Source organism: Podarcis erhardii, assembly GCF_964252035.2.
Source record: "Podarcis erhardii genome assembly, chromosome: 7".
NCBI classification, from domain to species: Eukaryota; Metazoa; Chordata; class Lepidosauria; order Squamata; family Lacertidae; genus Podarcis; species Podarcis erhardii.
Genome location: NC_138511.1, coordinates 2,949,784 through 3,013,443, shown reverse-complemented (window position 1 = coordinate 3,013,443; position 63,660 = coordinate 2,949,784). Strand labels below are relative to the sequence as shown.

The 63,660-nt window shown below is 47.0% G+C and overlaps 2 protein-coding genes across 5 annotated transcripts; one reads left to right on the top strand and one right to left on the bottom strand.

Annotated features, from left to right (window-relative positions):
* Positions 1–25,823: 25,823 nt before the first annotated feature.
* Positions 25,824–42,560, bottom strand: POLM (DNA polymerase mu). 4 transcript variants are annotated; one of them, XM_081870027.1, is made up of 12 exons: positions 42,551–42,560; positions 38,174–38,399; positions 37,311–37,497; positions 35,382–35,480; positions 33,909–34,079; positions 33,195–33,266; positions 32,211–32,331; positions 30,811–30,943; positions 29,338–29,440; positions 28,333–28,614; positions 27,713–27,796; positions 25,824–26,198 (listed from the first exon to the last, which is right to left on the bottom strand). In XM_081870027.1, exons 2-12 carry the CDS (start codon positions 38,374–38,376, stop codon positions 26,112–26,114), a joined length of 1,542 nt encoding a protein of 513 aa, XP_081726153.1. In that variant the 5' UTR covers positions 38,377–38,399; positions 42,551–42,560; the 3' UTR covers positions 25,824–26,111. The 4 variants fall into 4 exon arrangements, with proteins under 4 accessions (XP_081726153.1, XP_081726152.1, XP_081726154.1 ...); XM_081870026.1 differs by lacking the exon at positions 42,551–42,560 and adding an exon at positions 41,567–41,951; XM_081870028.1 differs by lacking the exon at positions 42,551–42,560 and adding an exon at positions 26,700–26,757 and having other exon boundaries at positions 38,174–38,684.
* Positions 42,561–42,673: 113 nt separating this feature from the next.
* On the top strand, positions 42,674–57,161 carry LOC309346361 (N-acetylglucosamine-6-sulfatase-like; the record flags this gene model as incomplete). The annotated part of the gene is made up of 13 exons (XM_081870030.1): positions 42,674–42,850; positions 45,497–45,556; positions 46,083–46,286; positions 46,436–46,501; positions 47,094–47,192; positions 48,657–48,821; positions 49,351–49,433; positions 50,424–50,542; positions 51,743–51,846; positions 52,909–53,010; positions 54,115–54,225; positions 55,977–56,084; positions 57,018–57,161. Exons 1-13 carry the CDS (start codon positions 42,692–42,694, stop codon positions 57,159–57,161), a joined length of 1,524 nt encoding a protein of 507 aa, XP_081726156.1. The 5' UTR covers positions 42,674–42,691.
* Between the last annotated feature and the right edge of the window lie 6,499 nt (positions 57,162–63,660).

The following is a 63,660-nucleotide window of genomic DNA, read 5'->3' as shown; positions in this document are numbered from 1 at the left end:
TCCCCACAATAACCTTGGTAGGTAGGTATGTAGGTAGGTAGGTCTGGTGAAGAAAGTGACTGAGCCAACAGCACCCTGGCTCTGCACCCACCGGATCTCCACGGGTGAAGTCCAGCAGCATTAAAGCTTTGAGCGCACTGTCTGTATACACACCTTGCATTTACATATCATTATGGTGCATGACTTTCTTGGGAAGTGTAGTGAACCGCCACAGAGCTACAACTCCCAGCAGGGCTGTCTTAAGCATATCCAGCACCGTGGTGCAAAGATCCCTCTGGCGCACCACACCACACACACACACACACACACACACCCCCGTTTCCCGGAGTTGTCAACCTTTTTTTAGGGGTGGAACCACTGGACTTACTCCTAAGTAAGCAGGTGTAAGATTGCAGCCTTGCATGCTGCTTCTCCTGCATTCTCCCTGTTCATTCTCCTCACTTTGCGTCTAATAGGGAAAAAAATCTACTGACAAGATTAGGGTTAGGGAGTTCACCCCGTCACGGGGATTTGAACTGCTGACCTTCCAATTGGCAAGCCCAAGAGGCTCAGTGGTTTGGACCACAGTGCCACCCGTGTCCCAGTGGGTGTCCCGCATCCTGCGTCACAACAGAATTAAACAATCAAGTTCTTACAAATGCAGAGCAGGTATTATGTGGCACCTGTAGGAGTGCCGGTTCTGCCAATTGCTGCAGTTGTGTGCATGCATATAGGGCTGTTCTCTCACGGGTAAACCGGCCCCAAGTTGTTAAGAGCTTTATATACTCATAGTAATTTAAAATTATTAAATTATTAAACTCCAGGAGTGGCCAAGGGTAGAGGAAGAGGAAATTAGAGAGATAGTTAAAAATTTCAAATCGGGGAAATCTCCTGGGCCAGACGGTCTACCAATAGAATTATTTAAGACCTATATAGATTGGTGGGCAGAACCCTTAGCCCAACTGTTTTACGCTTATAGATAAATATGGGATCATACCTGAGACATGGCTAAGATCAATAATTATTCCAATCTTTAAAAATGGCGACCCAAAAGAACCAAGGAATTATAGACCGATAAGCCTTCTATCAGTGATAGGGAAAATCTACGCTAAGCACCTCTTATCTAAACTCCTTACCTGGATGAAAAATCTAAATTTACCAGGGAAAGAACAAATAGGTTTCTCCAAAGGTTGCTCCACACTAGACCACTGTCTTATACTTATGCATCTGGTTGAAAAATACAGATCCCAAAGGCAATCTAAGATATACGCTGCTTTTGTAGATTTTCGTGGTGCATTCGACTCAATTGACCGCCCAAAGTTGTGGAGGAAACTCGCAGAATTAAAAATTGATCAGCGCCTATTGATTCTAATGCAAAATCTACACTCTTCCAATACCTGTCAAGTCAAACTTAACATCAAAGGTCACCTTTCATCAGACATCCCAATCTCGAAAGGGGTAAAACAAGGGTGTATTCTTGCCCCCTTTCTATTTAATTTATTTTTATCAGACTTGCCAGATTACCTTCAAAAAATAGAATCACATGCCCCTAAACTTAATCAGAAACCAGTTCCTCTCTTACTATATGCAGACGATGCTGTCCTACTATCCTTAACGAGCTTGGGTCTGAAACGTCTTATATCTTCACTGATCCTCTATTGCGAATGTAACAAACTCTCTATAAACTATGAGAAGACAAAAATTTTGGTCTTCTCGAATGGCTGGAAATTAGAGAAATGGAAAATAAGAGGGCAAGAAATCCAACAAGTGAAAATCTATAGGTATCTGGGAATCTTATTCCAGAGCAATTTAGGGTGGGCAACCCATCGCACAAATGCCATAAAACAGGCAAAGTGCATCTCATCAGCAGTTGCCCGTTTTCACTATCAGAAAGGTAATCAATTTATTCCTGCGGCAAATCAGATATTTCAAACAAAAGTGCAATCCCAGATATTTTATGGAATCCCGCTATGGGTCCAAGCATATAACAATGATTTAAAAAAGATTCACTCTAGCTTTCTGAGACGTATTCTTGGACTCCCAGCTACGATCAAATATGAAACAATGTGTGCAGAAATAGGCATACACACAATGGAATATTGGGCATGGTCCACCTCAATAAAGTATTGGTTACGCTGCCACTTTCGCTGCCCTCCATCAAGTCTGCTCGCTGATTTGCTCAAAGACTCCTATAAATCAAGATGGTATCAGCACCTCGAAAAAAAGATTGAATCTTTAGGCATCGAGCTGGAGCCCCTGTACAATTCTAATGAGCAATATATTTCCCATAATATCCTAACTAGACTAAAGGATGTCGAGAGACAAAATATTATGGCAGCTGTAAACAAAATTTGCTCCCCCATATTCTATGAATTAAATATCTTAGATAGCAGAGCCAATTACGTCACTAAACTAATAATCCCAGCCCAACGTAGGGCTTTTATGCTGGCCCGTTTGAATGTTTTTCCCTCAGCATTTGTCAGGGGAAGATATCAAAACATTCCTAGAAACAAGAGACTCTGCAGATGCTCTATGAATGTCCCGGACACTGTAGAGCATATTCTCCTTCATTGCCCATTGTACAGTACGCTCCGTCAACGCGTGCTGTCCCCTCTTTTGGGTGGTCTGGAACCGCAGCAAGGTGAATGTGTGGGATTCTACCTATCCGACGTTGACCAAAGGGTAACGGCGGGGGTAGCCGAGTTTTTGGTAGCAGTCCTCCAAGGAGCAGGTTAACAAGGAAAACCACTGACTCTATATGTATATATATATATGCATTTAGCAAACTGCTGCCTTTTTATATATATTTCAAGGCTTTTATATGTTATTTTCTCTTTTAAGGTTTTATTTCTATAATGCCTAATAAAGGTTTGATAAAGTAATAAAGTAAGTGAGGCACCTAACCATAAGCCTGCATTTTTATCAAAGCTTCTATATATTTCAATCAAGGCTTGTATTTAAAAATGAGCTTAAAAAAGGATTTTCAAATGTTTCATGCCAGGCAGAGAAAACCTTGGCCATTCTCCTAAGACAAGAGGGCCCCATTGATTTATAGTAGAAAAACAATTCTCAAAGTCATAAAAAGGGAGAATTACATATGCTGCCCCAAGGCTGAAAAAACACCATTAGGAATGGGGTAAGATAATACTAATGTGCCTCCCAGTAAAATGAGCCAGATCTTCTTTCTAAGGTTGAAAGGCCAGGAGCAAATGGAAAGAAAAACATTTAGCTAGAAGAAAGAGAGCATTTTTGGGGAAGTCTTTTTCTAAAGCCATTCTTTCTTAAACTGAAGAGGCTTCTTTTAAAAGCTGTTTTACTGAGTTTCTTCCTTTTTACTTTGAAAAGCTTTATTCTTTTAAGAGGCTACCTATGATAAATGTATGAAATATATTAGCTTAAATATATTGGCTTAAATGTAATTATGCAAAGGATTTAAGGAATGCTAGATTCTTATTTCATAGAGTCATATTGCAATAGGAGACCAGAGGGGCAAATGAGCCTAGCCCCCCCCCCCCTGCCAGACAGAAGACGCCATCCAAGCAGTCTTGATATATAGTTGTCAGGCATTTGTTTAGAAACATTAAATGAAGGAAATCTTTCAATGTTGATGTGAAACTCAAGATCCTTGACATCTGTTGAACATAAAAATGTAAGATTAAACATTTGTTTTAGAAGGCAATAGGGCAAGAAGGGCAAGAGGTGAGCTGGTAATTAAGATTCCATGTAAGATATATTATTACTTATATGTCATATATATAGCTCTTTGTCTCCCTTATAAGGGCAAGGAAGTGGGTGTATCTTTTGTGGGTGTATTTTTTGTGATTGGTTCTAGCAAACAGCCAATAGGAATTTCAACCAGGCTGATTGGACAGAGGCAGCCACAGGAGGAGCAAAGGGGGCTGGATTAAGGGAATATAAGTGCTGGCCAGAATGGCAGGAGGGCAGGCCAGAGCTTGGTAACCATGTACCACTGTGCCTCTTATTTATTTGTCTGACAAATAAATTACTATTTTAATTTCTCTATTGCTGCGTTGAATATTTCATTCCAGCTAAGCGTTAACCACAAGCAGGGTGCTACATTTTATGGTGCCGTGACTCGGATAAGTGGTCTGCTGGAACGCAGCCCCTTCGCCCTACTGGGCAGGGTACAAGAGAGAGGACAACTGCTTACCCAAAGCGCGCACTGGTAAATTTTTCCAGGGGAACGCAGAAGACTCGTCTGTCTGATACCCTGCTCACTGGCGGCGACGGACCGGGGGAAACAGGGAACCAACCAAGGGTAAGTGCACAAAGGGATTTTTGGCCCTCCAATTAATTAGGAGGAAGAGAAGTCTTGATCAAACTTCTGCGTCTCAGTAAGGGGAAACTGAGTACGCTAGGTGGTTGGGTACATCAGATGGTGGTCTGGTGGAGGAAAAGGGAAGGATTGGGAGGTAGAGTGTGGTGAAGTATCCAGCGCATTGTATGTGTGAGAAAGTACAGAGCAATCTGTAGCTGACCTGAGTGTGGAGTGGGCAGTACTTCGGTTCCTAGTAAGGCGACTTCACTAGGCAAGGAAACCCACGAAGCGCGTCTGTGAGTGACTGAGTGGATACTTCACAGGGCCATACAATGGGAGTTGGGGGTTCAAAGGGGGAAAATACACCTCTTGAGTGTATGTTAAATAATTTTAAGAAAGCCTTCTCAGGGGCATATGGAGTCAAAATGACGCCAGAGCGCTTGAGAACGTTATGTGAACTAGAATGGCCAAAACAAAATACTGGATGGCCATCTCAGGGAACTTTTGATATAAATTTAGTGAGCAAACTTTGGACTGATATCGCCAAAGAAACTGGAGGGTGCCCAGAACAATTTCCATATATAGATTCCTGGCTGAGCACATTAAATAAAAATCCTCCATGGATAAGGGAATGCAAAGTCAAACGATGCAAATTATTGGCTGTAAAAGCCGAAGCTAGGAAAGGAATCTTGCCAAATAAACTCAAACCCATTTTTGAGGGGCCAGAGGAAGAGGTGCTTCCACCTCCACCCTATGCTCCACATCGAAGGGAGCTTAATCCAAACACTCCACCAGTTGTAACCCCAAGGCAAGAAACTGGAATGAATAATGGGAGTGGAGTCACAGAGTTTGATTCCTTGATAGATTATGATAAATATCTTCAGGAGGCATTGGAGTCCTATAATAAAGCCCAAGCAGAAGTGGTTATTCCACCTGTGACTCCTAATAGACCTCCATCTACAGTCTCCTTTAGTGGAACAACTGATTGCCCACCCCAAACCCCTGTACATCCAAGTCCCAGAGAAATATTACAGAAGTTACAGGGAGACCTTGCTCGGTCAGCAAGCAATACAGCCAGGCGTATAAAGCTGCTAAAAGAACGCCTTGCGACAGATACCATCCCCTATGATTTGAGGCCCCTAGAGCAAAGTGAAGAGAAAGGTCACGTAGTAGCCCCTCTTAGAAGAGTATTTGATGCACTTGAGGAGCCTGCGCTGGTTAATGGGCAACCCGGACCACGGCCACCTCGAACTTCGACCCTGCAATATATTCCATTCACAACTACAGATCTGATGAATTGGAAAACACACACCCCATCTTTTGCAGAAAAACCTCAGGCTATGATGGACTTGGTGACTTCAATAATAAATACTCATAGTCCTACTTGGACAGATTGCCGCCAGCTCCTGAATACTCTGTTCACCACTGAGGAAAGGAGAGACATAATTGAAAAGGCACAGATATATTTGCGTGAGCAGGCCAGAGGGGGAAATATTTATAATATTGACCGTCATCTCCAAGATAACTTTCCCTTGGAAGATCCTAATTGGGATCCAAACAATGTAATTCACCTGGCCAGACTCACCACCTACCGCCAGACACTTGTGCAAGGTATCCGCAGGGCATGCCAGAAGCCCACTAATATGTCTAAAGTCTCAGAAGTAGAACAAAAACCAAATGAGAGTCCGGGAGACTTTTTAGAGAGGCTGCAAGAAGCCTATCGTATATGGACTCATTTTGACCCTGAAGCCCCTGAAAACAGTAGAATGATTACTGCTACATTTGTGGCCCAGTGCGCTTCTGACATTCGTAAGAAAATTCAGAAATCAGAAGGATGGGAAGGGATGCTGATGAGCCAAATTATGGCCATTGCACGCCGAGTTTATCGGAATAGGGATGAGGCTGAGAAGCAAGAGAAGAAGAAGTGGCAGAAGGAAAAGATGGTAATGCTAGCCACAGCAGTGAAGCAAGACCACCGCCCCTTAAATGGAGGGCGAGGGCGAGGAAGGAATCCACCACTGGGAAGGAATCAATGTGCAAATTGCAAGAAGGAGGGTCATTGGAAGCGGGAGTGTCCTGAACCCCTGAGGTTGGAAGAAGTACGCCCAGGCCCAGGCCCAGGCCCAGGCCCAGGCCCAGGCCCAGGCCCAGGCTCCGGCCCAAGAAACCAGGGACGGGGACGGGGAATGATCCGAGATGGAAGATATCAGAGACCAGGACAGGGACGGAGTAGAGACAATTTCATTGGACTGGCAGAAGAGGATTTTACTCAAGACTAGGAACGACCGGACTCCATAAAGTTAGGCTTCCAGGAGCCCACGGTCACGATTCAATTAGGGAGCCATTTAATAGACTTTATGATTGATACTGGGGCTGAATACTCAGTACTCCCAGAACTATTGCAGAAAAAGGCATCCAAAAGTGTAATCATTAAAAGTGCCACTGGACAGTCAGCTAAGAGGTCTTTCCTCCAACCTTTGGAATGCCAGATTGGGGGACATCGTTTAACCCATCAGTTTTTGTATATACCTGAGTGTCCAATACCTCTCTTAGGCAGAGATATGCTGTCCAAATTGCAGGCCCAAATCACTTTCACTCCTCGAGGTCCAGAAATGAAACTGCCATCAAAAGCAGCAGGAATAATTACCCTCTCAGTACCTAAGGAACAATCATGGCGCCTAATGTCAGCCTTGCAAGTCCAACCCACATTGGATACAGAATTAAACAAGCTCCTCCGAACTCTACAGGTGCCACCAGGAGTATGGGCCGAAAATAGCCCACCAGGAATGGCTAAGAATATAGCTCCAATTGTAGTAACCCTAAAACCTATGGCTACCCCTGTATCTGTAAAGCAATATCCCTTACCCCGGCGAGCAGCGGAGGGCATCCAGAAACATTTGGACCGCCTATTAAAATATGGTCTGCTTAAACCTTGCCAATCAGAATGGAACACACCCCTTTTGCCTGTTCGAAAACCTGGGACAGATGAATACAGGCCAGTGCAGGACTTGAGGCTCGTAAACCAGGCTATCGAGACCTTGCACCCAAATGTACCAAACCCATATACCTTGCTGAGTTTGATCCCACCAGAAGCAACATTTTTTACTGTATTGGACTTGAAAGATGCATTCTTCTGTTGCCGGCTGGCACCACAGAGCCAACCTATATTTGCCTTCCAGTGGGAAGACCCTTTGACAGGAACAAAAGGCCAGCTAACCTGGACAAGATTGCCCCAAGGATTCAAAAATTCCCCAACTTTATTTGGCACTGCCTTGGCGAGGGATCTAACAAGTTACCCCTCAACACCGGGAGAAAAGGTGGTTCTGCAATATGTGGATGATCTTATACTAGCTGCAAAGGATTTTGATACCTGTAAAGAAGGGACAGAGGAACTGCTCCACTTGCTCTGGGAAGCTGGCTACCGAGTTTCCCAGAAAAAGGCACAGTTATGTTTAGAAAAGGTCAAATATTTGGGCTTTGACATCTCACACCAACAACGAGCATTGAGACCAGAGAGGAAAGAAGCTATTTGCCTTATCAAGGAACCTACCACAAGAAAACAACTTAGGGGATTCCTGGGAACAGCAGGGTTTTGTAGACTATGGATACCTGATTTCAGTAGTCTGGCCAAGCCCTTACATGAAAGCACTCGAGGTGCAGAAAAGGACCCATTTGTATGGGGACCTGAGCAGAAACAAGCCTTTTTAGTTATCAAACAACGACTTATGGAGGCACCAGCCCTTGGATTGCCTAATTCGGAAAAACCCTTTCAGCTGTATGTACATGAACAGAATGGGATTGCAGCGGCAGTCCTGACCCAGAGATTAGGAAGTTGGAACCGTCCAGTAGCTTATTTGTCTAAACAATTGGACTCAGTAGCAAAAGGATGGCCTCCATGCCTAAGGGCAGTAGCAGCCACTGCGAGCCTTGTCAAAGAAGCTGATAAATTTACCTTTGGCCAGACGATGTATGTGAATGTACCTCATGCTGTTCTGACACTCATGGAATATAAGGGTAGTTATTGGCTAACGAACCCAAGGATGGCTAGATACCAAGGCCTATTGTGTGAAAATCCCAGGATTCATCTACGAGTAGTGAATATGCTCAATCCAGCGACTTTGCTGCCCCTACCAGAGGTAGATGATGAAGAATCACATGATTGTCTCCAAGTAATGGATGAAGTTTATTCCAGTAGACCTGATCTGAAAGATGAGCCATTGAAAAATCCAGATGTTGTATATTATACGGATGGTAGCAGTTACCTGCATGAAGGTGCCAGACGAGCAGGATATGCTGTGGTCACCAATGAGGAAGTTGTGGAAGCTGAAGCTTTGCCGGCTGGCACCTCAGCACAAAAGGCTGAACTTATAGGTTTAACTAGAGCTCTGCAATTGGCAGCCGGATGTAAGGCAAACATCTATACTGATTCAAAATATGCCTTCTTAACCCTGCATGCACATGGAGCTCTATGGAAAGAAAGAGGTCTAATCGGAGCCCACGGGAAGGCTTTGAAATATGGACCTGAAGTAGAAATCCTGTTAGAAGCAGTATGGGCTCCAGAACAGATTGCTGTAATGCACTGCAAAGGTCATGGACGAGGAAGGGATCCAATAACCAGAGGAAATCATGCTGCTGACAAAGCAGCCCGAGAGGCAGCCCAAAAGCCTGTGGGAGGATTTATAGCAGCCCTCATACCAGAGGTAGTTCCAGAAGATGTTAAACCTCACTATACCCCAGAAGAGAGGAAGTGGGCTGAACAGGAAGGAGCAGTTGTGAAGGACGGTTGGATGATCCTGCCGGACAATAGGATTTATGTACCTCATCATCTAGCAGGCACAATTGTAAGAAATTATCATGAATCTACTCACCTTGGCGGTACTGCAACTAGAGAGAGTCTCAGTCGGAAATTGTATATTATTAATCTATCACAATTAGCAACTTGCATTTCACAGAAATGTGTTCTTTGTGCTAAAAACAATCCCAAGCAGGGACCGGTACAACCTCCTGGAATTCAGCATGTGGGATACGTCCCCATGGAAAGCCTAATTGTGGACTTCACAGAGCTGGTCCCTTCTAAGGGATTCAAGTATCTCCTTGTGTTTGTAGATACTCTTACCGGATGGGTTGAAGCTTTTCCCACCCGAACTGAAAAGGCACGAGAGGTAACTAAAAGACTCCTCACTGAATTGATCCCAAGGTTTGGATTACCTAGATGCATTGGAAGTGATAATGGGCCAGCGTTCATTGATCAAGTAGTACAAGAAGTATGTCGAGTCCTACAAGTAAAATGGAGACTGCATACAGCATATAGGCCTCAGAGTTCAGGGAAAACTGAAAGAATGAATCGGACTCTGAAAACCCAATTGGCAAAATTAACCCAGGAAACGGGATTGGGATGGGTAGATGTGTTACCCATAACACTGTTTCGTGTTCGGTGTGCACCCACAAAAAGACTTAAGTTGTCACCTTTTGAGCTCCTGTATGGGAGACCGCCCTCCTTTGTTCAGGATATTCCAGCTGACCTTAAACAAATAGGAGATCATGTGACACAGGGACAAGTGCAATCTCTCTCCCGTGTTTTTGTTTCTCTTAACAGGTGGGCCCTCGAGCGCACGCCGTGCAGCATTGCCGAGCCGATTCATCAGTTCCAGGCTGGCGATAGCGTATGGGTGAAAGAGTGGAAACGTGATCCACTTGCACCTAAGTGGCGTGGACCTTACACCGTCTTGCTCTCTACTCCAACAGCGGTGAAGGTAGCTGAGGTGACCCCCTGGATTCATCACTCTCGTTTGAAGAAGTCCGAAGGCAGTTGGACGTGCAAAGGTGACCCCTCTAATCCTTTAAAACTAACTCTCTCCAAAAACCCCTGTATCTAGCCCTACCGGGAACGGGCTAGGTCACGGGCAACATTTGACGACCGGCCTGCTGCAGCCACAACCTGGAAGCTGGCTGACCTGCGCACGCCTGAAGCTTGAGGAGCGTCTGAACCAGCGACTGTGAACGGAAAGATTCTCTAATACAATTGATTGACTGCCCCCCTTGTGGAACAATTATCAGAGATATTACTCATTGGGGATCCTCGGGATATATGTTTTGGTCTTGGTGGTTCCCCATTTCTGTCACTGGGGGAATTATATTGGGGCTAATAATTATTTGCTATCACAATAAGGTAATCTTTTGTGGAAGGAATGCATATACTAGACATCAACATGATTTTATTATTAATCCTGATCCCTTGGGAAGGGGAAGGGTCCTTGAATCTGACCAAATTGGCTAAATATGGATTCAGCCATGACCACAATATGTGGGTAGGTTTAGCTGAAATGGTAGCTAATGTTGCAAATAGGACCAATTGCCTTGTTTGCTCTCTTGGGCCAGATGATTCAGAGGGAGGTATGCCCTTATTACCGATACCATTAGATGCTATTGGTATGGTAAGCGAAATGCCACACCAAACTGAAATACAGAATTTCCCCGGATGGAACTCAACTAAACCATTACGAGTTATACCTGTACAAGGGGAATTCTGTGTACATAAATCATCAGATGCAGCTGATTCTCCCATGATAGGCTCTTCTCATTGTCACTATACTTGGGATTATAAGAAGAATAGTCATACCTGGGCACACGGTACTACCTATCGAACTCGGAATACCTTGCCCTGTGCACCTCCTTTTATTCATGCATGGAAAGTGGTGTGGAACATAACTGTGACAGAGAAAGGCAATCTAACATACTGCACTGTAAACTCTCTACCCCTTTTGGTATTTCGCCTTCTGTATTCCCCGTACCAAAAACCTCAGACCCGATGGTTGTGGTGGATATGTGGAGAATGGGCGTACAAGAAACTCCCTTCCAAATGGAGTGGGACTTGTTTCTTGGGTTGGGTATTACCACCAATGTGGATTATGCCCACTAGTTCGGCCAGGCGAACACGAAGGAATGCTGATATTTCTCATATAGCAGGAGGAAGTACCCAAAGTTGGAGCGGTACTGATGATTGGCCACCAGAGCGCATTATAGCCTATTATGATCCTGCCTCCTGGAATCCTGGTGAGCTCATACAAGGGGCACGGGATCCTATTTATAATCTAAACAGAATAATTCGATTGCAAGCAGTAGTGGAACTTGTAACCAATGCAACGGCCCAGAGTTTGAGACTTATTGCACAACAGTTGGATGAAAGTAGAGCCGCCATTTTGCAGCTGAAAATGGGAATGGATTATGTACTTGCCAGGCAAGGAGGCCTATGTGGAGTCTTGAACTTGACAGGGAATGCCTGTTGCTTTAACATTTCTGATAATGGTGAGGCAATCCGTGTGTTGGCCACAAAGATGGAGAATATAGCACATGTCCCAGTACAAACATGGGAAGGATGGGATATGGGATGGCTCACCAATTGGTTACCTAATGTCACAGGACTCAAAGGGATACTATTGTCTTGCTTGTTTTTCTTGACAGTAGTAGTATTGGTTTTATGTATGATGCCATGTATCATTTCATGTTTTAGAAGTACGATTAGCAAGATGGTTTCAAATGAAACTCTACCTCATATCATGGCCCTATACAGAGCTTTACCTCAGGAATATGATGAAGGTCAAGCTATCAAGGACACTTGGGATGAAGGTCCTTGAGCTTGAAAGGGGGGAATGAGGCACCTAACCATAAGCCTGCATTTTTATCAAAGCTTCTATATATTTCAATCAAGGCTTGTATTTAAAAATGAGCTTAAAAAAGGATTTTCAAATGTTTCATGCCAGGCAGAGAAAACCTTGGCCATTCTCCTAAGACAAGAGGGCCCCATTGATTTATAGTAGAAAAACAATTCTCAAAGTCATAAAAAGGGAGAATTACATATGCTGCCCCAAGGCTGAAAAAACACCATTAGGAATGGGGTAAGATAATACTAATGTGCCTCCCAGTAAAATGAGCCAGATCTTCTTTCTAAGGTTGAAAGGCCAGGAGCAAATGGAAAGAAAAACATTTAGCTAGAAGAAAGAGAGCATTTTTGGGGAAGTCTTTTTCTAAAGCCATTCTTTCTTAAACTGAAGAGGCTTCTTTTAAAAGCTGTTTTACTGAGTTTCTTCCTTTTTACTTTGAAAAGCTTTATTCTTTTAAGAGGCTACCTATGATAAATGTATGAAATATATTAGCTTAAATATATTGGCTTAAATGTAATTATGCAAAGGATTTAAGGAATGCTAGATTCTTATTTCATAGAGTCATATTGCAATAGGAGACCAGAGGGGCAAATGAGCCTAGCCCCCCCCCCCTGCCAGACAGAAGACGCCATCCAAGCAGTCTTGATATATAGTTGTCAGGCATTTGTTTAGAAACATTAAATGAAGGAAATCTTTCAATGTTGATGTGAAACTCAAGATCCTTGACATCTGTTGAACATAAAAATGTAAGATTAAACATTTGTTTTAGAAGGCAATAGGGCAAGAAGGGCAAGAGGTGAGCTGGTAATTAAGATTCCATGTAAGATATATTATTACTTATATGTCATATATATAGCTCTTTGTCTCCCTTATAAGGGCAAGGAAGTGGGTGTATCTTTTGTGGGTGTATTTTTTGTGATTGGTTCTAGCAAACAGCCAATAGGAATTTCAACCAGGCTGATTGGACAGAGGTAGCCACAGGAGGAGCAAAGGGGGCTGGATTAAGGGAATATAAGTGCTGGCCAGAATGGCAGGAGGCCAGGCCAGAGCTTGGTAACCATGTACCACTGTGCCTCTTATTTATTTGTCTGACAAATAAATTACTATTTTAATTTCTCTATTGCTGCGTTGAATATTTCATTCCAGCTAAGCGTTAACCACAAGCAGGGTGCTACATAAGTACTCATAGTAACACCTTGAACCTGGCCCCAGTAGCAAATTGGCAAACAGAGCAGATCTCTGAGCATGGGTGATATACACTAACCTCCCGCGGAGGCTTGGGAAGGAAGCTGCACACCCACCAGCCATATAGTTGGCAGGGCACAGCTGGCAGGCATGCAAGGAAAGGGGAGGCCGCTGTCAAAGCCGCACAGCTCCCCCACTCACTGGGGTGTCCCTGAGAGGCCAGCGCCCTGGCGCGACGCACCACTAAGCCCTATGGGAAAGACGGCTCTGGCTCCCAAACATGCAGAATAGCATGGCACCAACTTTGCAATAATAATAATAATAATAATAATATAATATAAAAATAATGTTACTTATTTACTTAGAGCATTTGTGTTTTTTAATAGATATTTATTAAAGTTTTTAACAAGATACAACAAAAAGGAAAAAGCACAAAACAGAAAAATATAAAAAACACAAAAAATAGATAAAAAGAAAAAGAAAAAAAAGAAAAAATCCATTATTCTTTTGCTAACTTTAAAGCTCATATCCTTATTTTCCTGACCTCCTCACACCTTCCCTTTTTGTATTCCCATTTACATAATCAGATCAGCAAATCCTTAACTCTATTTATCTTAACTCTATATCTTAACATATTACAACTCTATGTTTTCACCCATTATCAATTCACTTATTGCATACTCTTTTTGACTTTGTTGCTAATACCACTTATTTCCAATCCAACATCATTTTAACATTCATTGATTTTATAATGTTTCTGCAGATAGTCTTTAAATTTCTTCCAGTCTTCTTCCACCAACTCTTCTCCCTGGTCTCGGATTCTGCCAGTCATTTCCGCTAATTCCATATAGTCCATCACCTTCATCTGCCACTCTTCCAGGGTGGGTAGATCTTGTGTCTTCCAGTACTTTGCGATAAGTATTCTTGCTGCTGTTGTTGCATACATAAAAAAAGTTCTGTCCTTCTTTGGCACCAATTGGCCGACCATGCCCAGGAGAAAGGCCTCTGGTTTCTTCAGGAAGGTGTACTTAAACACCTTTTTCATTTCATTATAGATCATTTCCCAGAAAGCCTTAATCTTTGGGCACGTCCACCAAAGGTGAAAGAATGTGCCTTCAGTCTCTTTACATTTCCAACATTTGTTATTGGGCAAATGATAGATTTTTGCAAGCTTGACTGGGGTCATGTACCACCTATACATCATTTCCATAATATTCTCTCTTAGGGCATTACATGCCGTAAATTTCATACCGATGGTCCACAACTGTTCCCAGTCAACAAACATAATATTATGACCAATATCTTGTGCCCATTTAATCATAGCTGATTTAACCGTTTCATCCTGTGTATTCCATTTTAACAGCAAGTTATACATTCTTGATAATATCTTAGTTTTGGGTTCTAGTAGTTCTGTTTCCAATTTTGATTTTTCCACCTGGAAGCCAATTTTTTTGTCCGAATTATATGCCTCTCTTATTTGAAAATAATGAAGCCAATCTCGCACTTTATCTTTTAATTTCTCAAAACTCTGCAGTTTCAATTTGTCTCCTTCTTGTTCCAATATTTCCCAATACTTCGGCCATTTGGCCTCCATATTGAGTCTTTTAAGAGCTTTTGCTTCCATTGGTGACAACCACCTTGGGGTTTTATTTTCCAATAAGTCTTTATATCTTATCCTATTTACTTAGAGCATTTGCACTCCACTCTCCAGCCCCAAAAGCTCCCAACTGCCACATACAATCAATTAAAACAGGACAGATCCTGTCCACAGGCTTACAATCTAAAAAAAAAAAAGAAATACACAAGGGACAAGGAGGGAAGAGGTAAAATAAAGGTAAAACCCAGGCCCCAATTTTTAAATAGCCATTCAGAGTTCAGAGGCAGGAAGTGCCCGATGGAGCTGTTCTTTCTGCAAAGGTGATGGACTGAGCCTTGCTTCCTACCTCTCCCCATGAGGCATTATTCTTTGGGGGGAAGTTTTTGTAAATTAGTTTTTATTAAAGATTTTATCGTGTTACAAAAGAGACAAATAAGTGGTTAAAAGTACAATGGGGGAAAAGAGGGGTGAGAGAAAGAGGAAGGGAGATGGGGTGTTTTTCTTTCATTCTATTGGTTAGTGTTAGTGTAGCGCAGGGGTCAGCAACCTTTTTCAGCAGGGGGCCAGTCCACTGTCCCTCAGACCTTGTGGGGGGCCAGACTATATTTTGGGGAAAGAAATGAACAAATTCCTATGCCCCACAAATAACCCAGAGGTGCATTTTAAATAAAAGCACACATTCTACTCATGTAAAAACACGATGATTCCTGAACCATCCGTGGGCCGGATTGAGAAGGTGATTGGGCCAGATCTGGCCCCTGGGCCTTAGTTTGCCTACCCATGGTGTAGGGGTTATGCCAGCATCACATGGGTAGGCCCTTATGGTATAGAGAGGTATAGAGAGACATTGTGAGAGGTTAGTGGGTCCCAAATTTGGTTGGTTGTGTTCAGATGGTTGCAGTGTAGCTTGTTTGTATGTGTGTGCGGGGTGGGGTGTGTGTTGTTGGATCAGGTTAGTCATACTGATTCAAATGCTGTTGGGGGGGTAGGTCATTGCCCTGTTGTGCTATGTATGTGATAAAGGGGAACCACACTGGGGTGAAGGCATCCTCCTTTGCTTATCCTCATGCTAATTTAAGTTTGTTAGTTAGCTCTTCTAGTAGGGCAGTTTCCCATACATTTTGGTACCAGTGGTTTATGTTCACTCCTCATAGGTCCTCTCAGTGTCTAGTTACGATGGTTTTTGCTGCTGAGAATAAATTATTTATGAATTCTTTGTCATGTGCATTTGCATTATTATCTTGGAAGGTATTTAATAAGGCTAATTCTGGAGTTACTTCTATTACCTGTTTTGTTATTTTGGGGATTTCCCAAGGATTGTACTTTGGGGCATTCCCACCCCATGCGGAGGTATGTGCCTATGGAGGTGCAGTCTCTCCAGCATTTGGATGAGGTTTCTGAGGGTGACAATTTCCTTGGTGTTAGCTACCATCTGTAGATAGGTTTCATAGGAAGTTCTCTTTTTTTGGTTGAGATGGATTTAAATGGTAGTTTAGACCACATTTTGACCATTGGGTAGGGTTTATTTCAAATCCTATGTCATGTTCCCAGTAATTTTTAATTGTGGTGTGGGGGGATGGTTCGATACCATCCCTCTGCTGTGTCCCTCCCTCTGTTGTTAGGAGGAGTTTTTCCAAACTAGTCAGCGGCCTGGTAGCTGCTGTCCAGTGGGGCCTCCTGGCCCACCAGTTGAGAACCCATAGAACTGTAGAGTTGGAAGGGACCCCCAGGGTCATCTAGTCCAACCCCCTGCAATGCAGGAATCCTGATACGGCGAGCAGCTGCTTGCTCTTGTGTTTTCACTGTTCAGAAACATGGATAGATTGGCAAAGGGAGCAGGTGTATGTTTGTTTGTCCAGCAGGGCAGGGGAACCTGTTGTTCTCCAGCAGTTCTTGGACTACAACTCCCATCACATCTGGCTGCTGGAGCCCAACCACACCTGGAGGGCCACCCCTTTTGCCAGGCCTGGCCTACTGCACTCACACACCAGGGGCAGAGCTCACAATGAGTCTGGATTGTTGCCCTTGTCAGTTGGATTGTCTGCCTTAGGCGCCAAACTGTCCTGAGCAATGCAGCACACAGATGACAGGAACAGGTTCAACCACAGTTCATAATCCACTGACCTCCCCCTCACCCTCCCAGAGGTGGTTGCCATTTCACCAGAAGGGCATTAAATAATTAAGGAAGCTTTTACAAATGAGAGTGTTACAATCGTGACATAATCTGGGTAATTCCATGAACCTTTTGCCCCCTCCCCACAAGTACATGAGGAGAAGGTTCTTCTCCTTTCCTCTGGTCTCCGCTCAGCATTCCTTAATGTGCCATTCCAGGGGTCCATTTCTTCTAGGCAGAGATGGGCAAATCTGGTAATTTCTGGTTCCCTCAGTTTCTTATGTTTTCAATATTAAATTCAGCTCTCCACATTTCTGCAGCAATTTATGGTGTTATATATATATATATATATATATATATATATATATATATATATATATACACTTCAGTATTTTAGTGCAAATTTATGCAACTAAACATGTTTTAGTATGCAGTTTTGACTAATGCACTCATTCTTTTGCAAGCAATTTTTTCTAATGTGCATTTTTATACAGTGGTACCTCAGGTTACAGACGCTTCAGGTTACAGACACTTCAGGTTACAGACTCCACTAACCCAGAAATAGTACCTCGGGTTAAGAACTTTGCTTCAGGATGAGAACAGAAATCACGTGGTGGCAGCCAGAGGCCCCATTATCTAAAGTGGTGCTTCAGGTTAAGAACAGTTTCAGGTTAAGAACAGACCTCCGGAACGAATTAAGCTCTTAACCTGAGGTACCACTGTATGTTATTTTCAGTCATATATGGAAGTTTGTACACAGTGGTTGGAGAACTGTGCTGCAAACATTCAGAGAAGTGTGAAGTTTGAAGGACAGCTGTATATTGGATTGAATATCGGTTCAAGAAATGCAAATGTAGAGATCTTCTTATTAAAATGCAGCCAAAATTGAATCTTGCCCTCCTTCTCTCTGGCAGCTCTGTTGGATCTGGGATCTTATTTATTTATGGCATTTAATACCCTTTAGTCAAAAAGGCTTTTGGAACAGCTTACAAAAATTGGTATAAAGACATTGCCTGAGCACAAGCACATGGCCTATAAAGACCTGGCACATGATGAGAAAGGAAGAGGAGGGAGGAGGGAGAAACAAACTCAAGCTCAAGTTCTTAAAACTGCAGCTCATCAAACATCCACTTAGTCCAGCATCTTCCTTTTGGCAGCAGCAGGCAAGCCAGACGCCCCCAGGTCTGTCACAAAGAGGTCACAGATGCAACAGCCATTTCTTGCAGTTTGCCTGCTTTTCAGCAAATAGTGCTCAGAGGTTCAGTGCCTCTAAATGTGAAGATCAGTTTTCATCACCATAGTAAATAGACAACTTCCTGGAGGTCTTCTATAACTCCCCTTTAAAGCCTTCTCTGTTAGTACCCATTGCCACATCTTGTGGCAACCAGGACTGGCTCAAGGCAAAGGACAAGATTGTCTCTTCCTCCATAACAGGTTCTAAAGCCGAGACCAAGGGCAGCCAACTGCTCCTTCTACTCTGGCATTGGGGCAGCCAGCCTCTCCTGCACCCGAGGGCAGCGGGCTAGTTTAGGGAGTGCAGGTCATGGCACCCACAGCCCTATCCATTCTCCACGCCCGCCTGCCCCCCCAGCGTTTGCTGCCTGAGGCTGATGCTCACTCCTCCTCACGGTAGGGCCGGCTCTGGTGGCAGCAGATTTTGTATGGCACAAAAGGTGCTGAACTTAATTGCCTGCCTCACTCCTGTTCGTGTCATTTCCCAAAGTGGGGAGGGCAGCCCACACACTAGACCCTTGAAGCACATTCAAAGCACATCTTCCCCGCCCCCTCAGAAAATTATGTTTGGGGTTGCTGGCAATTGTAGCTCTGTGACGGGTAAACTATAGTGCATAGAAATGTTTAAGAAGGCAGTGTGCTCTCAATGTTCTTTAAAGGTAATATGTACATAGCAGGTTGAGGGGAAGTCTATTACAGTGGGACCTCGGGTTAAGTACTTAATTCGTTCCGGAGGTCCGTACTTAACCTGAAAATGTTCTTCACCTGAAGCACCACTTTAGCTAATGGGGCCTCCTGCTGCCACCACGCCGCCGGAGCATGATTTCTGTTCTCATCCTGAAGCAAAATTCTTAACCTGAAGCACTATTTCTGGGTTAGCGGAGTCTGTAACCTGAAGCGTATGTAACCTGAAGCGTATGTAACCCAAGGTACCACTGTATTATTATTATTATTATTATTATTATTATTATTATTATTATTATTATTAGCCCCCCTTCACCATAAGGTCCCTGGGCAAGTCACAACAAATACATTAAAAACAGCTTAGTGAAATTACTAGAAGGGGGTGTGTTTTCACTAGAAATACACATCTCATGCAGGGCAGAGGGTGCATCTTCAGCATTCACCAAAAGGTGTACAGAGAAGGTTCCAGGCACACCTCTGTCCAGACCAAATTCGGCAGCTTAGGTGCCACCACAGAGAAGGCCCTCTCCTGGGTCACCAACTCCTGAAGCTTCTGTGGGCGGTGGAACTACCAAAAGCGCTTTGTCCCTGGAGGGACTTTTTGCAATTTGGACTGTGGTGGTAAGATTTGTCATTAATCTGCTTCTGTTGTTCTTGTTGTCGTTTAGTCGTGTCTGACTCTTCATGACCCCAAGGACCAGAGCACGCCAGGCACTCCTGTCTTCCACTGCCTCCCACAGTTTGGTCAAACTCATGCTGGTAGCTTCGAGAACACTTCCCACCACCTCGTCCTCTGTCGTCCCCTTCTCCTTGTGCCCTCCATCTTTCCACCGTCAGGGTCTTTTCCAGGGAGTCTTCTCTTCTCATGAGGTGGCCAAAGTATTGGAGCCTCAGCTTCACGATCTGTCCTTCCAGTGAGCACTCAGGGCTGATTTCCTTAAGAATGGATACGTTTGATCTTCTTGCAGTCCATGGGACTCTCAAGAGTCTCCTCCAGCACCATAATTCAAAAGCATCAATTCTTCAGCGATCAGCCTTCTTTATGGTCCAGCTCTCACTTCCATACATCACTACTGGGAAAACCATGGCTTTAACTATACAGACCTTTGTTGACAAGGTGATGTCTCTGCTTTTTAAGATGCTGTCTAGGTTTGTCATTGCTTTTCTCCCAAGAAGCAGGCATCTTTTAATTTTGTGACTGCTGTCACCATCTGCAGTGATCATGGAGCCCAAGAAAGTAAAATCTCTCACTGCCTCCATTTCTTCCCCTTCTATTTACCAGGAGGTGATGGGACCAGTGGCCATGATCTTCGTTTTTTTGATGTTGAGCTTCAGACCATATTTTGTGCTCTCCTCTTTCACCCTCATTAAAAGGTTCTTTAATTCCTCCTCACTTTCTGCCATCAAAGGCTGTGTCATCTGCATATCTGAGGTTGTTGATATTTCTTCCGGCAATCTTAATTCTGGCTTGGGATTCATCCAGCGCAGCCTTTCGCATGATGAATTCTGCATATAAGTTAAATAAGCAGGGAGACAATATACAGCCTTGCCGTTCTCCTTTCCCAATTTTGAACCAATCAGTTGTTCCATATCCAGTTCTAACTGTAGCTTCTTGTCCCACATAGAGATTTCTCAGGAGACAGATGAGGTGATCAGGCACTCCCATTTCTTTAAGAACTTGCCATAGTTTGCTGTGGTCGACACAGTCAAAGGCTTTTGCATAGTCAATGAAGCAGAAGTAGATGTCTTTCTGGAACTCTCTAGCTTTCTCCATAATCCAGCGCATGTTTGCAATTTGGTCTCTGGTTCCTCTGCCTCTTCTAAATCCAGCTTGCACTTCTGGGAGTTCTCGGTCCACATACTGCTTGAGCCTTCCTTGTAGAATTTTAAGCATAACCTTGCTAGCGTGTGAAATGAGTGCAATTGTGTGGTAGTTGGAGCATTCTTTGGCACTGCCCTTCTTTGGGATTGGGATGTAGACTGATCTTCTCCAATCCTCTGGCCACTGCTGAGTTTTCCAAACTTGCTGGCATATTGAGTGTAGCACCTTAACAGCATCATCTTTTAAAATTTTAAATAGTTCATCTGGAATACCATCACTTCCACTGGCCTTGTTATTTGCAGTGCTTTCTAAGGCCCATTTGACTTCACTCTCCAGGATGTCTGGCTGAAGGTCAGCAACCCCACTACCTGGGGTGTACGAGACATCCATATCTTTCTGGTATAATTCCTCTGTGTATTCTTGCCACCCCTTCTTGATGTCTTCTGTTTCTGTTAGGTCCTTACCACTTTTGTCCTTTATTATGGTAATCTTTGTGTGAAATGTTCCTTTCATATCTCCAATTTTCTTGAACAGATCTCTGGTTTTTCCCATTCTATTGTTTTCCTCTATTTCTTTGCATTGCTCTTTTAAGAAAGCCTTCTTGTCTCTCCTTGCTATTTTTTGGAAATCTGCATTCAATTTCCTGTATCTTTCACTATCTCCCTCGCATTTTGCTTGCCTTCTTTCCCCTGCTATTTGTAAGGCCTTGTTGGACAGCCACTTTGCTTTCTTGCATTTCCTTTTCATTGGGATGGTTTTAGTTGCTGCCTCCTGTATAATGTTACGAGCCTCCATCCATAGTTCTTCACGCACTCTGTCCACCAAATCTAAATCCTTAAACCTGTTCCTCACTTCCACTGTGTATTCATAAGGGATTTGACTTAGATTGTATCTTACTGGCCCAGTGGTTTTTCCTACTTTCTTCAGTTTAAGCTTGAATTTTGCTATAAGAAGCTGATGATCTGAGCCACAGTCAGCTCCAGATTTTGTTTTTGCTGACTGTATAGAGCTTCTCCATCTTTGGCTGCAGAGAATATAATCAATTTGATTTCGATGCTGCCCATCTGGTGATGTCCATGTGTAGAGTCGTCTCTTGTGTTGTTGGAAAAGAGTGTTTGTGATGACCAGCTTGTTCTCTTGGCAGAACTCTATTAGCCTTTGCCCTGCTTCATTTTGAACTCCGAGGCCAAACTTGCCAGTTGTTCCTTTTATCTCTTGATTCCCTACTTTAGCATTCCAATCCCCTATAATGAGAAAAACATCCTTCTTTGGTGTCATTTCTATAAGGTGTTGTAAGTCTTCATAGAATTGCTCAATTTCAGTTTCTTCAGCACCAGTAGTTGGTGCATAAACTTGGATTACTGTGATGTTAAAAGATCTGCCTTGGATTCGTATCGAGATCATTCTATCATTTTTGAGATTGCATCCCAGTACTGCTTTCGCCACTCTTTTGTTGACTATGAGGGCCACTCCATTTCTTTTACGGGATTCTTGCCCACAGTAGTAGATATGATGGTCATCTGAACTGAATTCGCCCATTCTCGTCCATTTTAGTTCATTGATGCCCATCATGTCAATATTTATTCTTGCCATCTCATTTTTGACCACATCCAACTTACCAAGGTTCATGGTTCTTACATTCCAGGTTCCTATGCAATATTTTTCTTTACAGCATTGGACTTTCCTTTCACTTCTAGGCATATCCACAACTGAGCAACCTTTCGGCTTTGGCCCAGCCACTTCATCAGCTCTGGATCTACTTGTACTTGTCCTCCGCTCTTCCTCAGTAGCATGTTGGACTTCTTCCAACCTGAGGGGCTCATCGTCCAGCGTCATAACTTTTACTGGAGTGGCTTGCTGGTTCCTGCTCCAGGTGGATCACATTTGGTCAAAACTCTCCACTATGACCTATCCATCTTGGGTGGCCCTGGACGGCATAGTTCATAGCTTCTCTGAGTTATTCAAGGCCCTTCGCCACGGCAAGGCAGTGATCCATGAAGGGGAATCTGTTTCTAGCATTGATTAACTTCCTATTGCTTTGAGCTATGAGACCGGATTCATAGCTAGGTAAATTCTGCTTACGAAGGCATCCTTTCCCATTTTGCTCTGAACAGCTAATTTTGAGCAACAGGTTTAACATGCTTGATGCAACTAACTAACTCTCTCTCTCTCTCTTTCATAGCATCAGATCCAAACAGCAGCATTGCTTTCTGTTGCTCACCCATTGCAGGGCAAAATGTCACACTATAGGGCTTGGGAGCTGGCGCTGCCCCATGGCCATGCACCTCACCAGTCCTGTCCCACACCATCCCATCAGTGTGCTTGAACTATTCCAATGCCCCTCACTTGCCAGAATGAACGATGGAGCACTGTGTATGCCTTTTGGGCAGCTGAAAGGTAGCTGTGGTGAGCATCCCACCTTTTTCTCCACCACTTTCGACTCCTGGCCCTGCCCACCATTGGCCCCTGGAAGGCTCTCCATGAGGGATTGCGGCCCTTTGGCTGAAAAAGGTTCCACACCTCTGATCTAAGTGGCAAAGTAAGCAGGGATGGGGGGGGGCAATTTGTTCTCTTAACCTCCCTGTCAAAGAGGAAAGGGACTCAACGTTAAGGGACAAAGGGAAAGCAGGACTTGCCAAGGCAGGCTCCCCCGGCAAACAGTTGTCCTCCTGCTCACGAGGGATCCAGCACACCAGCCCAGCCCCTCTGTGCATTTTCATTCTGGATTTTCTGAACACCTGGATAAACCTCTGCTTTAACCAGCCTGGCACCATCAGCCATGCCCCCATGCGCCCCAGCACTATGTGATCATGCTGACTGGGGCCGATGGGAGTTGTGGTCCAAAACAACTAGAGAGCACCGCATTGGAGAAGACTGGGGAGGATGCTTCAAGGAAGCAAAGGGCACTAACTGCCAGGGTTAGAACTCCTGCCAAAAATGGTTGTGTATACAAAGCCCTAGAGAGGAGGACAAAAGGACCGTGACCAAAGTCACATATTTCACATGGCAAAAAATGTTTTGCGACCCTTTGTTGCAAACAGATGTTATGCCCTGGAACTTCTCACACTGGTGACTCCAACAGGAAAAACACTGCTTAAAAATTGCGACCCAACCAGACTTCCATCCACCTACATAGGTAGCCCACCTTTCAAGGAAGGAAGTTGAACTCTGCCTGATCTCCTGGAGCACATTTTGCAGTCAGGAGGAGTGGGAGATTGGGAAGTAAAAGCCCTTGTTCATCCACCCAACCATTGTAGCGGAAAACCCAATGTTTCCCCATTAAGTTGAGGGTACACTGCCATAAATAATCCATTTGGGAGGAGGGTAGCAGATTATGGCAAGGAGTCGTGGGTACAGGGTCACAGCAAGAACCACCATGAAATATGCAAGACCCCCCTCAAAGTCCATGCAGCGGGAGAGTGGTGAACACTTATTGGATCTGACTGGGCAGAGTCCCTAGTGGTGGGGAGAGCTGGGCACAGTGCAAAGACTCTGGTCCCCCTCACGGAAGCCGTGCCACTGGGGTGGGGGAGTCACGCAACCATGCAGATCTTGAGCTAACTGGAACAGGGAAGGAGGCAGATGGGCTCACCCGAGAGCAACGCCCAACCATGCCAAGTCCAACCTGCTTGATCTGTTACCACCACAGGGCCTCCTACTTGACCTGTTAAGGCCTCCTGCTTCACCTGTTTCCACCACAGGGGGGGGGGGGCAATCAGCAACTGCCACAGTCAGAGAGAAGGTGGTGGTGTGATATTTGTAACTTCTCTATCCCAACTCTTCTTTTAGGTGTGGGGTGGGAGACTTCAGAATCAGTTTACATTGAAGCATGCACCTTGCTGGATCAGCCGCAAAGTCCATCTGGTCCAGCATCATGTTCTCCCAGTGGCCACCCACTGCCTCTGAGAAGCCCACAAGCAGGACCAAGTGCACAAGCCCTCTCCTCGATTGTGACCCATAGCAAGTTGCATTCAGAAGGCATGTTGCCTCCAGCAGTGGTGTCAGAGCACACACAGAGCCTTATCCTCCAGATGTATCACAGCAAAAAAAAAATTCCAGTGAAAAGCAGCAGGAGCAGACCAAACTTTAGTCAGCTCCAGTGCAGCAGTTGCTCTCCAGGACAAGGGGGCAAGTGGTTTATTATTATTATTCCAGGTTCTTAACAGCTCTGAGAAATATTGCTCAGGAAGACACTTCTCCTTCAGGGATGGCTCAAGACATTTTGCTGCCTGAGCAGGACGATAAAATGGGTTCCCTACCCTGCCTTGCCCAAAATCTGATCAGCCTGGGAGTTGCATCTCAGTGAAGACTGGAGGCAGGAGAGCATCACCCACAAGGGCGGCGGCGGCGGCAGCAGCAGAAGCAGAAGCAGCAAGCTTACGCAGAACTGGCTGGATGCAGAGGAGTGGTGGGGAACCCCCAGGGGAAGAAGACTCAGAGCCAGGGGGTTGGTGGTGGGACACCAATGAGTGGTCAGAGGGAAAAGGCAGCTGGGTTTAGTGAGCAGGAAGAGGCTGTGGCAGAGAGCAGTCCAGAGGCTGCAGAGGAGGGGGGTCAGGAGGCAGAGATCAAGTAGCCAGCTGGCCTCCCCCTCCTGCTGCAAGCAGCTCTCTTCCCCCCTGGTCTCCCAGAACATGAAGCAAAATGAAGAGACAGGTGAAGGAGCCTCAGGGTGCTGGGGAAGGACCCAGAGGAAGAGGGAATTTGGGGAAGTGTGGGAAGGTGGGACCTTCAATCCTCACAACGGCCTCATTGGGGCAAGACCTACTGGGAAGAGTTGCTGGGATCACTAGGCCTGCACTCTTTTGGTTTCCTGAAATAAAGAGTTAACTTCACTGACACCAGGTGTCTTATTCCTGACTTGCCCTTGGCTGCTGATACTTGGGGGGCACACACAGCTCTGTCCTCCAGGACCCCACAGCTACTCCAGCACCTGCTGCCTAGTGGTTGGAGGGGCCCAGTCCCACTTCCCTACAAACCTGCACCTGCCTCTCAAACGAGGGGAGCCTGGCCTGTTCCACTCCCACTGCAACCAGCACAGGAACCCTGCACTGTGCCCCACTGGGAATGCCGGCCTGCCTGCCTGCCAGTCCCCAATACGGAAGCAAAATATGAGGCATCCCCTTGTACTTGCAAGGCTCACCAAGACCTTTGGGCCTGTGGGCAATTTGCAAAGCAGTCAAACTGTGACAGGAACCATGCAAACACACAGGCTACCTCCATCATTTGCTGTGCTAAGAAAAATTCAAGACAGAAACTGAGGCAGCACAGACACAGAAAAAAGTGCTTGTTTATTTCCTTAAAATCCATGAACAAAGAATAGGACACCCAGGCGCGCGCGCGCGCACACACACACACACACACACACACACACACACACACACACAGGTTTCTGATCCAACAGGCCTATGTCCGAAATCAGTGTAAAAAGGCAAGAGGTTCTCCTGTTCCAACAGCAAGAATGCCAGGCAGTTCAGAGGAGCTGGAATGTGTTCCCATTTCACTTGGATGGGCCAGGGATTTCCGTGGGATGAAGTAGGTGATTTGCATGGCAGAAATCAGGAGTTTCTCTCTTCTGGGGGTACATACTCCAAGTCTAAATGCTGGAAAATCTCTTCTTCAGAGGCAGCAGTCAAAAATGTTTTCTGAAGGGGGTTTAAAAGACACACACATAAACAAATTAACCAGAGGCTGAAATGATTTCCTCCACATCCTACCTTCTCCCTATGCCCATTAAGTAGGGCTCTGTAGACTCCATTCTGAAAAAAAACAAAACCACCACAAAAATTTTGCACCAAACTTTGTAAGTTGCACAAATTATGCATCTTAAAGAGATTGCATGCAAACATCCTTGTTTTGCAGAATTTGTGTCACTCCTGTCTCAGGCACTGTAAGAAAGGGCAATGCTTCTACTTTGGACGCTTAATGGTAAAGGACTTGGAGCCCAACAGCCAGAAAGTCTTCTCCACCCCTCGCCTTGTCTAAGTGTGTAAGAAGTGCCTTCCTGGATCAGGCCAGCGGCCCACCTAGTCCAGCACCCTCTTCTCACAGGGCCAGCCAGGGGCCTGTCTGAAACCCACAAGCAGGACCTGAGCACAAGAGCCTGCTGCCCTCTAGCAGTTTCCAGAAGCATTGCTGCCACCGACCTTGGAGGCAGAGGGCAACCATCCCAGCTGGTGACATTTCACAAGCTGTTGAAAAGGCCTGGAAACCGGCGTTTTTGGGGGAAAACAAATGGAAAATTCTGCAGCAATGCCAGTGTTGTCTCAAGAGACAATGGAGTGTGCCTCCAGGGGTGAAGTCAAGCTGCACTGAAGTAACCGTCCAAAGGAAAGCAGAACAAGACCTTTGGCACCAGCTTGGCTGCAGGAAGGAGGCGTACAAGGCGCCATCTAACCCTCTTAGGGACTCCACTCCAGATCTGTGCAGGGTTCGCTCCTCAGCCTTTTCTTCTCCCAAAGATTTCCTGCAGGGCAGCAGGTACAGATTTTTCCTTAGGACTGACTCCTGAAAAATGGGGAGGGGTAATTTTCCACAATCCCTGCTCACTGTCCCACCAGCTGATACCATGGGAAGGAAGGAAGGGTTTCAATTCTCCCTTTGCTGCAGAAACAGGCACTTGCAGCCAAAAACGATTTAGCAGGGGCTGCATCCTGCTCAGTTTGGCTGCATGCACCACTTCCCTACTGGGGACGGAAAGGCAAGCAGAAAGGAAGGTGCCTTCTGCAAGCATCAGCAAAGCACAAGGAGCCCCCATGCATAAGGCCCTTCCTCGCTCCCTCCCTCCCTGCCAGCGTAAGGGTGGGGGGAGAAATCAGAGGGGTGTTTTGCAAGTCAAGGCAAAGCACAAGATCCACTGCCTGTGCTCCTTTCCTTTGCCCTCCCCACCACTTTGCCAATCCCTGCACAAGGGATGACAGGTGGGCAGGACAAGCCTGTCAATCATGTGGCATCATGTGATTTGACAGGCAGGTTGCCCCACCCACCTGTTGATGTTGGCCCATGAGGAAGGGCCACAAACAGAAGACCCCTATTCTATAAAGGAGCCCAAAATGCCCCTCTCCCCGGTTCTAGAAGGATAAACCAGGCGCAAAGCCACAGGCAACCCAGGTGGAATGACCCTTCCTTCTTTGATGCTCCTATGTCAAAAGCCATGTACCTGCTCCAGGTGATAAAGGGCATGATTGCTGAGGGCCATCTTCTTCTCGTGCTTGGAGTAGCGCCTGAGGTCACGCTCAAAATTCTGGGACGTAGCCAAGGGGAGAGAAGAAAGGAGATGGGTTGCTAAGGCAGTCCCTGCCAAATGGCTTGCATGAGAATTTCATTCATTCTGTAAGCCACCAAAAGTGTGTCTGCAGGGTCTCTGAAAGATGAACTGTTCTCACCTCCTTTTAACTCACATCTGCTTTCTGTGGAGAGCATGCAATTCTACTAGATCTCTTGCAACCAGTGGCAAGTGGACTACACAGTCCCTTCCCGATGTAAAGATTACCCAGAATTAGGGAGAAATGTTACGTACCTAGGAGCCTTTTTGGCTAAACAGTGGGGTATAAATGCCTTGTATAAAATGCTAAGAAATGGCTCCCTAAAGCAGGAGGTGGTGATTCCAATGCAATTCCTAGTGCTGGCCTGAGACATTTACTAACTGCTGTAAGGATTCTTTACAGTGTGTTATGGCCTTCCAAGTTTTGAAAAAGAAAGGAAGATGCAAATTGAAATACAGAACCAGGATCCATGATGGAAAACTCCAATCCCAGGCAAGATACCTGTTGAACTCACCTTTGAGCCTGTCCAGCCAAGCAAAGCAAATGGAAACTGACTGAAGGGGGTCACAACCAGGTCCACCCTCACAGCTTTCCAGAAACTGGACACTCCAGAACCTGTCACTGCACCACCAGGCTTCTGAGCCCCGGCACCGATCTGAACACCCCCAGGAAGGTGAAGGCGGAAAATGGAGAGACATCGTTCAAAATGGTCCATTCTACTTGCACTGCTCCACAGTTCCGGGTCTTCAAGAGCCTGGAAAGTGTTTCTCCGGCTGCTGTGATAGAGCAAGAAGCCCTAGAAAGACAGGGCAGCAGAATGCAAAAGTCACACCACTCAGCATTTATACGGCCAAGGGTTTTCTGAGCACCTGATGGCCGAGGCATGTATCTCACTTGCACCTAGAAAAGGTGCAGAAATAGGCTTTTGTGTTGCCCTAAGCATTCTAGGGGTTCCCTCCCAACTCTACAATTCTGTGATTCTATGCTCCTGCTGAAGCTTCTGATTTGGACACACATGGTCATGCTCAGAACAATGACTCCTGCAGAAATGCAACAAGCAGCCTCCTGGGTTGGCAATGCACAACAGAATCACCCACCCACCCACCCACCCACCCACTCCACCCAGTGTGTGGAAGCTGATAGGAATAAGGGAATGCTGGAGCAACAGAACCTGCAGAGATGCAAGGGGCCGGCTCTTCTGTAGGTGGGCACTTAGTGCTCACAGCAGCCGTCAATCCCTTAATTTCCCCACTCCCACGCAGCCTCCCATACAGTTTGGGAATTGCCAATATCAAGGCTTTAGGACAGGCATGGGGGAAGCTGCGACCCTCCAGATGCTGTCAGACGCCAGCTCCCAGCCAGCATGGCCAATGGTTTGGGATGATGGGAGTTGTGATCTAGAGGGTCACTGTGCTACCTCTGCTTTGAGAGTGTCTGAAATGTTCCATGTACCGCTTTCCCAGTAATCCTTATGATTCCCCACCATATTCCCCCCTGGGCTACCCAACTCTGCTCCAACCTGCTTATCCAGCCAGCTGATGACTTTCTTCAGCAGTCCCACTTCTTGGCCTTCCGTAGGGTGTGTGAGAAGCAAGTCAACATCATGGCCGGTTTGTTTCCCTCTGTAAGGGAAGACATAGCAGGAACCACTGAGTCGTGGGGAAGGCAGGCAGAAGGAAGCCGCCTCTCTCACGGGAGGAAGCCCCTGCAAAACAGGCTGTGCTCTCTTGTTCCGTCCAGTCCAGCTCTGGACAATGACTCCAGTTTATTTTCTTGCTGCGCGCATCATCTAAGCCTAGACTTAATCCAAGTCAGAACTAGCCTGGTTTGCTCATTGCCACATGGCAAATCTTTGCTCATTTAATGGATATGTTTACATGTCATCCTACATCCTACAGCTGTGAGCCTCTTCGCTCACTCTTCTGCTCCTGGGTGGCTTGGAGGGATATGGAAGCTTCGGCTTTTGTTTAACCAGAGGCGCACTGGGCCAGTGTTTCTCAAACTTCAGTCTCCAGCTGTTGTTGGACTACAACTCCTATTGTTCCTAGCTAGCAGGATCAGGGATGGTCAGGGATGATGGGAGTTGTAGTCCAACAACACAGGTCAACTTCAAACCATGGGCTGTCATTCAAGTATGTTTTGCTCACAGTAGACCCATTTGAACTAATAGACCTAGCTTAGTCACGGTCATGAATTTAAGTGAGTTTATTCTGAGTAAAACTTATAGGAATACCACCCAAAGTTAGCAGGTCTGGCTTGTTTAAAATAAATCGCTGTCAAGTTGTCTAGCTGGACCCTGAAGTGTGACTAAATCGCAAGCTGTGGTGGAGGAAAGGCAGAAGCTCCTGATCTCCTCTTCCTGGACGTGTGGGAAGCAGGAGGCAGCGTGGAAATGGAAGGCTTCCTGCGGTGCATCAACATCACACTGAAGTATTATTTAGGACATGCAAAGGCAGCCAGTGTGAGAACAGAAGCAGGCCTGCTTTGCTGGGTTAAATAAATGCTTGACTGAATAAAACGTGATTGCACATCTTCCTCTTTCTGCACACCCCATCTACCTGCTGGCCTCCAAGGAAGAATGGCAGAGGAGGACTTACGCCTGTGTTCCTTTCTTCATCGGAATGTGACAGTTGTACTTTGTGCCAGTCTCCCCTGCCCACTGCAAACATCATTTCCTGAATTGTTCCTCATCAGAAGCAAAGGCAAGGCATATCTATGCTGCAGACAACCAGTCCCAGCCTCTCTCAAGATGCCCAGGAAGGAGCATCATTTTGAGAGCATGCTTAAAATATCTGCGATAGATCCCTATCCAGAGTTCCCTGCAATGTGGCATTTATAAGCAGATTCTGAAAGTGACTTGTGCTCTACCAGAGGGGCAAATTGGTCTCCTGTCCCACTGCAGGAGGAAGTACCTCCTGGGAATGAGAAGAATCAACCTTGGCACATTCTTGGCACAGGATTTCCAGCATGTTTGTCAAGAGCCCATCATCACCTTCTAAAGCCACCAGCCAACGTCACAGAAGCCCCAGGCAAGCACTGCCCCACTGCGTCTCGCACCACCTGGCTAATGGCCTCTGCGTCAGCGCGCTCCACTGGGGTGTTGAGGTCGTCATAATGAAGGAGCCCTGCGGGGAAAAGAAACCCACCACCAGGTGTGTTCAGGAGCCCCTCAGCACTTGAGGACGAAAAAGCAAGGAGACAGGAAGGCAGCAGGTTTCCGTCCATCCAATACAGATAAGGAACGGAGCAGAACACAATGGCAGAGCTGCTGCACCGCATGCAGAACATCCCAGGGAGGGCAGGGAAGGTCCTGTCGGAAGCCCCTTGGAGTCACTGCCAGTCAGTGCAGACAATACTGAGCTAGATAGACCAAGGGGTCAGACTCTGACATGATATAAGGCATGGTGTTCTGGGCTCTTGCAACTTCTTGCTTCTGCCCTGGAGGCAAGAGCCCACGCCAGTGCTGGGCAAAGGGTCCAAGGCAGCCACAAAGCTGGCACATCTGTGACTCTCCACAAAGTACTCAAGCCAGAACTAGAGCTAGGCATCTGACAGTTCAAATAATGGCAAATTAATCTTACAATAATAAAATATATATTTTTTCTTCTGGTTTGATACTTTTGCTAATTAACAAAAACTAGATGAGTGTTATTTTGTGAAATAACAACTGGTATGCAATGCTAGACATACCCAGGAGACCCACTGAAATTAATTATTGCAACTAACTTCAGTCTATTCATTTCAATGGACCTACTCAGAGTAACATTTAGTTGGCTACAACCCAAAGAGATTTAATTGTTTAAAAATTGACAAGTTATTATACCACTTTTCAGTAATTTCAATTTTCTGTGAAAACTTATGATTCATTGATAATATATATTTGGCATCTAAAGTGGAACAGGATCAGCTCCAGTTGCCTTTTTCTAAAAATAAAATAAAATAAATGAAAATAGAAAAAGCAACTATAGCTATTAAACCACAAAGTCAGTTTCTAAAGCCTGGGTCAAAAATGCATATATAAATAATGTGGATCTTTATGTTAGAGTGCTTATTATATGTTAAAATATTCAAACTATGAATACTTTAGGGCAAAATGTGTACAAAATAATGCATAATTTCATGGGTTTTAAAATGAAATTGCTGATATGATGAGGAAAGCAACATGTGTGTAGATATATTTTTATATACATGCCAACAACATGAAATTGATGAGAAATGGGATGGGACAGGGCAGACCTCTGAATGAACACATGCCAAGCTAACATGCCAAGGACATAGACAGAGACAGCCTCCTGCCCCCCCCCCCGGCCACCACAGTATCCGTCCACGTTGTTCTCTTGCTCCTTTTACCCTTAACCCCCAAGTCCCTCTTCTTACTGCATGGATACTTACCAACTTCCTGCTCCTTGCTCAGCTTTGCTCGATGTGCCTGCAGGTCGGCCAGCGTCCTCAGTCCTTCCTGATACCACCGGCTGGCCGTCTTCACCCCAACCCCAAAGATCTTTGTGAAAACCTACCGAGTGAAAGTTTGTTGATGGAAGGATTCTGGAGCACATTCAAGGGCATCTATTCCGTTCACTGCACAGGGCAAAGGCCTAAGGATGTGCCTTAGCATTGCCCTGCCATGTACAAAGAGACTTGCATTGTGGTAGCACCTCCTCTGGCTGCTACCTGACCGACGCCGACTTGTGACAGGGCCTTCTCGGTGGTGGCTCCATGTTTGTGCAATGCGCACCCTGCTGCATCTCCCTCATTGCTATCTTTCAGAAATTTAAAAATATTCCCGTTTACCGAGGCACTTGATGGCTGATACTGGTTATGGCAACCATGTCATTAATAACTGTGAGGATTGATTTAAATGTTTTTAGATGGTCTAGATGGGTTCATCACTGACTGAGGTTTTTCAGGAACAACTTGCTTTCTTAATGCTGGCCATTGACTACGACAATAAAGATTTGATTTGATTTGTGAAGAGCCTGCAGGATCAGGCCCAAGGCCAGCTAACCTAACATTCTGTTCTCACAGTGGCCAACCAAATGTCTATGGAAATCCAAAAAGCAGGACCTGAGCACAACAACACTCTTCCCACCACAGGGAACATTTCCTCTCTACTCTCACATAACTGAGACAGGCAAAGCCCTGATCCAGGGGCACAGAACACGTGCCCAAGGGCCACTGCATGTTCCCCAACACCCACCCATAACCACTAGGCCAGTGATTGCTAACCTGTGGCCTCCCAGATGTCGGTGGACTACAAATCCCATCATCCCTAACCACAGGGCCATACTGACTGGCAGAAGCTCTAGGCCAACAACCTCTGGTGGACCACAGGTTACCCACACCAGGCCAAAAGCCATTCGGTAACAGCCATCGCACCTTCATTGCCTGGTATCTCTCGGAATGCTTGACTCGCTCCACCTCCACAGACGCACCATCTTCCAGCACCTCCTGGTCAGGGGAGACAAAGGCAGAGCTGTCTCAGCCATGACAGTCCCCATCCACAGAACTGCTAAAAGATGCACGGAGCTCTGACGCTCTGGAAGAGAGCAGGGCTCAGTTGCAGCACCCAGGTTGGCGTGTGGAAGGTTCAACTCCAGACACTTCCGGTTAAAAGAAGGGGGTTGGGATCGGGCAGAAGTTGATGGGAAAGATGGACCTCTTTCTGCTCAAGACACCAGAAGAGACATTATTCAAAGAATAACGAAGTACCAGCTGCAACTCAAGGTGAAATATACCAGTATTGTGTCTAGGAAAAAGATTATCCAAAGACCTGTGTCCTGGTAATGGCAAAAACCAGTTGCTGTAGCAGGCTAAACCACGGTGCTTCCTGGAGGTGTACAAGGGCATCAGAAGAGACACTATTTCGGCTCCGTCAGGGCTGGGAAAACCTTCCCTGCCACTCTGGGAGGTCTGCATTCCTTTAGGGAACAGCAGCGGAGTAGAAGTGGAGAGGTTTTATCAGCCTGAAGGTCACATTTCCTTCTGGGTGCAAAGTCAGCAAGGAAACCTTCTGGTGGCATGTAGAGCGTGGCAGAAAAGAGAAGCCAAGGCTGTGGAGGAAAGAGAGGAAGATTCAGAGAGCACCATCACCTGGATGATTCTCCTGGAGTGCTCTCCTACGCAGGGAAGGGAGCGCAGCTCCTGCACTCTTCTGACTGTCCAGGGTAAGGACTTGAGGACAGAGGCAGCCCTGGAGAAGGCCAGGCTGCGGGCTTCGCTGCCACAGAAGTGTGCCTCCTCTGCCATCGTTTGCAGAATTTCCTGTCAAGGGAAAGGCAATTAAGGATCATTCTCAAAGGGGGCTCCCTGGCAAAAGCAAGTTCAAACACTCAAAAGAGGATCTGACCATTTCACCAACTGCATATGCAAAGTATCGTGCTTCTGAATGCAGCTGCATATTCATCAAGGCAGACTCTCCTCCGCATGGAGAAGGACAGAGCAGAAAGGTTTGCCCTGACCTGCTAGCTTTGAACACAGCGATACTCTGACTTAGGGTTGCCATCTTTACCATTCCTGTGCCCCCAACAACAGCCTGACACGCAAAAGGTTTAGCACCTGAACCTTTCCCGACCACTTATTTCTGAACAGAATTGATACCCTCAGCCCAGTATACCTGAAGGGGCATCTCCAGTCCCATCATTCAGCATGGACATTGAGGTCCAGCTCCGAGGGTCTTCTGGCTGTTCCCTCATTTCAAGAAGTGAGGTTACAGGGGACCAGGCAGAGGGCCTTCTCGGTAGTGGCACCCTCCCTGTGGAATGCCCTCCCATCAGATATCAAGGAGATAAAGAACTACTCAACCTTTAGATGACATCTGAAGGCAGCCCTGGAAATGGAAGTTTTTAATGTGTGATGTTCTGTTGTGTTTTTATATGATGTTGGAAGCTGCCCAGAGTGGCTGGGGCAAGCTAGTCAGATGGTCGGGGTACAAATAATAAAATTATTACTATTACTCCCTTTTTAAGACACATGCCACTTCAAGACAACTTACAAGTTTTTTAAAAAATACATAAACAAATCAGCAACACACACAATAAGCAGAAGCATTGGAAAAATTTTAAAGGTGATTTAAAAACAGGCAGAGGGGGAGGTAGATGCAAGATTTGCCGTTTGCCTCCGCCCTAGGAAACTCTTCACCTGTTTTGTGGCTGTTAGGCTGCTTGTCAAGGCTGGTAAAGCGGTGGAACCTTTATTTCTATCATGGGGGTGCCCTCAATACCTGAGCTATGCAATTTAGTGAGGTTGCACCATATGGCCTACTCAGTGTTTGAGCTGGGTGAGCAAGGAAGAAATCCAGAGCTTCTCCCATATTATGATTTGCCATGTTTAGGTTGAGCTGCTTTTCTTCCATCCCTTATTGTTCATCCATTCCAATGGGCTCAAAATGTTTTCCATGTGCCTCTGGTTTCCTGCTTCTGCATTTATCTGCAATAATTTTCGTAAGTATTAAATAATATGCCACGAGTGTGACAGAGACACTCTCTGTCCCTGCAGCCTTGTTCTCTGCTCAATCACTCCAAGGGGATGCCCAAACTATTCCTGTCCCCAGAAACAGATTATTACCGTGAGTGTCTGGTTCCTGTGTGCCAGCAGAGTTCGGCGCTGGCAAGCATAAACTGGCACCTGGCACCTGGCCTCCAGCGTCTCTGCATGGGCAGCCACCTGAAAGACAGAACACTTAGCTCCCCTGCATTGAAGGGCTCAGAGTCAGTAACTAAAAATAGTTTTTATACTTTACATCCTCCTTCTGTATAAGTGTCAGTTCCCCAAACGCTTTCTCTTAGTCACACTCTAGTAGTGTCACAACAGAGCACGAGCAAGAAACTGGGGGGTGGGTAGGAAGAGAGAAATTGGGAAACTGTGTTTGTGGAGAGAGAAACAGAGAAATTGCATTAGAGAGGCACCCTCCACCCTGTTTTTCTGGTAAGGAATTACTAATTGCACAAAAAATGACAGTACTCAAGCCACTCCTAGGCCACATTCATTTAAAGTGCTATAATACCGCCTTAAACAACCATGGCTTCCCCCAAATAATTCTGAGAGCTGTGGTTAAGGGTGCCAAGAGTTGTCACGAGCTACAATTCCCAGGGTTCCCTAGAAAGAGGGATTGATTGTTAAATAACTCTGGGAATGGTGCTGGGCAGGCGTTGTCTACCTCCCCCCCCCCCAAAAAAACACACACACCACACAGCTATTCTAGACAAACGCCGTTAAGAGCAAGTGTTAAACAATGCAGGGCCTTGGCTGACCTTGTTCCTCTGCAGGACTCGCAATGAAATGTTGCAGTAGAGAGAGCTCCTATTCAGGGTTGCCGTCAGCCAGCCCTATCACTATGGGCTTGAGGGATTAGCCTGTCATGACATCCATGGGTCCCTTCCAGACCTGTTCCTTGGCTGGCCTCCTCAGCACCTCAAAGAAGAGATGGGTTGCCATAGTGACAACTGAAGAGGCTTCCAGCAGAGGGGAGGCATTCCCCCCCCCACCTCCTACAAAGGAGAACAATAGGCCAGGGGGAGTTAGTTCTGGGTGTCTCAGTTTTGGCTGATGCTGGAGACCCAGAGGCAAGCCTGCCTGCCCTGAGCTTGACTCAAAGTTATGACTGGGAGCTCCCCTGGAACCCAATAGGAAAAAAGCATTATCAGTTGGAGTTTTCATGCTGTGAACCCCTCCATCCTTTGCTCAGGTTGCATATATGTGTAAATAAAGGCATGTAGCCTAAGTACACCACCGTCTCCAACAACCTATATTCATAGAGTTGTAGACTTGGAAGGGACCATGAGGATCATCTAGTCCAACCCCCTACAATGCAGGAATCTTTTGCCCAACGTGGGGCTCGAACCTTCTCTACTCTACCAAACCCAGGGAAGCGCTGGCACCCATGGAGTGTCTTGCCTCTCAGAGATTGCAGCGCACACAACAAAACTCAAGTCTTCACAGGCAGGTTTGCGGGGGGGGGGGGGTTGCTCTCCTAGGTGACTCTTTCCTAAATACCATTTGTACTCCTCTATACTTCGGACCCCCCCCCCCCGCCAGGTATGCTGAGAACCCCACCTCCAATTTCTCAGCAGTCCTGTTGTGACTACACAGTCACTGGCACTCAGCATCTGACTGACAGGAGCAGGGCGGTTTTATTGTTGTGAGGTGCACTGGGGGCCTAGAAAGGCGTTTCCGTAAGTAATCAATACAGTGGAACCTCGTTACGCACCGTCCTCCTTACGTATGCTTCGGATTACGAGCTCCGCTAACCTGGAAGTAGATGCTCCCGGTTGCGAACTTTGCCCCAGGATGCGAGCGGAAGTCGCGCACCAGCAGCAGGAGCAGCCATTAGCGAAAGTGCTCCTCATGTTAAAAGCAGTTTTGGGTTACAGACAGACCTCCGGAATGAATTAAGTCTGTAACCGGAGGTACCACTGTAACGCTTGCAATGGCAATCCTGGTGTACCTGCATCTGGCTGGAACCCAGGACGAGGCTCTGCAAGGTTCCTTCCTCACCTGGAGACGGTGCCTGGGCTCAATCTCCACAGGCCGCCCAGCACTCATGCTCTCTGTGAACCAGCTGGTGTTCAGCAGCGCTGGGCAGCCACCCAAGACATCGATGCCGCGGCTCCCGTTCTTCAGCAGCCACTCAACCACCTCATCTCCAGAGTTGCCCTCTGACACCACGTGGGTGACTCTGTCACTGGAAAGCACCACATGGAGGGGGGGGGAGGGGGAAAGAAGACTCTGAGCAACATCGTTGTGCAAACCCAACCCAGTCAATCCAGCCCAGCAAGCAGAGGGGCCCTCCAGACTGCAGTGGCGTAGCTAGCTGCTCGGGTGCCAGGTGCGTCGCAGGTGTCCTGAAGCCGGGCGCGGGGCATGGGGGTGAGGCAAGCTGCATGGAGCCTCTCCGCCACCTTCCTCCTCAGCTGTAGGGAGGCAAGTGCTGGCCCTGGCAATGTGGTGCCCAGTGCCAGCTGCGTTTTGTTACATTTGTTGACTGAACTAAAAAGTTTCGTGAGCCCATTTTTTTTTAAAAAAACCCCTATTTTTATCATTTTGTCACCCCCCTCAGTGATGACACCCGGGGCAGTCCGCACCTCTTCCTCCACCACTGCCGGACTGTAGGCTTCGGGGGGGGGCAGGGGTGTCCTGCAACATGTCACTGTCCTAGAAGGGCCATTCACACATCACTCCACTTTATCAGGTGTTTGGCCTCCTCATGCTACCACATTATTGCTCTTTGGAGCAGTACTTTTGCACCATAGCAGAACAAAATGTGCCCAGGAAATTTGTGGCCTGAAAATCCAGGATGGGCTGCCCCCTTTTCCCTCTTCCTTCTTCAGAGGGAGAGCCTGGCCCACCTCCTTTGTTACCTGTTGGCATCCTCCACGCAGAAACCCCTTTGGCGGGCCAGAGTGGTAAGGAAAGCCTTGCGCGTGGTGCCCATCCTCTTCTCCACCAGGCACAGCACCACTTTGGGGAAGCGCACAGGATGCGCCATGGAAGCTGGCGGGCCGGGCAGGCACAAGCGCTGCTGCTGCTTCTTCTTCTTCTTCTTCACTGGAAACTGCGACATCACTGGCTTAGCGAAGGAAGGCCCTTCCCCCAAAGAAAGAAAGCAGTCAAGATCGAGAGACCAAGGGGGCAAAGAGGGCAGGGGCCTCCCCTGCACTATTTGCAGTGCCTGCTAGAATCACTCTTGTTTAAACAAGCCTACCCAGACACTTAGAAAACTGAGGTAATTTTAATCTGCTTTAGTATTTCATCTTTTGTATGTTTTCTTTTTCTTTTTAGGTGTTTTTTAATTAAATTCGTATTCTGCCCATTTGAAGATCTCAGGGAGGTTCACAGGTTGTTTTAAAGTAGGGTTGTAATTTTTCTGGATTTTACTGTTTTTTCTTCTTCTTTTTTTGAAAATAATATTTATTACTTTTCCAACAATTTAAACACTACAAAAAAGAAGAACAATACAATACAATACAAAAGCACTACATAACACTAACACATTAAACTAACAAAACAAAACAAAAACAATTTAAAACACATCAAACAATTTCAGTATCTTATCTTTCATTCACTTATTTCAGCGACCTCCTCACACCTCGCTTTTTGTATTCCACTTCTGTTAATTGTTTCAGCAATTCCTTTCCATCTTCCTCTGTTTTCTATCCTATAATTATCTTAACACATTCTAACCTTATTTTTTCCTTTAATACTCTATTAATCTATTTATACTTAATTCCTTATAACATTTCTACTAAAGCCACATAACTTCATTTCAACATTTTTCTAAAATTCATTAATTTTACAGTATTTCTGTAAATAATCTTTAAACTTTTTCCAGTCTTCTTCCACCGACTCTTCTCCCTGGTCTCAGATTCTGCCAGTCATTTCCGCCAGTTCTATATAGTCCATCAACTTCATCCTGGTGATCTTCTATCCAATGCTCTTGGCTCTTTTCCAAGTCCCCTCCGCAAATCTTCTTCGCATTTACACAAAAACTTTATCTTCTACTGATCTTATTTTTATTTTCCTTCCTTTGAAACTGAAAGATAGACCTTGGGGAAACTCCCACCTAAAGATGATTTTATTCCTTCTCAGCAGGGCAACAATATCTCCGTAGTTAGGCCCTTCTTTAGTTCGAAGAGTGATCAAGAAGTCTCTTATTCTATTCTTCTCTTTTTTCCCTCCTCTTCCAAATCTGAAGGCCCTCACAATTCTAAACTCTTCTTGGCCCAAGTCCAAGTCCCAAAAGTCAGCAAATTCCTGTGTGAGAAAATCTGTCAAGCTTTCCTTCTCCAATTCAGGTAGGGCTCTGATCCTCAGATTCGTCTGTTTTTCTTTAAGTTCAATCATAGCAAGCGTCAACTTATGTTCATCAAGTTGCCTCTGTAGGGCTGGGACTCTCTCTCTCTCGAGTTCCTCCGCAGTCTGCCGTATCAAAGTAGATTCCTGAATCAATTTATGGATGGTTTCTGTATTGGTATTCACCCTTTGTCCCAGAGTATTTATACTAATAGTTGCAGCATCCACTTTCGCATTTGTCGCATCTGTTTTCTTGTTAAGCTGTTCCAGTGAATCATTTATCTTATTTAATGCAACCGCTAAGGCCTCTTCTGTCGACATTCCTCTTGGTTTTGAGTGTACTGGTGCAGAAGCAGCCGCAGAAGAAGCAGGGAGGCCTGACGTTGAGCCTCTCCTGGGTTGCTGCAAAGTCCTCCCAGACCTTAATGTTTTTTCTGCGGTTTGCTGGTCAGTCCCAGAATCTCACAGTTTTTTATCTTGCAGCTGGAAATACCCCTAGCCCAGCTCTTGTAAAGCAACCAGTTTCAGAGGCTTCCACTAGGGGGAAACAGTTTCTATTTATATTAATCAATAATGTCCTCTTTTAAACACAGTTCAAAGAATCCAAAGTTAGTTTCAGTTTTCAGTTACTTTTACTCCTTTTTAAAAGCAGCCGGAGACAGTAGAAACAATGTATTTCTCTTATTAGCTAGCTGTCAATGAACGTTCTAAGCGCTGTCAATGAACATTCCAAAAGACGTCAGTCCTGCTAGCAGCCCGTTTCCAGGGTCAGAGCGGCGGTATTTTAACTCTCTTCACTCTCTCCTGCAGGCATATTCAGTCCACAACTCCCCCCCCTCTTCTCCTGCCTCCAAGGGGGGGTAATGTTCTTTACCTATGGAAATTTAGTCTTTTACAATAGGCTTTCCAAGACTTCAGTTTGCAGCCTCATTGCTTCAGTCTATTTACAAAAGGGAAAGGTGGACTTCCTGTATTGAACCTCCCCGTTACGATACCAAATTAAACGTTTAAAAATCCAATTCTCCTGCTTCAGCTCTACTCACGGGTAGTTACTTTAGAATCAAATTGTCCACAGGAAAAAGTCAGCGCTCTCCGGCAACAGCTATGCGGCTTCACTCCGTGGAAAAAGCAGACGATTCGAAGCACCATGCCGCTCACCCCACGTCGCTCCGGACCCCTGAAACCGGGTTTCCCCGCGAGTAAGGGAGGCGCAAAAGGTGCCCGCCGAATCCCACGATCACAGGCTTCTCCCACCTGTGATTTTTGCGGGTCTCCGCTTTCGCCGTGGCGGCCAGACCCAAATTCCCACGGGGCAAATTCTTCCCGATCAGAGGAATTACCGGAGGCACCAACCTGGAAGTCCCTGGATTTTACTGTTTTTTCTTTTGTAAACAGCTCTGAGGTTTTCTTATGAACAGGCGGTGTATAAATTATATGAAATAAGATATAATAGATATTAAATAAATAAAATGCATGGAGAGGAATTATTTTCACAGGCCAACCTTCTATCAACAAAATAGTAGTTAAAAATGGAAACCCTGCCACATAGTATTTAATCTAATGGTTATGTCAAAAGAAGCCCCTCTCCTGCCTGCACAATATTTAATCCCAGCTGTCCAGCAAGAGGACAAGAGAAATCCTAATTTTCCTGCTGGAGCAAGTTTGCAAAACGGATATGCTCAGGATAACAGCTTTCCTATCCATGAAAAGCAGGGGAAATTGTACAAAAGGGCAGAGGAGTAGGCTGCAATCCTAGACACTCTTTCCTACAAGTAAGACCTATCAGATTCAATGGGGGTTTACTTCTGAGTAGACAGGTATAGCGTTGCTTTTTTGGGCTGCCAGTCAGAAGAGACAACTCTGGACCAGGGAGACAAATAGTGTCACATTGCATAATGCCATTTCCTATGTTCCCAGTGAATAATACGATTCATATATGCCATGCGTATATTGCTTTTTACCTGCCTTTCTCTTGCATCTTGAATAGTAGTCTTAGCTAAAACTTTTTATCTCTTAGAATGTTGCTGGATAGTTAAGCAGAGGAAGCTTTTCCTTGCAACTGAAACCCGAGTCTCAGGCTGCTACTAAGAGATGAAGAGCAGAGGCAGTAAGGAAAACAAAGCAATGTCCTATCCAAGACGGAATTGAGAATGATTCTGCAGCAGAGTTCTGCCCATCCTAACACACTCCTCATGCAGAGTCTGTGTCTGGCTGGAATATGTTCCTGAATGCCCAGGGCAGCAGGCCTGTGCTTGGCTGGGCCACGGAGGGGGCGTGTCAGTGAGGAGGCTGGTCTTTCTGTACAAAGGTAAATTCCCAGGATTCGTTGCTCCACCCACTTTTGCTTCTGGCCACGCCCAGAAGTTGGCTAGCAGGGAATGTGGCCTCTGGAAGCCAAGATGGGGATGGGGGCCAGTGGGCAGTTCCTGGAAGGACCTCATGGAGGGAGGAGGGAAAGCAGAACCCACGCTCAGCTGGAGAAGCCTCTATTATTGCATTCACGCGCTTTTAGTTATTTCATAAAGTTTAGATACTGTCGGAATGTATTTTGAAAAACCTCAAAGTGGCTTACAAAAAGAATAAAGCCAAAGCAGGTACAGGATGCAGGAACACTGAAAAACAATTTAAGATCTATAAAACGTTAAAAACAGATTAAAATAATAACAAAATTCTACATATCTGGGTAGGCTTGTCGAAGCGAAATATGTTTTTAGCAGGCACCGAAAAAAGTACAGCAAAGGCTCCTGCCCCACGTCACCCTGTTCCAGACGGTGGGTGCTGCTGCTGCTGCCCCTCTAAAAGATGCGCGGATCCAGCGACCGAGCGCATCCCCACGAGCCTCCCCCCCGTCCCGGTTCATCCCCGCAAGGCGGGCTCGGCGGGCCAGGAGCGCGGAGCGGCCAAGGGGGGCAGCGGGAGTCCCCGGTCCCGCCGCCCGGACTCACCGCGGAACCAGGCGCGGCTTCCCGGCTCCTGCGCGCCCGCGCATCCTTCCCTGGCCCCGCCCCCTTCCGCCCCCCTTCCCGCGGCCCGCCCCTCCCGCGCCGGGAGCTGAAGGGGACGCGGCGCCGGCGGGCAGTCTTGCCATGGGCCGCTTGGGGCCGCGGGGCTCCCTGGGCGCCCTGCTGGCCGCCTGCCTTCTCCTGGCCGCGGAGGAAGCAGCGGCCGGAGCGGGGAGCGGGGGAGCCAAGGACAACATCTTGCTCATCCTGACCGATGACCAGGACCGAGAGATGGGGGGCATGGTAAGGGCCGGGGTCCGCCTCTCCACGTTACTCCCAAGCACAGCAATGGCAGGTGGGATCCGAAATGCACGTCTGGCTCCGGGCTGCTCAGCTGGGGGGGGGGGGCGGCCTAGCAGGAGCAGAGTGCGTGCACGGCAAGGTGGCTTCAGTGGATCAGGGTGCCTGGCTGGTAACCAGAAGGGTGCTGGTTCGAGCCCACCCAGGGACAGTTGAGGGCAGGATTCCTGCATGGCGGGGGGGGGGGGTTGGACTAGATGACCCTCGAGACCCTTCCAGCTCCATGATTCTCTGAGGCCTCAAAGCACACCTGAGCCACAAACCAATATACATTAAAGGAATGTATATACCCGATAGTATAAAGGCTTCCTAGTCTAAAGGCAGGTAGGTAGGTGGGGTTTTTTACTGTTCTGCTGTGAAGGGATCAATAACTTTGCCAAAGTCTAAGCCAGCCAGGGCTATTTGGCTGCATGTATAGAGCAGGCCCCATGTATAGAGCAGGCCCCATTTATTTCAGGGGGGCTTTGTTGCATCCAGGTGTACATTGGACTGCCATCCCTGTGCATGCTTTACTTCGAAGTAAGTTCCTCTGAGCTGAGTTTACGCCCAAGTGACAGCACAGGATTTCCACACAGCCTTCCTTCTTGTTGGTCTGTAAGGACAAAAGGGTCCTGATCCAAGGGTCCTGTTTGCTGAGAGGGACAGACATGCGCAGCAGCCCTTCCAGCATCTTTCCTTGTGACAGCAACCCTCGGTCGTACTTCCTGGTGGAGAAGCAGGGAATTGTGGGACTGGGGTTCCAAACAGGGGCTTGGCCTTTGCTACCTGAAGGAAGGAGCAAGATGGCACCCCTCATATGGCTCCACATATGGGCGTCCAGAGGACGGGGGTGAAGTCAGACCGTTGGAGAGCGGCAGCTGCTGCTGGAGCTGCAGGGGCTGCTGTGGGAGGGACATGTCTTGTTGCATCTGGGGCAGATGCACCATGACGTCTCGTTCCTCCTCTGGTCACTCCTGTGGGCGGATGTTCAGTCTCTGGCATCTCCAGGCAGGGCAGAGAGGCAGGCGCTTTGCGTGAGAACCGGCCCTTTCCTATGTACTTTGTTAACTGACTCCAGAAACTGTGCCTTGCTGGTCCTGGCCTTGGAGAGCACCATCGCCCTGTCTGGTGACATGCAGGAAGCCAGTCATGTGACAAAGTCCCACGTGGTGGTTCTCTATGCTTCCAGATCATGCTTGGCTGCTGGAATGAGAGCAGGGTTCAGTTTGCCTTGTCTTCAAGTAGTGTGGAGTCTGAGCAAGTGAAAATCTGAAACCACCACACATTGTAACATTTACCTGGGGCTGAAGTGTAGAGCAAGTGACCATCGTCGTGTGCCATGCTTATCAGAACTGGTCCCAAAAGGGCTGCCACAGCCTCAGGCATCATTTCTCTGTGGAGGTTCCCTAGCCAGAATTGTTGCTTCCCATCGTACATTCTGGCTTCTTCTCCCACATGCATCTTGGAGATGCAGAAACAAGCCCACGCAACATGCTGCCCACTTGACGGCACCCTCATGTGCGGGAAGCGATGCAGTGGGAGGAGGGCCTTGGACCCTTAAAAGCGGAGCTTCCTTCCAGAGGTGGTTCTTTCTGACACCCCCTTCGGGACTTCAGTTTATAGTTCTCCTTAAAATGAATTACGCAAATGGTGTAACAAATGTAATTGATATGTCTGATGGCTTTTGTGTGTGACAAATATTTCCATGGATTTAGAGCAGGAAATTAAGTATCCATCTTGCAAACCTCAGGTTACCACTAACTTCTTGAACAGTTTCCCTTCATGTTTGAAAGAAATTAAATAATTCTGGGCAGCTGTAGCAGGCAGAGGCCATGTAGCATCCCCACAGCAACGCTGAGGCCGGTCCCCTCGGAAAGCTTGAACACAGATACGATGACAGACGCTGTGATAACACCTGTGTAGCTAACATAACATGTTGCTTACCCTGAGAGATGGTTCACAAAGGAGACCTGTGGGGTCTGGGGCTGATGGGAGTTGTAGCCCAACAACATCTGGAGGGCGCCAGGTTGGTGAAGGCTGATGTAAGGGAAGGCACGTTTATGACATATCTCCATCTGGCTCATTTTCTTTCACTCGCTCTTACTCTCTTCTCTTAAAATAAAAAATGTTGAAAATGGCGGAGGTCTTGACCTCTTGGTTCAAGACCTGTATTTTAGGCTACCATTATGCTACAATGGACAAAGCATGCCATTTTGCCTTTATTGATGAGGTGCAAAGGTATTTTGGGGAGTGGATGTGTATATTGAGCCAGACTCAAAGGGTTGCTTTGAAGATTAAATTGCAGAAAAAGAAAATTACCCCCAAACACTCATATGAACATTTTGTGGCAGGTGTTCCTGAAAATGATTGTAGGCTGCAGAACGTGGAAAGGAGAAGGCCATTCTGCCCTCATCCCAACCATCTTCTGTATCAGGGTTTGGGGGAACCTGCAGCCTTTTGTTTGAGTCCAACTCCTCTCCCTTGCAGCCAGCATGAGCAGCGGCAGCGATGAGGAACATGAGAGTTTGTTGGTTAGGTGATCAGCTGTGTGTTCGCAGGCTTATTTTCAGGCCTGTGGCCCAGATGTGACTGTTTTGCTCTATCTTTCAGACCCCCATGAAGAAGACAACATCCCTGATCGGTCAGTTAGGTGCCACTTTTGCCAACGCAGTAAGTATCTGGACAGTGCCACTGAGAATTGCTCTGGGAAGTTTAAACTGATTGTAATCCTAGATGCATTGGGAATAGGAAACAGCCCTGAAGCAGAGAGGGGGTGGTTTCCTCTTTCTCCCCTCTCCATGCTGTTTTTTTTATTATATATAAACTGCTAGCTTGTGTCCACTTCAGGTTTTTTCCTAAGCTAAAACACCCCAGCTGCTAGACTGGGAACAGCTGCTGGAACCACATAACACCAGTCCTGAAAGATTGAATCCCAGTACATTTCCGAGCACAATTCAAAGTGCTGATGCTGACCTTTAAATAGCCTTGGCCCTGTAGAGCTGAAGGCATGCTTGGGGCAACCCAGCCACATGGGTGGGGCACGAGAAATAAATTATTAATATTAATATTAAGCCTTTCTTGGTGGTGCCCCTGCTGAGTTTGGGGAGATGCTTGGGACAGTACCCAGATTGGGGAGGGAGGGATGCTAATTTGCAGGGCAGAGGCTGACCTCCTGAATGGACATGTCGCCCTCCAGTTTGCAGTCACTCCTCTGTGCTGTCCGAGCCGCAGCAGCATCCTGACCGGCAGATACCCTCACAACCACCTGGTGAGGAACAATTCCTTGGAGGGCAACTGCAGCAGCCCAGCCTGGCAGAAGTTTCAGGAGCCATTCACCTTCCCGGTTTACCTACAGAGGCAAGGCTACCAGACCTTCTATGCTGGCAAATATCTCAACCAGGTAAAGTCCTCTGCAGACAAATGCCACCAATGCCCAAATATTATACACAAATGATGGGTGTTCTCTGGGCATCCGCATCACCTCTCCTTGCCTTTAAAAGCCGTGTGCATGCCTTTTGCATCTGACTTGACGACTCTCCTCTATTACAGTATGGGGACCCCAAAGCAGGAGGCATTCAATATATGCCACCAGGCTGGAGCTACTGGTTAGGTCTGGTGAGTAGGTGCCCTTCTCTCCCTCTCTCCCCCCCCCTCTCTCTCCCTCCCCCCCCTCTCTCTCTCTCTCCCCACCCCTCTCCTAAGTTCACAGCAGGCTAGGTGACCCAGTGAGATCCATGGGGCCGAGTGCTGGACTTTGATGTGCAGGATCCAGATCTGACCTCTGCTCAGAACTGAAGTTTGCCAGGTGGCCTTTGCTGAGAGACAATAAGCTGCTGAATCTACATTCTTGTAGATCTCAGAGGTATCTCATACAACCATAGAGTTGGAAGGGACCCTGAGAATCATCTAGTCCAGGGGTCAGCAAACTTTTTCAGCAGGGGGTCAGTCCACTGTCCCTCAGACCTTGTGGGAGGGCTGGACTATATTTTGAAGGGGGAAAAAGAACACATTCCTTTGCCCCACAAATAACCCAGAGATGCATTTTAATTAAAAGGACACAGTCTACTGCCTAGGCTGGCTTCCATCTGTAATACTGTACCTCCTCATTGTGGGGTGGCCCAGTACCAAGATCCTGGTGTTCAGAACAGTTTCCAGAGCTGGCTCTTTGGTGACTCGATTCATCATCACTTTGTGCCTCTTTCCATAGGTGGGGAATTCCAAGTACTATAACTACACTCTTTCAGCCAATGGACACGAGGAGAAGCACGGGGAGCACTATGAAGAAGACTATCTCACAGACATCATTGTGAGTTGTCCCTCCATGTCACCTTCGTTTCTGGCTTCTCAGATCCCCCTGCGATCAAGTAGCTAGACCACTGGAAGGGCAGCCCCATTCAACAGTCAGAATGCTTTTTTTCGGTGTCATCAGTTAGTCTAAAAAGCAGTCGTATTGCATTGGCTCATTTATGTCTGTCAAGGAAAGAACTAAAGTGAGAAAGAGAACATTGAAGCTGGAAGACGGCCTGCCAAGTCTCTGACGTTCATCTCTTTCCTCCAGAAACTCCCTTCGTGGAAAGGATCTGTAGTCCTCCTTGCCTGCCTCTTTTTCTCCCACTTCTCCACTCTTGGCTTTCAGGAGAAGAGCTTTTCCAAGCAAACAAGAGGCCTCCACCTCTGCCTCTGCTTCTCTGTTGCAGCAGCCAGACACCCAAGTCAGTGACTCAGTTGATGTCTGTAATAGGTGGGGCACTGAGGCCTAGAGCAGCAGTGGGCAGCCTCAGGCTGCGAGGGGCCAAAGGCGCCCTTCTAGGCCTCTCTGGCCCAGCCTTCCTTCACATCCTCCTTGGGTGTTTTTGCCTGGCTAGAATGGGTGCTTAAATCATGACTCTCATTTGCCTGGATGGGGGGTGGAGAGGGGTTTGTGTAGAAACTAGTTGGCGGATAAAATTTATATTCATTGCCCACCACTTTTTGCCTCTGGCCCTGCCCCCCACAGGCATGTGGTTCCCCCGAAGATTGCCCAGGGAGGAAGGCAGGCATCTCTTGGAAAGCGTTTCCCCAGCCCTGATTCAGTGAAGTGGGTAGAGTGTTTTCATGTGCACTTTTGCAGGACAAGCAAAACAGTTTCCCTGCTGTTGGTTGCAAGTCAGGAAAACACACCCATCTACCAGCACCTGAAAACTCAGCACGATAGAGAGAGAAAGATTGTCTATGACTGCACGAGAAACTGGCACTTTAGAATCCCATGCTTACTTTGAAAGTTAACTCCATCAAAATCCTTAGGACAGGGTGGATCTTGTTGGCCACGGACTGTGCTGGCTGAGCTGATGACAGCTGGAGTCCGCACAACATCTGGAGGGCCACAGTTTCCACATTCGTGAAAATGGGACTTCAGAGGAAAGACATGGGAAATACGCTATCTATTTCTCTTTCAAAACCCTTAACCTGTGGAGCAAGGTACAGTCGTACTTGGAAGTCAAATGGAATCTGTTCTGAAAGTCCGTTTGACTTCCTAAACATTTGGGAAGCAAAGCGCAGCTTCTGATTGGCTGCAGGATGTTCGGCTTCCAAAAATAGTTCACAAACTGGAACACTCACTTCCGGGTTTGCGGCATTCGGGAGCCAAAATGTTCAAGAACTAAGCTGTTTGAAAACCAAGGTACAGCTGTATTTTACCCCTTCCATGCCTCCCTAGGATTCCCTCCCATGGCACCACGGCTTGAGCCATTCGTCTCTTTCTCTGTCCTTCCCCACCCCTTCCCTGCTGCAGACCAACCGGAGCCTCCAATTCCTGGAGAAGCTTTCCCACCCTCCTTTTCTCATGGTTCTGGCTCCACCTGCTGCACACGCCCCCTGGACGGCCGCCCCCCACTACAAGTCGGCATACAGCAGCATCAAAGCGCCACGCAATGGAAGCTTCAACGTCCACGGAAAGGTGAGTTCAAAGGCCTTGATGTGGGCAGCGGGCTTGAAGGGCTCATGGGCAGCTCCATAGGCTTCTCTCTCTCTCTGCTTCTCTCAGGGCAAGATGCTTCTCAGGTAGCCCTATGGTGGCAGCTGGGAACAGGGAGGTCACTTAAACAGGAACACCAGGATCTAATGGTGGGCATCTTGCCAGGCTCTTCTGCCTTGGAAGATGCCTTCTTAAGTGGCAAGTTGCTGCCACTGCTGGAGTCATAATCAGTACACAGCAGAGGACAAGCGAGGAAGCAGGAGCTTTCATTCCGTGGTCCCAGAGAACTGCAAGGACAATAATAATCAAAGAATTGTGGCACTTATGTGCGTTTCTTACTGTATTTTGTTTTTTAAGAAGTAAATCAGAATTTTAAAATGGCAAGTGTTAAATACACGGGGGAGGGGGAAGAGCACAAGGGTGACTGTGTCATCAGGTCCAAGTCTTTTCTCCAAATATTTGCCATCTGGATTCTGTTGATAAAGCCTCCACAATCTTCTTCCCTTTATAGGACAAGCACTGGTTGATAAGGCAAGCAAAGACTCCCATGTCAAACACATCCATTGAGTTCCTGGACAACGTCTACAGGGAACGGTAAGAAAGGGTCTAAAACGCCACTCGTAGGAGCTGGGGGAAACCACTTCTCTGTAGAAGCTTGAAAGGAGTGAGGCCATGGGGGGGAGGAGAGACATTTGTGGGGGCTTTTATCCAAAGTCACTGGGAGACCCTGACGGAGACAGACGTCTGAGAGGCAGTGAGACTCAGGTGTTGTGCATCTTCCCTCAACCTGACATCCTTCAGATGCTTTGGACTACAACTCCCACCAACCATTGCTGGTGTAGATGTGATGTGAGATGTGATGTATAGTGAAGCTGTGAAGTGAGAAGCACCTGGTCAAAGAGTAATGGGCACAATTCCACGTTGCCTAACTGTAGTATTGAGTCTTCAGGAATGGGAAATGTGTGGGCTGAACTCCATCTGGCGGGCAGGAGGCCCCTGACGCACGCCCCACAGCTCCAGGACCCATTGAACTAGAGCCAACGCCCTCCCAGGCCCCCTTCCCCTGGGCCTGATCAACTGAGTGCCTCCCAAAGCGGTTCAGGGAGTGCACTAAGCGGGAGGCATGGAGCCCAGGAGAAGGGTCCTCCTTCAGACAGGGTTGGCCCTTTAAGGCCTGCCCAATTGGACCTCCTTTCTGGGCATCTTCATGGAACCAGAACAGGACAGTCCCTTTCAGGACCCTGGCTGCAAACTTTCCAGAAGCATCTGCCTAGCTGCTGTTGGAAAGTGAACATTGGACTATGGACCCTTGGTCTGACCCAGCAAGACTCTTTGAAGATTGCCTGTTTGTGCAGGGTCAACAGTAGAGGCACAGACTCTTCCCTCATACACTGAGTGGCTTCCCTGCTGCTTCAATAATGGAGTTTATTGTGATAGCTTGATCTGTTGCACCAAAATGTTGTTGAACTACAACTCCCATCATCCTGTTTCTGGCTGAGACTGATGGAAGTCGTAGTCCACAACATCTGGAGGGTACCACATTGCTACCTCTGCAATATATAGTATGTCCTCGTATTCTTGCAGGTGGCAGACTCTGTTGTCTGTGGATGACATGGTGGAGAAGATTTTTGAAAAATTGAAGTCCCTTCACCTGTTGGACAGCACATACGTGTTCTATACTTCAGATCATGGTTACCACACAGGTGAGTTGAGGCCTGTTTTTGCCACAGAACCTTTGGGGGGGGACCTGTGGGGTGGTGGGGGAATAGCTCCAATGTCTCTTTCAGTGGCAAACTGGTGGGATGTGTAGGGATGAATCAGGCCAAGGTTGCAAACAGGATGGCTGATGGCAATGGGCTGTCTGTGGAGCTGCCCTTGAAGACCACTTGGGAACTTTCCTTGGTCCAAAATGCAGTGGCCAGATTGCTGACTGGAGTTGCTTTTAGAACTCATGTAACCCCTGTTTCTAAAACAGCTGCATTGGCTGGCGGTTTGTTTGTGGGCCCAATTCAAGGTGCTCACATTAATGTTTAAAGCCCTAAACTTTGAAAAGACAGCCTCCTTCCTTGAAGAACATCTGGAATACTAACATCAGCAGGGGGTGGCACCCTCTTGGCCATTCCACCACCCTCAGCAGCTGGGCGAGGGAGGCCTGGGAGAGAGAGTTCCCAGGCAGCCCTAAGGCTCTGTGCATCTTCCTCCTCCTCCTCCTCCTCGCAGAGCTGGGCCTGGCAACTTAGCTACCGTCTTTGGAAAATGCCTAAAGCAAACCTCTTTACCTTGCCCTCAGGGAAGGACCCACCCTAATTTCGTGACTGTCAGCTGTTTTAAGCTTGATACATTGATATTCACACCTTTTTCTTCATATCTCTGTAAATGTTTAGTGGTTTACTTAGAAAAAGGAAACTGTAAATGCAGGGAAGGGTGATTTCATGAGGGGGGCCTCAAAGGCCCTGAGGGGGCCAGAGCCCTGGTGGCAGCAAGAACGGACCCTTGACCTCTGGGGCTGAATGAGCAGTCAGAGGGGAGCGTGTTTCATTCCCAATGTGGGTTTGTGCCCCGAGTGCCACCCCCACTGAGAGCTCATGGGGGGCTAATGGCTAAGACTGGTCTTGGCCAGCCTGGTGCCCTCCTGATGGCTGGGGCTGATGGGAGTTGCAGTCCAAAGCAGGTTGTCAAAAGCTGATTAAAAGTGTTGGACTAGGAATGTGGACACCTGGGTTCAAATCCTCACTTAGCCAGTGACCTTGGGACGGTTGTACTCTCTCAGCCTAACCTGCCTCACAGGGTGAAGCACTTGAGCTTTTTGAAGGAAATGTGGGGTGCAAATGTAAGAAATAAATAAATAGGTCCTGCTTTTTCTGGGGGGGAACTCCAGTCAGGACTTGTTTTTGCCTCCCCAGGTCAGTTTTCATTGCCCATTGACAAGAGGCAGCTTTATGAGTTTGACATCCGGGTGCCGCTGCTGGTGCGAGGTCCAGGCGTCAAGCCAAATCAGACTCACCTGGTGGGTGTCTTTCTTTCTTTTCCCCGACTCAAGTGTTTGAGCTGAAGGAGTCCTAACTCAAGTGCTGCTTTCCTTGCAGAAAATCCCAGGTTCTGCCCTGACTATCTCCAGTTAAAAAGATCTCAGGTTGCTGAAGGGGAAAGATTTCTGCCCGAAGCCTCTAGGGACCCTCAATATTAGGCTGTGGCAAAGCCATATCTTCATAAGCTCAGAGCATCTGCCTTGTATGCAAATGTCTCAAGTTAGATCCCTGGCTTGCCACGGTAGGGCTGGGAGAAGACCCCTCCTGAGGTCTGGGAAAGCTTCTGCCAGGCAGCGTAAAAAGCAATGCTGAACTGTATGGGCCGAGGGCCTGAGCTGGTAGAAGGCCGCTTCCTGGGTGAGAGTAAAGGAGTCCCCTAATTTTTCAGCCAGGCCTATTTGCTGGATGGTCATTGCACTCAAAGCCTGAATCTCTGTCCCTGTGGACATTTTGTGGAGTTGGGAACTATAGTCAGTGAACTCACTTCGAAACATGTAGAATTCTAACATTTCCAGAAAAAAGCTGAGTTAGAACCTTCCTTCCTGACATACTACTTTTCTACTGTCAGGAGTTTGATTTTTTTAACATCTTTTTATTTTTCAAATTGTAACAACAAAAACAGCCTATTAGATAAAATGAATCATTCTGGTGAATGCACAGGCATGTCTCCCATTTGACAATAAATGTCCAGCGTATAATTCCAAGTGGCCTTGTCACATACTGTGCAGTCAGGAGGTTTTGATTCTTGTGTCGATCTCTGTGTCTTCTTCTTTCAACTACTATATGTTTTGGGAAACTGTCTGTTGCTATGCATTTGGAAACCTCTTAACCAAATTTTACATGATAGTTCCTGAAGCCAACAATGTGGTTTTTGTCTGAATAAAGTTGGGTGTCATTTTGAAATGAGATGGTGGGCTGAACCTTCCAAAAGGGCACTTTTTAGTTTCTTGGCATTCCTAGGCTACTACGAAGAAATAATTGCCTTGAAATGGATAGCTGGGTGGCTTCTGTAACTCTGTCCCATATTGTCTTCCTCTCAGGAACCTGTCCTCAACATCGATCTGGGACCCACCTTCCTAGATATCGCAGGTATCGATGCATCTCAGACCTCCATGGACGGACAGTCTTTCTTGCCTCTGTTGGTAATAATTTGCCCAGAACCTTCTAGAATAAACAGGGGAATTTTGTGTGTGTGTGTTGAATAAATGAGTTCTCTGGAGTCCTGTAGACAAGCAAATTTTCAAACTTTACACGGTATTCTTTCTGCCAAAGGATCATTTGCTCAGAACTCTTGTCATGTAAGTCCTGAAGGAAACTCTGCTATGTACAACGATGTGGCTGGAAATAACTCCACACCTTCAGTTTCTGTGCATCATTGGAAGCAAAAGACTCTCAAGCTCCCTTTGCTTGCCTTGAGAGTCTTGTTGTGTACAAGGAGCTGTGGGACCCGTCTACCGGTTCTGCTCCTGAGACTTCCCTGGCCTCTTCCCTGACAGCTGCATGTTGAGGGTGGATATCTGCAATATGTCCCAGCTGGGGCTGATGAGAGTTGGAGTTCAAAATCCCCAGAGGACCCCAGGCTGGCCTAGGTGAAGCCTGCACATCTGCATAGAAGCAGCCCTGTTTGAATGGGATTCTGGGCTCTGAGGGGGAAGTGTGGGCTGTCATATGCATTTGATGTCCATGAGCAATAGATGCAGCGTAGGAAGTGCATTTTGAAGCATATGGCAGAAACAACGAACTGTGCTTTAAGATTTGTGGTATGCATGACACTTTGGAAGTGGGACTAGATTGCTGCTGGTGGGCCCCTGGCTGCTGCTCCCTTAGCTGGCTGGTGCCTTTGTCTGTCCTTCCTGCTGCTGCTGTGGGACTTCTGCAGACCCCTTGGAGCTCCCACGCAAACTCTAGAGCTGGAATGGGGAGTGGCGGCCCTTCAGCTGTTGCTGGACTACAACTCCCATCAGCTCCCATTGTCCCTTGACCCTGCTGTCTGGGGATGATGAGAGTGGGAGTCCCTACAACTGGAAGGTCACAGGTACCCTATCCCTGCTCCAGAGCACACCTTCACCTGTGGCTGTATTCTTGACATGCAACAGTAGAGGGGACAGGCTGCCATTTCAGGGCATTTGCTCTGGATGTCTAGATTGGGCCTGTCAGAGAGCCTGTCAGGGATGCGGTCTTGAGAGTTTTTATTTTTATTTGTAACAGCGGGTGATGCTTTCTGAAATGTGTTTCCTTGGCTCCAGGTGAATGAGACACACAAGAGCAGGTGGCGGTCGGATTTCCTGGTGGAATACACTGGTGAAGGCCAAACTCACCGAGACCCCCACTGCCCTGCCTTGGGGCCAGGCGTGTCGGTGAGTGCTTGCTCTGGAGGCACAGAGATGCCTAGAGCACTCTGCATTTCTTACAAATGTCCAAATCTTCTGCTACAAGAGAAACTGGATCCTGCAGACTGCCTAGAAATTATACACAGGATGCAAAGTGGCATAAAACTGCTGATTGTGTCTGGAGGGGAGGATTTCACCCCAAAAATTTACTTGATTTGACCATGGGGTACTCAGTGTGGTTCCCCTTGGTGCCTCCCAATGATTACAGTTTTTTAAAAAACAAGGTGCTGCCCCCCTTCTTGCCCTGCTTTCCCATTCTCCTTTCCTCCTGACCAGGCCCCCTCCTTTTACACCTCCTCCACAGCTTGCCCCACCTCCTTTTAAAGGAGGTGGGATTTAACAGAGCAGGAGAGCCTACTTCCAAGTAGACATGTTTACACAGCACCTCTTCCCTTCCCCTCGTGCCACATGCTCTACTTCCTCATTCACCTGCCTGCTTGCAGCTTGTCATGCTGCAGGTGGCAGCGTGATGACAGTCTTATGTTTTGATGTATACAGGAAGAAATAAGGTTTTTGTGGAGGCAGAAATTGTCTGGGTTTTTTTTTTTTGTTGTTGTTCTCTCTCTCTCTTTTAGTTATTGCTTTCTGTTCTCCACCCCAGATTTAGAGTGTTGGACTAGACCCGGGTTCAAATCCCCAGTCTGCCCTGGCACTTACCAGGTCACCTTAAACTAGCCACTCTCCCACAGGGTTGGTTTTAGATGGAGGAAGGGCATCAAGAGAGGGATGCCTTGTGCAGCAGAGGAAGAGGTCCTGCTCTGCCGCTCCCCCAGAGGTGGTGCTAAAGGGTGTGCGGGCTTCCGCCTCTGCAGTAGGAAGTTTTGCCCTGAGGCTTGCTGGGCTTGAAATTTGCCTATGCAAAGGGGGTTTGCTCACCTTAGTTTACATAAAGTCTGCTTCAGCCTCAATCCCCCTGCCCACAGCCCTGAGGGAAACCAACGCTCTTCTCCTCATTCCTGCTCTTATCTTGCAGTCCACATTCCCAGCTCCCACCTCATCTCCCACTTAGAGTTTCCACTTGCTTAGCACAGGTTGGAATTATGCCTTTTGCCCATCACATTGGGGTTGTGCTCAGATTAGACCCTTTGAAATTAGTGGCCCTAAATTAGGCATGTCCATTGATTTCAGTGGGTTGGAGACACCCCCACGAGTCTGGAGCAGAAGTGCCTCCAAACCTGCTTTCAAAGGGTTGAAAGAGATGGGGGAAGGGCTGGAAGTTGTCTTCTTTGGAAACCCAGGGACCTGCACAGTGTTGCAGTACAGCATGCTTCAGCCAGCCATGCCCTCTTCAGGAGACTCCATTCCATCCCCTCCTCCTATGGAATGCTCAGCACGGCCACTGAGCACACTCAGCCCTCATTAGGCCTGTTTGGAAAAGGGCAGGCTACCTTCTCAGGCCCCCTCCCCACAAAAAAGTGGGCAAGGGGCATAGCTCAGTGATAGGGACTTCTGCTGTGTGGATAAAAGGCCCCAAGTTTGATCCCTGGCCTCTTGGAGAGCTGCTCCCAGTCCATGTAGACAGTCCTGAAGCAGATGGACCAGTGGTCTCCCTTGGTATCAGGATGCTTCTGGATATTTCTGCCACCCTTGTCTCCCTCCTGTTCCTCAGGGGCCCTGTGGGCACTCGTCAGCTGAGTTTGTTGTTGGAGGGAATGTTGCAGTCTTGGGTAGGTGTTAGATTTGAATAAAGCCTCTCTCCCCCTCTCTCCCTTTGGCAGCAATGCTTCCCTGACTGTGTGTGCGAGGATGCCTTCAACAACACGTATGCCTGTGTGCGCACACTAAGCCCCATCAACCTGCAGTACTGTGAGTTTGCGGATGCCCAGGTGAGCACTGTCTGCCCCTCTTGTCCTGACCGAGGCCCAGAGCGAGGGCCACACCCTTTCCCTGTTGATGGTCAGCAGTGGCCTCCAAGGGATGTTGCCACACAGCAGCCGTTTTCAGAACTTCCCAGCCTCTTCATGCAGACGCCATTCACTGGAGCCATAGCAGAGGAGTCTGGTGCATATTCTGGGGTGCACGTTTAATCACAGAAGGGTGTGCCCAGGACCAGCTAGCCCTCACTCTTGGCCTGGGTCAGGCTTAGGTTTAAAATATTCTGTTGAATTTAATTTGTTTCCAGCCTTTCATAACAAGTTCCCAGGGTGGGGTGCATACATTCAGTAGAACATATGAAATACAATTAAAGCACCGCTTAAAACCATAATTGAAACTCAACAATCATTACTGTGCGGAAGTGGCAAGGGGAACAAGCTGATCTAAAATAGCTCCCCAAAGCCTGGGAGAAGAGTTGTCTCCCCCCTAAGGGACACAAAGAGTCCAACACTGGTGCCAGATGTACTTCTAAGGGGAGGGAGTTCCGTAACCGGAGACTCACTTCTGATAGCACCTGCCATCGCCACCGGCAGGGCCTCCTCTTCTGATCATAACATTCAGGCTGGTCTGTTCCGTACAAGGCACTTCTTCAGGTATTTCGAACCCAGGTCATTTAAGGCTTTCTACATTAACATAACCAGCTTACATTTGGACCAGAAGCAAACTGGCAACCAGTGCAGGTCTTTTAGGACAGGAATAGTAGGTGTCCTTCTGACTGGATGCTGATCTATTGCAGCAGTTGCAGCTTCTGAACTGTCTTCAAGGGCAGCCCCACATATGTAGAAGAAGTTGTTGAGGATTTTGTCTTCTTTCCTTTTGCAAATTGTGACTTCTGCCCCTCCCCTTGGGGGGAACTCTCTTTCTCCCTGTCTTTTCTCTTGCAGAATTTTGTAGAAGTCTATAACCTGACTTCAGACCCACACCAGCTCTTCAACGTGGTGAAAACTGTGGACCCTTCACAGCTGGAGCAGATGAATCAGAGGCTGATCAAGCTGCAGGCCTGCTCTGGGGTCACCTGCCGCTCCTGAGGGAGCAGCAGCACAGCTCTTGCTGTGGGTCTGTGCCGAGGGGAACACGGAGCCCACTCTGGGTCTCTCCTTTCTCTCTCTCTCTCTCTCTCTCTCTCTCTCTCTCTCTCTCTCTCTCTCTCTCCATTTACTGGCCTCCCCTCTTTTCTCTGCTCTTAAGCCAAAGTTGATGCTGATTTTTTCCTTTCTGGATCCTTTCCTGGAGGGTGTGGTTGGCAGAAGAGAGGGAGAGAGGGATGGGGGGTGAAAGTGCCTGTGCCACATTTCCCCATCAAAATGCTCCAATATCCCATCCTGCCTCTTGCTGCTCACCTACACCTTGCCTTTGCCACCAGACTTGGCACCTGGCAGGTCGGATTTCACCACTGGGGGGGGCAGGGCTGATACCTAGACTGTCAGTTGCTGACCAGCAGCCCCACTCTCAGGGGTTCCCCATGGCCAGCTGGTGAAAGATTGCTCCCCCTCCTCTCCCCGGCCTTGTTGGGGGTGTATGGGATCCCGCCTTTAATCACGAATCAGTATTGCAGATTCTTCCCTGCAGCGCCTTCTTTCCCCCCAGAGATCTGGAGGTGCTGCCTGTCCTTTTGTGATTGTCATGTGCCTTGTAACTCCTCCGCTTGGAGAAGTTCTGATTCTGATCAACTCCTGCAGCAGCTCGGGCAGTTGCTGTGTTGTCTCGCCTGTGCCTCTCTGCCTTAAGTGCTGTGAAAAGAAATAGAATGGAATAAAGGACTTGTTTGTTAGAAAAACTGATCTGGACTTTGCATGGACTGTGATGGCTGCTGCTCTATATGTGGAGAGACAGGAGCCGGAGCTCAAGAGCCACACAAAGACCTGCTTTCCTACAGTAAATGTCATTTCCCGCGGTTGTGCTGGTTTAAAAAATCCACGGTGTCAGCTGCAAGTACTGACTGACTTCTGAGAAGAGAGCCATGTACCCAACAGTGTTTGGGGAACCTATAACATTCATCCTGGGCTGGAACCCCATCCCCTTCCGTAAGGGGAGGTATCGGTGCCATTGTTGCATCATCAGCTTTACACCAATCCCAAACCACATCTCAACCCTATTTGCATGTTTCATAACCAACATACCTGACACTAAGGGAAGGAGGCAGAATTTGGGGCAGGAGGGATGTTCTCTCCAAGGCTTGGGGAATTTTGCTCACTCTTTAAGGACTTCCTTATCTCCCCATCACTGTCATATTTCTAATCCTAGAAGACCTTGACTCCCCCCCCCCCTTGGTAGCCTCTGGCAATGGTGTGCATTTGCAAGCCAGATCCTGAGACCTTGGAGTGCAAATGAAAGGTTTTTATTGGGCCCCAATGCATGCCCATGGACTGGGCTTAGCCAGCTGGACCCATCTACCAAAGCAGGGTTAGAGAGCCAGTCTCTGGGGCCTCCCATTAGCCCCTTGCCCTGTTCTTCCACAAGCAGGTTTTAGGCTTGGGAGGAAAGCCTTTTCTTGGAGCCAAGAGAGAACTTTTTCCAAGCCAAATTGCGGTGCAGGTAGGGGCATTTACCTCTGTGCTTCATGGAGAGCTATACCTGAAAACTGTTAACAAACGGATTTCTTCCTTTGATTTTGTATCCCACCCATAGTTAGGACTGCAAAAGCATTAAGAAACCCAAATCCTGAAAATCATTCTGTCTTGTAGCAGGGGTGGGGAACCAGCTTCTGTCTGAGAAGGACATTTCCTTCTGGACCATCTTCCAGGGCCACATGTCCACAGTGGTGGGCTGGGCCTGAGACACAAAGAGGCCAGAGCAAGGAATAGAAATGTTACCTCTGTACAGGCTCCATGCGCAGTCTCTCTAACGCCCCCCCCCCCCATCTCAGCAGAAGTAAGGATCAGGGTCCAAGGACACGTTCCAGGCGGGCGGAAACACTCCGGGAGAGCAAGAAGCAGCGCTAGGGAGAAGCGTGTTCTCGAATGAGCCCTGAGGGTCAGATGAGAGAGGTCTGGTCCCTGAGCCTGAGTCTCTCCGTAATCTCATTTCTGGTGTGCCATCATTGCACAGAGCTGGAAGCAAAAAATGTTCCTGAAAGAACTGAAATCATTATTATGGATGAAATTTATGAGTTGCCTTTTTTTAAACCAAAAGTTTTGCAAAGCAATTTACAACAATGATTAAATAGCATTTATGTTAAAACTATAAAACAAAACAGAAAAATCTTTCAAATGTATTTTTAAAAGGCAGAATTAAAGCATCCCATCCACTAAAAGAGGCCATAGATCATTAAAAGCCAAAGTCCTGGCAGAAGAGAAATGATTATATGGTCGGATAATTTGTTAGGTTGAAATTGTTTAATAAAAATATTTTTTTAAAAAGAAATGCTTTTGCCTGGTGCATATGGATGTGTAATTATGAGTTGATTGATAGAATTTATGTCCCTCTGTTCTACAAATATGTACTCAAAGTAGCTTTCAGAGTCCTAAAAGCAATACACAATAATGTGCCACATTAAAATATCACGATATATTTAAAAGCAGTGATACAAATTTCTATAGGGGCATTTCATGTTTCTTCATTCACTCACGTTTTCATCAAGTTGTTGCCCTGTGTCTTCCCCATTCTGCTTCCATTTCTCCTGCTTGCTTGGAAAGGCTAGAAGAGCAAGGCAGCTTCTCTCAGCTGTGAGTGACCTCAGTGCTGCGACTCCTCTTGTCTTGGCTTTGACGTGTGACAGATCAGGATGGTCCATCTATAGCCACTTGCCATACCATCACAAATACTTTTCTGGTTGGTGCCATTATAACACACACACACTTTTTAAAATCAACACTTTCATTAGCACACAAAAATGGTTATTGAAAATGTAAAATTTGTGCAATTGCACTAAAATGAAAGAGCACTGTAATCCTATTTTTAAATATATGTATTTTAAACCCGTTGCACACCTCTGCCTTTATATTTATCATTCTAGTGATGGGGGTGTTTCAAATTTACTCTTAACATGCTAATTAACTTTTTTAAAAATTCTAGTCCTGAAGACTAATTGGGAAATAACATTTAAATAAGCATAAATTAGTACAGAAGGCTGATTCAAACATTATTTTTAAAGGTTGGTTCAGTGGTAGAGTCTCCTTACTTCAATCCTCAACATCTCGGGTAAGGCTGGGAAGATCCCACTTGGAGCGCACCTTGGGGCTCTTTGGTAGTGGGCGCCCTGAGCAAGGCCACAATTTGGCGCCCCCAAATGGATCTTCTCAGGGATCTTCTCAACTGTGCACCCCCTTGGCTTGGCGCCCTGTATGGGGGAACCTCCCACACCGCCCTCAATCTATTGGTGTTGCCAATACCAATGGTCAGCTTAGGTATAAGGCAGCTGCTCTCTGTGGGATCATCCCCACTCTTTTTCTCCCGAAATCTCTTCCATTTGTCCTGTCAGGTTCCCTGGAAAACCCACTGAATCGGAACAATTGTCAGTTTGCAGATATGGCAGCCCTTCAGGTATTTGAAGATGGCTCTCATATCTCCTCTCAATCTTCTCTTCTTCAGGCTAAATATACCCACCTCCTTCAACCATTTCTCATGAGAATTGGTTTCCAGACCCTTGATTATCTTGGTCACCTTCCTCTACACACCTTCCAGCTTGTCAACATCCTTCTTAAATTGTGATGCCCAGAATTGGACCCAGTATTCTAGATGTGGTCTGACCAAGGAAGAATAGAGCTTGCAGGGCAGCAGCTGAAGAAGGAGCAAAACGGGTTTTCTCGTGTATGTGTGTTTCTTTGTGGCTGATTAGCTGCTCTCCCTGTGCAAAGGTCAGAGGGGACAGGGTTTCTGTTGAGGCAGGTGATTAGCTGTGGGAGGAGCTTATCAGAGCTTGCAGGGCAGCGGCGCACACCTAGCGGCGCGCGCAGTTTGATCCATCTTTTAGATTTAGGGGAGCTAGTCTCAAACGTTTGTTGGGGGAGACCTAGGGGTTTTTGGGGGGGAGTTATTTGTCCTGTCTGCACGCTTCTTATGATGGAGGACCGCTGTAGCCACCCCCAATGACACGTTCTCAAGATGGAGAGTGAGGGAACAGCCGCAGTCGCCTGCGGTTCCTGCGCAGTGTTTGCCATCTTGCCAAAGGTTGCAGGCAGCTTTACCTGCAGCAATTGCATGTTGATTGCCCTCTTAAAAGACAAAGTCCAGCAACTGGAGGAACGTGTAGCTACGCTCCAAGGAATTAGAGAGCTGGAGCTCCCCTGAGAAGGAGGCTAGTTCACCAACACAGGAGCCAGATATATGGAGAAACGTGACTCAAAGCCCAGGGTTCGCTCTGATTGTTTAGAAATACACAATCACTTTGAGGTCCTCTGCCCTAGCATGGAAGACGAAGAGCAGACTCCATTTGAGGATCTCTCCCTCATTACAGTCGATCAGGTATATGAAGACGAGCAGCAAAGTCAGTCCTCAGGGAATGTGCAGGCGACCTTGGAACGGACAGCTCACGGAAGAACCCTGACCAAACCTAAGAGGAGGCGTGTAGTGGTGATAGGGGATTCCCTACTGAGGGGAACAGAAGCAGTGATCTGTGGGCCTGACAAGATGTCTCGGGAAGTGTGCTGTCTCCCCGGGGCTAAGATCCAAGATGTAACTGAACTACTGCAAGGAATCATAAAACCCACTGACAAATACCCCTTCCTCTTGGTTCATGTGGGAACCAATGACACTGCAAGCAATAGCCTCCAGAAGATCAAAAGAGACTATGAGGCTCTGGGCAGGAAATTGAAGCAATTAAATGCACAAATTGTCATCTCATCTGTCCTCCCAGTTGAACGACGTGGCCCAGGGAGAGAGGGAAAAATAGTGGAAGTGAACAGCTGGCTTCGCAAATGGTATAAACAGGAACGGTTTGGATTCTTAGATCACGGACTGCAGTTTCTTGAAGATGGACTTCTGGCAAGCGATGGGCTGCACCTCACAACGGTTGGGAGGAATGTTTTTGCCAAAAATCTCAGGAACCTCATCAGGAGGGCTTTAAACTGACTACTGTGGGGGAGGGAGACCGTGCTCCTGAAGGTAGGAGTCTATCAATTGATGAAGATGATCATCCAAATGTCATAGACCAAATGGAGCAAACAGCACGCAGACCTAGTGGTGGGAGGAAAAATCCTTAAATAAGAGACACGGGGGAATGATTAATGGACTTCAATGTCTGTACACTAATGCGCAAAGCATGGGAAATAAACAAGATGAGCTTGAGCTCTTGGTACAGCAAACTAAATATGACATAACAGGCATCACTGAAACCTGGTGGGATAAGTCCCACGACTGGAATGTAATAATGGAGGGATACAATCTATTTCAGAGAAACAGACCAGACAAGAAAGGAGGAGGAGTGGCGTTATATGTCAGGGATGTGTATACCTGTGAAGAGATCCAAGATTTAGAACCTCAAAGCCAAAGTGAGAGCATTTGGGTCAAAATTAAGGGAGAGAAGAATAACAGGGACCTCATTGTGGGAGTTTACTATAGATCCCCAAGCCAAACGGAGGACATAGATGATGCCTTCCTGGAACAGATGGCCAAGCATGCAAAAGGAAGGGAGATAGTAGTAATGGGGGACTTCAATTACCCAGATATTTGCTGGATGTCAAACTCAGCCAAGAGCATAAGGTTAAACAGATTCCTCACTGGCCTTGCAGACAACTTCGTTGTCCAGAAAGTGGGAGAAGCAACAAGAGGAACAGCCATTTTAGATCTGGTCCTAACCAATGTTGATGACCTGGTTAGTGGGGTAGAAGTGGAAGGATCATTAGGCACGAGTGATCATGCTCTTCTGAAGTTTACTATACAGCGGAAAGGAGCAGCCAAGCATACTAGGACTCAATTTCTTGACTTTAAGAAAGCCGACTTCATAAAACTTAGGGAAGTGCTGGGTGAGATCCCATGGACTGTAATACTAAAAGGAAAGGGAGTTCATGACAGCTGGGAGTTTGTTAAGAGGGAGATAGTAAAAGCACAACTTCAGGCAATACCAATGAGACGGAAACATGGAAGGTGCCTAAAGAAGCCAGGGTGGCTATCTAAAGAACTTTTAACTGAGTTAAGATTAAAAAAGGATGTGTACAAAAAATGGAAAAGGGGGGAAACCACCAAAGAGGAATTCAAACAAATAGCCAGCACGTGTAGACACAAAGTCAGAAAAGCTAAAGCACAGAATGAACTCAGGCTTGCTAGAGAGGTTAAAAGCAACAAAAAAGGCTTTTATGGGTATGTTCGTAGCAAAAGGAAGAAGAAAGAAACAGTGGGGTCACTCAGAGGAGAAGATGGTGAAATGCAAACAGGGGACACAGAAAGGGCTGAACTCCTCAATGCCTTATTTGCCTCAGTCTTCTCCGATAAAGAAAACAATGCCCGACCTGAAGAATTTGGAGCAAATGATTCAGCAGAGGAAACACAGCCCAGAATAACTAAGGAGATAGTACAAGAATACTTGGCTAGTCTAGATGTATTCAAGTCTCCAGGGCCAGATGAACTGCATCCAAGAGTATTAAAAGAACT

What these genes read in the sequence shown, in the direction of transcription:
- POLM (XM_081870027.1), bottom strand. Translation starts at nt 38,376, where the DNA reads ATGTCGCAGTTTCCAGTGAAGAAGAAGAAGAAGAAGCAGCAGCAGCGC. An exon ending in ACTCCAGGAGAATCATCCAG is followed by an intron (nt 33,267 to 33,908) that starts GTGATGGTGCTC and finishes TCCCCTGACCAG; the next exon opens with GAGGTGCTGGAAGATGGTGC. An exon ending in GAGCAAGGAGCAGGAAGTTG is followed by an intron (nt 30,944 to 32,210) that starts GTAAGTATCCAT and finishes TTTTCCCCGCAG; the next exon opens with GGCTCCTTCATTATGACGAC.